The sequence below is a fragment of the Pongo abelii genome, chromosome 6 (genome assembly GCF_028885655.2).
Source record: "Pongo abelii isolate AG06213 chromosome 6, NHGRI_mPonAbe1-v2.0_pri, whole genome shotgun sequence".
Taxonomy (NCBI): Eukaryota; Metazoa; Chordata; class Mammalia; order Primates; family Hominidae; genus Pongo; species Pongo abelii.
Genome location: NC_071991.2, coordinates 53,992,935 through 54,061,377, shown reverse-complemented (window position 1 = coordinate 54,061,377; position 68,443 = coordinate 53,992,935). Strand labels below are relative to the sequence as shown.

General features: G+C 48.5%; 1 protein-coding gene across 1 annotated transcript; it reads left to right on the top strand.

Annotated features, from left to right (window-relative positions):
- Window positions 1–14,705: 14,705 nt before the first annotated feature.
- On the top strand, window positions 14,706–30,337 carry GHRHR (growth hormone releasing hormone receptor). The gene is made up of 13 exons (XM_024250058.2): window positions 14,706–14,878; window positions 19,576–19,678; window positions 19,805–19,912; window positions 20,616–20,713; window positions 21,868–21,965; window positions 22,711–22,843; window positions 24,727–24,880; window positions 25,171–25,231; window positions 25,745–25,814; window positions 26,565–26,656; window positions 27,217–27,346; window positions 28,101–28,142; window positions 29,928–30,337. The coding sequence occupies exons 1-13, from the start codon at window positions 14,822–14,824 to the stop codon at window positions 30,051–30,053; spliced, it is 1,272 nt and encodes a 423-aa protein (XP_024105826.1). The 5' UTR covers window positions 14,706–14,821; the 3' UTR covers window positions 30,054–30,337.
- The last annotated feature ends 38,106 nt before the right edge of the window (window positions 30,338–68,443 follow it).

Here is a 68,443-nt window from a genome sequence, read left to right as displayed (position 1 = left end):
AGACAAAAATATCAGGAGAAGTTTGAAACTTCTTCAAGATTTGTTAAGTGGTGGTTTCAAAAATGCTGATAGAAATATAGATGGTAAAGGCCATGCTAATAAGGTCTCAGCAGAAATGAAGAACTTATTGGGAACTGGAGCAAAGGTCATCCCTGTTAAAGAACTTGTCAATGCCTAGGGCATTGTGTCCATGCCCTAGGATTTGTGGATGACCAAACTTAAGAGTAATGTTCTAGGGTATCTAGTGGAAGAATGTCTAAGTGGCAAAGCATTCAAGAAGTGCCGGGGTTGCTTTTAGTGGCTTATGATCAGATGTGGGAGCAAAGAAATGACCTAAAAGTTGAATTTAGGATTAAAAGAGAATCAGATCAGAAAAATGTGGAAAATTCTCCGCCTGGCCATGTGGTAGGGAAGGAAAGAGCATATTCAGGAGAGAAATCCAAGGGTGCTGCAGAGCAACCTCTTGCTAGAGAGATTAGCATAGATAAAAGGGAATCTATAACTTAAAAAAATGGTAGCCAGGTGCTAATAGTCAAGACAATGCAAAAAACTTCCTGAATGCATTTCAGAAATCTTCAAGGTGCACCTCTCAGCATAGGCTCAGAGACCTAAAAGGACAGAATAATTTTGGGGGAGAGGTTTGTGGCACTGTTGCCCTATGCTGCCTGAGGATACTGCTTCCTGCATCCCAGCCACTCTGACTCCAGCTGAGGGTCAAATGGCTTCAGGTACTGTTTGAGGTGCTTCTCTGAAGGGTGCAGCTATAAGCCTTCATGGCTTCCATGTGGTGTTATGTCTGCAGGTGCACAGAATGCCAGAGTGGTTGAGGCTTGGCATCTTTCACTTAAATTTAATGGAATGTATCTGAAAGCCAGGATGCCTGCTAAAGGAGTGGAACCCCAACAGAATTACTCTACTAAGGCAATGCTACTTGGAAATATAAAGTTGGAGCCCCTGCAGAGAGTCCCCACTGGGGCACTGCCTAGTGGCTATGTGGAAGCAGGACTGCTGTCCTCCACACCTGAGAATTATTGATCTACCAGCAGCATGACACCTCAGCCTGGAAAAGCCACAGGCATTCAAGTCCAACCCATGGTGGAAGCCACCGGGCTGTTTGCAGAAAAGCCATGAAGGTGTGGCTGCCCAAGGCTTTGAGATCTCACTCCTTGAACCAGTGGGGCTAGGATGTAGGACTGGAGTCAAAGGAGAATTTTTTTTAGCTTTAAAATTTCATGTATGCCCTGCTGAGTTTGGACTTGCATGGGGATTGTTACCCCTTGCTTTTGTCTAATTTCTCCCTTTTGGAATGGAAATGTTTGCCCAATGTTTGCTCTGTCATTGTATCTTGGAAGTAAATAACTTGCTTTTGATTTTATAGGATCATATCTGTAAGAAACCCCCTTTGAGTCTCAGATGAGATTTTGGACTTTGGACTGTAAAGTTGGTGTGAAACAAGTTAAGACTTTTGAAGACTATTGGGAAGGAATGATTATATTCTCTACGTGAGAAAGACATGAGATTTGGGGGCCCAGTTATGGAATACTATAATTTGTTTGAATCCTCCAAACCTCAAGTTAAAATCTGATTCCCAGTGTTAAAGGTGGGGCCTAATGGTCCAGTGGTTTGGGTCATGGGAGCAGATCCTTCATGAATAGATTAATGCCCTCCCTGGTGGGGGTGGGTGAATTGGTTCTCACTTTATTAGTTTCCACAAAAGTTGGTTGTTTAAAAGAGCCTGGCACCTTCTCCCCTTGCTTCTTCTCTTACTTTGTGATCTCTGCACATGCCAGCTCCCATTCACCTTCTGTCATGAGTGGAAGCAGTTTGAGGCCCTCACAAGATGCTGGTGCCACGCTTCTTATACAGCCTTCAGAACAGTGAACGAAATAAACCTCTTTTCTTTATAGATCACCCAACCTCAGGTATTCTTTATAGCAATATCAAACAGAGTAGTTCTATTTCACTCTGGTTTTGATTTGTATATCCCTAATGACTAATAATGTTAAGCATCTTTTCAGTGGTGTAATCTTTGGAGAAATGTCTTTCAGGTCATTTGCCTATTTTTGAATTGGGTTGTTTAGTTTCGTATTGTTGAGTTGCATGTTCTTGCCTTAGTCTATTCTCACTCTGCTTTAAAGACATACTCAAGACTGGGTAATTTATACAAAAAAAAAGAGATTTAATTGACTCACAGTTCCTCATGGTGGGGGAGACCTCAGGAAACTTACAATCATGTTGGAAGGGGAAGCAGGCACATCTTACATGGCAGCAAGCAAGAGAGAGCATGTGTCAGCACAGGAAAAACTACCATTTATAAAACCATCAGATCTTGAGAGAATTCACTCATTATCATGGGAACAGCATAATAATCACCCTCATAATTCACCTTCATAATCCAATCACTTCCCACAAGCTCTCTCTCTACCTGGGGATTACAGTTCAAGATGAGATTTGGGTCGGGACACAAAGCCTAACCACATCATTTCACCTTGGCCTCTCCCTTCTCAAATCCCATGTTCTCACATTTCAAAATCAATCATGCCTTCCCAACAATCCCCCAAAGTCTTAACTCATTTCAGCATTAACTCAATAGTCCAAGTCCAAAGTCTCATGTGAGACAAGGCCCAGGAGCCTGTAAAATCAAACTCAGTTTATTTACTTCCAAGATACAATGGAGGTGCAGACATTGGATAAATGCTTCAATTCCAAATGGGAGAAATTGGCCATAACAAAGGGGTTACAGGCCTCATGCAAGTCCAATATCCAACAGGGCAGTCATTAAATCTTAAAGCTCCAAAATAATCTCCTTTGACTCCATGTCTCACATCCAGGGAATGGTGATGCAAAAAGTGGGCTCCTATGGCCTTGGGTAGCTCTGCCTCTGTGGCTTTGCAGTGTACGGTCCCCCATCCCAGCTGCTTTCATGGCTGGCATTGAGTGTCTGCAGCTTTTCCAGGCACACAGTGCAAGCTGTTGGTGGATCTATCATTCTGGGGTCTGAAGGATGGTGACCTTCCTCTCATAGCCCCACTAGGCAGTGCCCCAGTGGGGACTCTGTGTGGGAGCTCCAATCCCACGTTTCCCCTTTGTACTGTCCTAGCAGAGGTTCTCCATGAGGGCTTCACCCCCGCAACAGACCTCTGCCTGGACATCCAGGCATTTCCATACTTCCTCTGAAATCTAGGTGGAGTTTTCCAAAACCTCAATTCTTGACTCCTGCAGGCCCAACACCATGTGGAAGCTGCCAAGGCTTGGGGCTTACATCCTCTGAAGCAACCGTGGGACTATATGTTGGCACCTTTTAGCCATGGCTGGGACACAGGGCACCAAATCTTGAGGCTGCACAGAGCAGGAGTGGGGACCATGGGTCTGACCCATGAAACCATTTTTCCCTTGTAGGCCCCCGGGTCTGTGAAGGGAGGAGCTGCCATGAAAGTCTCTGACATGCCCTGGAGACATTTTCCCCATTGTCTTGGTTACTAACATTGCTCCTCATTAATTATGCAAATTTTTGTAGCCAGCTTGAATTTCTCCCCAGAAAAATAGGTTATTTTTTTTCTATTGTATTGTCAGGCTGCAAATTTTCTAAACTTTAATGCTCTGCTTCCCTTTTAAACATAAGTTCCAATTTCATACAATCTCTCTCAAGTTCAAAGTTCCACAGGTCTCTAGGGCAGGGGCAAAATGTCCCACTATCTTTGCTAAAGCATAGCAAGAGTGACCTTTGCTCCAGTTCCCAAGAATTTCCTCATCTCTATCTGATTCCACCTCAGCCTGGACTTCATTGTCCACATCATTATCAGCATTTTGGTCAAAACTATTCAACTAGTCTCTAGAAAGTTTCAAACTTTCCCACATATTCCTGTCTTCTTCCAAGTCCTCCAAACTGTTCCAACCTCTGCCTGTTACCCAGTTCCAAAGTCGCTTCCATATTTTCAAGTATCTTTATAGCAGTATCTTTATAGCAGTATCCCACTCCTGGTACCAAAATCTGTTTTAGTCAGGGTTCTCTAGAGGGCCAAAACTAATAGAATATATGTATATATGAAAGGGAGTTTATTAAGGAGAATTGACTCACATGATCACAATGTGAAGTCCCACAGTAGACTGTCTGCAAGTTGAGGGGCAAGGAAGCCAGCAGTGGCTCAGTCCAAGACCGAAAACTTCAAAAGTAGGGAAGTCAACAGTGCAGCCTTCATTCTGTGGCCAAGGCTTGAGAGCTTGTGGCAAACCATTAGTGTAAGTCCATTAGTGTAAGTCCAAAGTCATCTCTCTCCAATGCTGGATGTCTCCTGTCCTCAGACATAAGACTCCAAGTTCTGAAGTTCGAGGGGAGGAAGCATCCATCATGGGTGAAAGATGAAGACTGGAAAACTCATCAAGTCAACTTTTTCCATTTTCTTCTGCTTGCTTTTTCTAGCCATGCTGGCAGCTGATTGGATGGTGCCCATCCACAGTGTATTTGGATCTTGCTGAGGGTGAGTCTTCCTCTCCCAGTCCACTGACTCAAATGTTAACCTCTTCTGGAAACACCCAGAAACATCCAGATACACCCAGAAACAATAGTTTGCATCCTTCAATCCAATCAAGTTGACACTTAATATTAACCATCACAGTGCTCTTTATATATCTTGGATATTAATGCTTTATCAGATATATTATTTGCAAACATTTTCTCCGATTCTGTGGATTGTCTTTTCACTCTCTTGATAATGTTCTTAGATTCCCATGAGTTTTTAATTTTGGCAATGCCCAATTTATCTATTTTTTCTTTTGTTGCCTATACTTTTGGTATCATACTTAATTAACCGTTGCTAAACCCAAGGTAATGAAGATTTTCCCTTTTGTTTTCATTTAACAGTTTTGGCTCTTAAATTTAGATCTTTATCCATTTATTTTGAGTTACATTTTGTATAAGGTGTAAGGTAAAGGTCTAACTTCATTCTTTTGCATATGAGCATCCAGTTTTCTCAACATTGTTTGTTGAAAAGACTGACTTTTCCCCACTGAATGACCTTCACAGCCTTGTCAAAAATAAATTGGCCATATATGTGAGGGTTTATGTCTGGCTCTGTATTCCATTCCATTGGTCTATATATCCATCTTTGTGCCAGCACTACATTGTTTTGATTACCATAGCTTTGTAGATTTGAATTTGAGAAATGTGAGACTTCCAGCTTACTTCCAGTTTTGGCTTTGTTACAAGATTGTTTTTACTTTTTGGGGTCTGTTGAAACTCCATATAAATTTTTGTATGGGGTTGTCTATATCTGAAAACAATGGCAATAAAATTTTTTATAGATATTGCATTGAATCCATATATTACTTTGGGTGATATTGTCCTCTTAACAATATTATGTCATCCAATCCATGAACAGAGGATACATTTCCCTTGCTTTAGATCTCTAATTTCTTTCAGCAGTTGTGTAGTTTGCTATGTAAAAGTATTTCACTTCTTTGATTAAATTTACTCCAAACTATTTTATTCTTTTTGATGCTACTGTAAACAGAATAGTTTTCTTAATTTGCTTTTCAGAGCACTCGTTAATGTACAGTAATACAACTAAAGTTTGCATTTAATTTTGTATTCTTAAATTTTTCTGAATTTGTTTTTTAATGAATAAAAATAAATATTATAGTCTAAATTTTATTCTCAGCAACCACAAAAATGATTTTGAATTCTGCAAAAACAAAAAAAGCTTTAAGATGGTCCAAGTTTTTATTTCACACAGACATAGTTGGCATTTACATAGCAAATGCTTGGGGAGTACAGCACTAGCCAAGGAAGTTTACACGATTTACATAGTAGTTGGTGTTCTGCACCACTCCTACCCTTTTTGTTATCACTGGTGTTTAACATGTATGGTTTCCAACTCCCTGCTTGGCTCATCTCCTTTCCGGAGAGACTATTTTATTCGTTACTTAGTCTGGGTGCCTGAGTCGTCATAGTACTTGTCTGGTATTAGAGTTTCAATATCATTACCAAAATAAAGCCATCTAGACAAAATTTTAAAGTTAAATTCTAGTATAAGAAATTTCAAATACTTTTTCTAAGACACTTATGTCAAAAAGAAGCAATAAGACGTGACATAACAGCAAACATATGCGCTTTATGTGCCCGTGACTTGTTGATTAACACCTTTATATGAATCAATTTATTTCATCCCCACATAGAACCTTTTAGATTACCTTGTTATCCCCATTTTAGAGAAGGAAAAGCTGAAGCACAGAGTGATTAAGCTAGTAATAGGCAGATGCAGGATTTGAACTAATGCAGATAAGTGTATGGCCCTGAATTTTTTTTATTAATTCTAACAGTTTTTTTGTGGATTCTTTAGGGTATTCTACATATAAGATCATGTCATTTGCAAACAAATAATTTTATTTTTTCCTTTCTAATTTGGATGTTTTTTATTTCTTTTTTTTTGCCTAATTACACTGGCTAGTACTTCTAATACTATGTTGAATAAAAGTGGTGAAAGCAAGAAGTCTGTTTTGTTCCTGATCTCTGTGAGGGCAGGTGGGATTTTCAGTCTTTCACTGAGTGTAACTGAGTGCAAACTGTGGGGTTTTTTTTTCATATATGGCCTTCATTATGTTAGGGAAGCAGCCTTCTATTCCTATTATACTGAGTGTTTTAAATCTTGAAATGGTGTTGGATTTTGTCACATACTTAATCTGCATCATTTGAGATTATCTTTTTCAAAAAATTTATTCTATTAATGTGGTGTATTACATTGATTAATTTTCAAATGTTGAGCTACCCTTGAATTGTTGGGATAAATTCCACTTGGCCATGCTGTATAATCCTCTTAATATGTGATTACATTTGTTTTGTTAGTATTTTGTTGAGTATTTTAGCATCTATATTAATAAAGATCAATTATCTTCTAAACAGTGTAAAATGAGAAAGAAAACCTTTTATTTTCAGTTTTATTCACCTTTTCTAGTCTCTGCTTCCCTTCCCTTCTCTTCCCTCATCTCCTCTCCCCTCACCTCCTCTCCTCTTTTGTTTTTTCCTTTTCTTTTATTTTCTTTTTGAGATGGGGTCTTACTCTGTCACCCAGGCTAGAGTGCAGTAGCACAATCATAGCTCACTGCAGCCTTGGACTCTTGGGCTCAAGCAATCTTCATGCCTTAGCCTCTTCAGTTGCTGGGACTACAGATGCATGCCACCACACCTGGCTAATTAATACTTTTCTTTCTTTTTTTTTTTTGGTAGAGAAGGGGGTCTCACTTACATTTCCCGGGGTGGTCTTGAGCTCCTGGCCTCAAGCAACCTTCCCTTTTCAGCCTCCCAAAGTACTGGGATTACAGGCATGAGCTACTGTGCCTGGCCACTTTTCATCCTTTAGTGTAGTTCCAAATTTTCATTTGTTCTCATTTTCCTTTTGACTTGAAAAAGTTCCTTAGGCATTTCCTGTAGTGCAGCTCTGCTGAAAATAAATGATCTCATCTTTGATTTCTCTTGAAAGTCTTTGCCCCCATATTTGAAAGATATTTTCATTAATAAATAGACATAGTTTCAAAGTTTTTTTCTGTCAGTGCTTTAAAAATATCTCTCCACTATCTTCTGATTTGCATAGTTTCTGATGAGAATCTGTGGTCATTCTTATTTTTGTTCTGCTGTACACAATTTGTCTTTTCCCCTTTGGTGGCTGATAAGATTTTCTCTTCATTACTGTTTTCAGTAATTTATAATAATTATCATGTGCCTTGGAGTGTTTTTAGTTTATTGCTTATATTGTTCATTGAACTCCTTGAATCCTTGATATATATTTTTTATCAACTTTGGTAAAGCTCAGCCATTTTGTTATTCAAATATTTTTCTGAACCTCCCTTCCTTCTATGACTTTAGTTCCATATATATTAGACCCCTTGATATTGTTCCATAATTAATTTATACTCTGGTATTTTTAAAAAGTTTTTTTCCAGTTTTTACCCAGTCTTTTCTTCGTCTTTGCATTTCATTCTGCATAGTTTAAATGAGTTGTCTTCAAGTTCATTGCTCTTCATTCTGCAGAGTCTAATCTGCTATTAGTTGCAACCAGTGTATTATTTTTTTCATTTCAGATACTGTATGTTTTATTTTAATAAATTGAATTTTGGTCTTTTAAAAATATCTTCCTTCTCTATTTACTATGACTGTGTTTTACTCTTTGTAAAACATATGAGGCTTATTTGTAATAATTGTTTTAACATCTGTGGCTGCTAATTTCACCATCTTTGTCAGACCTGGGTCTGTTTCTATTGATTTATTTTTCCCTTGGTTATTAATTATAGTTTTTTACTTCCTTGCCTGCTTGATAAATTTTTTATTGGATGTCAGACATTGTGAATTTTACATTGTTGATTTCTATATTTTATTTTGTTTATTTAAGTGGTGTTGGATTTTTTTTCAGTGAAGTTATATTTTGATCTTTTTAAGGTTTGCACTTAAGCTTTGTTAGAATGGGTCCAGAGCAACCTTACTCTAAGGTTAATTTCATCACACTACTAAGTCATTACTATTATACATTCATGCCCTGTGTGTTACACGTCTTATTTTTTCCACTTGGGCTAATGAGAACACAGACTATTTTTAATCCTATGTGAGTTTTGAGCATTTTCTGCCTACTCCATTCCAGTTATTCTTTCTCCAGCCTTAGTTTCTTCTCACAAATTCTCAGATAGGTATCCAGCCAAAGACTGCAAGGTGGAAACATTGGGGAGGACCTGTTTTCACAACTGTGGAACTCTGTCTCTGTGTCATGGTTCTCTCTCCAGTGCTCCGCTTCAAAAATTTCACCAAGCTTGACTTTCTCAGTTGCTAATCTTTATTTCCTTTACTTATAAAAATCACCAGACTATGTTTGGGTTTCTCTTCTTGAGCTGTGTCCTGGAAATTGCCTCTAGGGAAAAACAAAGAACAAAAAACTGGCTTGTAGGGATCAGCTTGTCTACTAATGTCTAAAAGTAAAAGGTTTTGTATATTTTGGTTGAAATTGTTGTTGTTAAGGTAGGAGGGTAACAGTTCCTGTTACTCCATCTTGGCTGGAAGCAGTTCCTCAATATATATTTTTAAGACATCTCCATGTTGATGTGAGGGGTCTCCAGAAAGCTCATGGAAAATAAATATTATGAAAAAACTATGCATAGGCTTCAAAATTTTTTTAGCACTGAAAAAACTAGTACGAACTTATTATAATGTGTCTGAACAGGATCTAGTTGGAGGCACCAAGAAGGATAAGACATAAGTTTGAAAAGATTTCTTATCAGAGCAGGCCAGGCACGGTGGCTCATGCCTGTAATCCCAGCACTTTCAGAGGCCAAAGTGGGCAGATCACCTAAGGGCAGGAGTTCAAGACCAGCCTGGCCAACATGGTGAAACCCAGTCTCTACTAAAAATACAAAAATTAGCCAGGTGTGGTGGGAGGCACCGGTAATCCCAGCCACTCAGGAGGCTGAGGCAGGAGAATCACTTGAACCTGGGAGGCAGAGGTTGCAGTGAGCTGAGATCACATTACTGCACTCCAGGCTGGGTGACAGAGTGAGACTCCATCTCAAAAAAAAAAAAAAAAAAAAAAAAAAAAAAAAAAAAGCTGTTTTCAGAGCAAAATAAATTATGCTTTAATTGCAGCAAGAACTGATATCAAATTATGATGAAGCTTAGGTGGAAGAATGGTGAAATAATTGATACTTTATGAAAAGTTTAGGGAGATGATGCCCCAAATAAATTAGCAGTTTACAAGTGGATAATTCCTTTTAAGAAAGGATGAGATGATGTTAAAGATAAAGCCTGTAAGGCCAAGGTGGGCGGATCACAAGGTCAGGAGATCGAGACCATCCTGGCTAACACTGTGAAACCCCGTCTCTACTAAAAATACAAAAAATTAGCCAGGTGTGGTGGTGGGCTCCTGTAGTCCCAGCTACTCAGGAGGCTGAGGCAGGAGAATGGCATGAACCCGGGAGGCGGAGCTTACGTGAGTCGAGATCGCGCCACTGCACTCCAGTCTGGGTGACAGAACAAGACTCTGTCTCAAAAAAAAAAAAAAAAAAAAAAAAAAAAAAAAAAAAAAAAGCCTGTAGCAGCAGACCATCCACATCAATTTGTGAGGAAAAGAATTAATTTGGTCATTCCCTAATTGAAGAGGACTGATGATTAATGGCAGAAACAATAGCCAACACCATAGACATCTCAATCAGTTCACTCTACACAATTTCAGCAGAAAAATTAAAGTTGGGCAAACTTCCCAATTGATGGTTGCCAAAAGCATTGCACCCAGATCAACTGGAGACAAGAGCAGAGATTTCAGCAGAAATTTTAAACAAGCAGGTCAAGATCCTGAAACATTTCTTCAAAGATTTGTAAGAGAAGATGAAGGATGGCTTTGCCAGTACAATGTTGAAGACAAAGCATGATCAAAGCAATGGCTACAAAGAGGTAGAAGTGGTCCTGTCAAAGCAAAAGCAGACTGGTCAAGAGCAAAATTCATGATGAAAACAGTTTTGGGGATGCTCCAGATATTTTGCAGGTTGACTTTCTGGGGAGCCAAAGAACGATAACATCTGCTTATTATGAAAATGTTTTGAGACAGCCAAAGCTTTAGCAGAAAAATGCCCAGGAAACCTTCACTAGAGAATCCTTCTCCACCACCACAATGCTCCTGTTCATTCTTCTCATCAAACAACGCCAGTTTTGCGAGAGTTTTGATAGGAAATCATTACACATCCACCTCACAGCCATGATTTGGCTTTTCATGATGTCTTTTTGTTTTCTAATCTTAAAAAATCTTTTAAGGGCACCCATTTTTCTTTAGGTAATAATGTAAAAAAGACTGCATTGACATGGCTAAATTCCCAGGACTCTCAGTGTTTTAGGGATGAACTACATGGTTGGTATCATTGCTTACAAAAGTGTCTTGAAAGCTTATGTTGAGAAATAAAGTTTATATTTTTTATTTTTTAATTCCATATTTCCATGAACTTTGTGAAGTCCTCTTATACAAATAGATTTAGTTCATACCTTTTAACTGCTCAGTAGTATTCCATTGTATGAATAGATCACATTTTGTTTAGCTATTCCTTTCTCATTGGACAATTGTGTTGTTTTCTGGTTTTTACTACATGTTATAAACAACACTGAACTCAGAATGCAAATACCCAGAACTGGAATTTCTGGCTTATAGGGTATGTTCATTCTTAAATTCATTAGATAATATCAAATTGTTTTTCAAAGTGGTTATACAAAATTCACTCTCATCTGCAGTTTATGAATGCTCCCATTTCTTTACATTATCTTCCAGACGCTGTGTTATCAGACATTAAAGTTTTAGGCAATGTGATAAGTGAAAATGGGTAGCTTATTATTATTTTCATTTTCATATTCTTTAGTATTAGTAATGTTAAACATTTCTTCATTTGTTTATTGGCCGGTATATTTCACTCCTTTTCTGAATTGTCTATTTCTATCATTTGCTCACTTTTCTACTGAGTTATTTTTATCTTTCTCACTGATTTTTTTCTTTTCTTTCTTCCTTTTTTTTTTTTGTGACATAGTCTCACTCTGTTGCCCAGACTGGAGTGCAGTGGCATGATCTTGGCTTACTGCAGCCTCCACCTCCCAGGTTCAAGGGATTCTCCTGCCTCAGCCTCCCGAGTAGCTGGAACTACAGGTGTGCACCACCAGGCCCGGCTAATTTTTGTATTTTCAGTAGAGACAAGGTTTCACCATATTGGCCAGGCTGGTCTCAAACTCCTGACCTCGTGATCCTCCCACCTTGGCCTCCCAAAGTGCTGGGATGACTGGCATGAGCCACCATGACCAGCTGATTTTTAGATATTTTTAAAATACATTTTTGATACTACAGATTTGTTTGTCAGGATTGGTTGCAAATATTTCTTTCAGTTTGTAGCAGAAAAATGCTTTTAGTTTTCATCTATGGCATCCTCTCTTGAACATACATTTTAAAATGTTGATGTGGTCACGCTTGATTTTTTTCTTTACGATTTTTATTTTATATGACACTCTCCTTTATTCTAAGGCCATAAAAATGAATTTCTATTTTTTGAAGCATTTTTATGATTTTGTTGTTTTATAGTTAGGATTTTTAACCTAGAATTTATATTTTGTAAACGTGAGCTAGAGATTCAATCTTATTTTTTCATACAAAGAATCAGCTGTTCCAATCTTATTTGCTGCTAGTCCATCTTTGTTATATGCTGTCATAAATGATTGTCCACTGTGATCTAGGCTCTGTATGAGGTTCTTTATAGTACATGGCTTTCCTTGTCCACTTATCCCACCAATCCTATAAAGAAGGTGTTAGTATCACCCCCACTTTTCAGATGGGAAAATGGAGGCTCATATGGTTTGGATGTTTTGTTCTCTCCAAATCTTATGTTGAAATAGACCTGCATTGTTGGAGGTGGGGCCTGGTGGGAGGTGTTTGGGTCATGGGTCTGGATCCCTCATGAATGGCTTGGTGCCCTCCCCATGGTAATGAGTGAGTTCTTGCTCTGCTAGTTCATGCAAGAGTTAGTAGTTTAAAAAGCCAGACATCTCCCTTGCTCTCTTGCTCCCTCTCTCACCATGTGATACACCAGGGGCTCCCCCTTCACCTTCCACCATGAATGGAAGCTTCTTGAGGCCCTCATCAGAAGCAGATGCCAGTGCCATGCTCCCTGTGCAGTCTGCAGAACTGTGAGCTGCAATAAACCTCTTTTTAAAAATATAATACCAAGCCTTGGGTATTCCCTTACAGCAATACAAATGGACTAACATAGAGGTTCAGAAAGGCTAAATGACTTGCCAAATGTATGTCAGCTAGCAAGTGATGGAGGCAGAATTTGAATCCAGAGTGTATACAGAATTAGCTAGAGAAGACAGCTCCATGAAGAAACAGGCCTGCGGGGATCCTTGGGGAACATGTACAATTAGAGCAGGGGTTCTCAGCCTTGGTCTTATTGATCTTTGGGACTGGATAATTCTTTATATGGTCGAGGGTGGGGGCATCCTGTGCATTGTAGATGCTCAATAGCATCCCTGGTCTCTACTCATTAGATACCAGGAGCAACTCACCACCCCACTCCTCACCCCAGCTCCTAGTTTTTATTTTGATAATAAAAAATGTCTCCAGACATTGCCAAATGTCCCCTAGGGAAGCAAAATTGCTCCAGGTTAGGAACCACTCGTTTAGATAGTAATAACTATTATTAATTATCACTATCAACCTCAATAATTAGCCATCATTAATGCAAATGATATTGATGCTAATTATCAACAGTGATTAATCGTAAGACTTTTTTTTCCTGGTGCTGTTGCTTCTTTGTAGCTGAGGAACAGAAGGTTCTAGCTTTCCCTTCAAGTTATACCTTTTCAGCACTCTGCTTTTCCAACCTGTGAGCTCTCAGCCTGCCAAGAGAGGAGCTCTGCTCTCCCCTAAAAGTGTAAAAGTGTGCAGAGCTCTGTGTGGCACGCTGCTTGCACCCTTTTCACAGTTAAGCTCATGAAAACACTTGCACAGTGTAGGAGGGTTTTGGAGCTTGGGGTGGTTCATGTTTTCTTTTCAAAATATTTTTTTTCAGCATTTTGTTGACAATGAAGAAAAATGGAAAAATAAACCCCTGCTGATGTCAAAATAAGCCCTAAATCCAGATGTAGCGGGGGCGAGGAGCCTTCAACATTCATGATGTGATCTGTCTGTAAACATGTCTGGTGTTCTAGCACGCAGCCCAGCAGCTTCTGTGAGTGGAGACGTGCACACAAACATCAGGACCTGTCGGCTACTGGGATATTCAGGTCTTTCAGAGGTGACATCTTTGACATTTCAAAATGCTGTGCAAGATCCAGGGGCATTTAGAATACTGTCTTTAGCCTGGCCAATGGAGACCCTGCATTTTAAAGTCTAAAACTATAATAAAAGCGACCAGGCAATGAATGTTCAATATAGTTTGGCTGTGTAAGTCTTCTCATTTCTGCTACCGATGAGAGTTGTCCTCTCCCTATTCAAGATGGCTCGACCCATGAATCCTTCACAAGGCTTCCAACCAACCTCATTTTCCCCTTTTGCCGTGAGAGTTTTGGAGAGATTTTGATAAGCCCCCATGTAAAGTCCAGAGCCTTGATGCTTGCAGCTTCAGCTCACCATCCAGGCCAGAGTCCTTGCCCAGTAAAGGACCCAGGTCTTGATGAAATGACACATTCCTGGCCAGCCCATGCCAGTGCTTACAGGTCACACTTCCTTTCCTAAGACCATTCCAACCCTCCATCTCCACTAATACCATACCCTTCCCCTTCCCCACCAGTTCCACACAGCTCTGACCTCACTCTCCAGCCCTGTGGATGAGGCTAGGAGCACGCATCAAATAACCTGGGAGCTTCCCAAGGGCAGGCCCAGGTCCTCTTCCTATTCTCTAAGATCCCATCAATCTGAGGGGTCACTCCAATGACGGCCACCAGAGACCTGGGCTTAGAGAAGAAAGTGGTAGAGAATATTGACCAAGTAACCTGCGGCTGTCACCTCTCTGGGCCCTTGCTATCAGGACAGACACACAAGCAGACTTATAGCTAGAGTAGAAGGTGGTGAGGGTGGGGGCTCAGCCCCTGCCTGCTGGAAACGGAGTCCCACCTCAGGGTCAGCGCTGAGCTGAGCAGGTGTCCTGTAATCCTGGTGAATATTCAGCGGTCTGTGTCCCTTGGCTAGCTCCTGCCTATGCAAACAGCCACCTGAGAAGGGGAAGCAGAGGGTGCGGTGGAAGCGGCTGTGTCAGGGGAGAGCAGGGGAAGGAAGATAGCCAAGGCTTACTGAGGCTGGCGGAGGGAGCCGCTGCTGGGCTCATCATGGACCGCCGGATGTGGGGGGCCCACGTCTTCTGGGTGTTGAGCCCGTTACCGACCGTGAGTAGCCAGCTGAGACCCTCCTGCCTCTCCCACTGGGCTCCAGATTTGGGAGCCACAGGGCCAGCTGGAGCCTGGCGGAGACCCTACTGCCCTTCTCCCGCTCTAGAGTCCCTCCCTATGAGCAGGTGGCAGGCTGTGGCTTGGAAAGCCCCTGACACCGGGGCTCCGTCCCTCATCTCCCTCTGCCCGGCAGTCTGTAGTGACTCTGGGTAGCGCTATTAACACGTCCTTCCAGGGGCTGAGCTGAGCTCACCTTCTTGTTGTTTCCCCCAGGGCCGGGCTGTGCCCTCCGGGGGCCACAGAGACTCTGTCTGCCCCAAGACAGTGCCTCAGAATTGGGGAGGCAAAGTCATGCCCCCCTCTTAGTCCCCGTAGTCTGCTCTTTCTCTCAGCTGTGCACCTGTGATGCTTCCACACGCTCCCGTGGTAAGATTTCTGGACCCCTCCTTAGCCCCGTGACTCCCTGAGCCACTCTCCAATTTGGTGGTTTCCTTCTAAGAGGGTGTGGTCAGGGAAGGAGTGGAACCTAAGGAGTTGGTGGAGACCAGCTGCTTCTGCTCCAGCAATTAGGGGATCCATCATCCTCTCACAATGCCGAGGGCTGAAGAGGCTTTTGGCAGCCAAATAGTACTCCATGGGCTAGAGCGTTGGAGTACGGGGCATGAGGAGAGAGGTCCCTTTCTGAATGTGCTGCGGTTTCCCAGTAACTTTCCAGGAGGTTACTGCAAGTGACAGCAGGGACCAGGCTGGGAGTCACAAGGTTCTGGGATGGTGGGGGCCTGAAGCATTCTTCCTCCCCTGCCTTATTGGAGGGTGCTGCCCCTCCCAAGCACTGTGCTGCACCTGCTCCTAAGTGCACAGGCTTTGGGCTTAAATCCTGGACCCATGAAACTAGCCGTGTGACCTGCAAGTTCCTCAGCCTTCCTGAGCCTTGCTTTTATCTCTTTTGTTAAAAGAGAAAATATCCGCTGGCCCAGGTCGTTGTGCATTGAGTGGAATCTGATTTGTCAAGGGCTGGGCATAGGGGTGCAACACAGAAAACTTCGACTGCCCCCTGGCTGCCATCTGTGTGCGCTCTACAGCAAAAGCTTTATTTTTAGCAGGGGTACCCAAGACCTGGTGGTGGCCATTCAGCAGATGGTGCTAGTACCAAAGCTAGAACTCAATCACTGTTTGCCAGTGTGGGCTCCAACCCCTGCAGACACCAGGAAGAGCAGCAGGCACAGATGCAAGGCCTGGGGGTCCAGGGCGATGGAGCCTCCCCTCATGGGTGGGTGGGGTCCAGGATGTGTGTGGGGGTGACTGGGAGCCCCAGGATGTGTTTCACCAGTCCTAATTCAGCAGGAGCATTTGGATAAATCTTAGAATGATCTATCCTTCCACTCCCACCACTTCCCTCCCTAGAATCTCTCCTTACATCTGACCCTGTGACCACACACCCTGAGTCATTAGTGGGGCTTCTCTGAATTTCCCTCCTTCTCTTAGAGGTGTGGGCACTGTCTGTCCATCCTTTTGGCATGAGGCTGCTCACCTGGCATCCTTTGCCCTCAGTGGCTTCCCCAGATTGGCCCTGAAAAGTTTCCCAGGCAGAGTTGGGGCTTGCCAGACTGTGCAGTAGGCAGAAGGATAGGCAGAGGCCACAGCCCTTCCAACAGCCCAGGGTCAATGTCAGGCTGATGGTGTGAGAAAGTCCCATACAGGCCCGTCTGCCCTCCTGCTCTTCCTTCCCCGCTTTGTGCACTCAGTCTGTTGGGAGATGTGGGGGAGATGCAACGGGGCTCTGCCCTGAGACGGGCCTGAGGTTACTGAGTCCTCGGGAGGAAGCCAAGAGCTGAGTCTGGGGCACCCACCAAAATGAGACCTGGAGCCTGGGTAGTGGGTGACATCTGCACCCTGGGGCCTTGCAGAGCCAAGCAGGAGATGGCAGAGCTGTGTCCAAGCCATGGAGCCATGGGGTCAGCAGGGTGGGACAGGAGTGACTTCTCCTGCCAGGGTAGCACTGGTGGGGGTGACCCTCCTTACTGGGCTGGCTCTCCAGATTTTCTCCTAGCCCACAAATCTGTGGCAGAGCTCTCGGGTCTCTCCATGTGGTCACCCACCATCTATTGTCCCCACTCTGGTGGTCAAAGTCTCTACTCTCTGACCCCAGCCCTGGTCTTACATCTGCTACACTATTTGCTGTGCCTGCATTTCTCCCAAAGAACACTAGCTGTTAATTAAACATTTGCTGACACGGATCCTGCTAGACATTGAGGGTGGTGGGGGTGGTGGGCCATGGGGAGAGAAACATTAGTCCTGAGCTGATACTTCCCAAATACACCTTTTCCCACTTCCCTTGTCCTTGCACATGCTGTTCTTTCTGTTCCAGACGCTCTTCTCCCCACTGTGTGTGTCTGGCTCTAAAAAATGCTCCTTTGTCCCCAGGTCCTGCTCAAATGCCACCTCCCCAATCCCTGTGAGAGGGACACTCCCTCCCATGGTACCTGTCTTGCTTCTTTTTGTTTTTTTGTTTTTCTGAGACGGAGTCTCACTTTATCGCCCAGGCTGGAGTGCAGTGGCACAATCTCAGCTCACTGTAACATCTGCCTCCTGGGTTCAAGTGATTCTCCTGCCTCAGCCTCCTGAGTAGCTGAGATTACAGAAGCGTGTCACCACACCCGGCTAATTTTTGTATTTGTGTAGAAATGGTGTTTTGCCACGTTGGTCAGGCTGGTGTCTAACTCCTGACGTCAGGTGATCCGCCACCTTGGCCTCCCAAAGTGCTGGGATTACAGGCATGAGCCACTGCGCCCAGCCCGTGTCCTGCTTCTGATCACAGTTTGCCCAGGGTCTATTAGGATCCAGCCCTTCTCCCTTCCCCAGCCCCTCCTCTCCTGTGAAAGCCTAGGGGAACAGACATCTACACTGGTTGACTTGGATGTGTGTTTTATACAAAAGTGTATATGCTGTATACCCAGTTCACAGTGCAGCAAGTATGTTTTGTAAACTTGGCTTCCCTTATATGTATCTGTTTGGGCTCTGGCCTGCTGGGCGATCAGTTTTAGTTTGCCTCCAGTTTGGGGTGGTGGGAGGGAGAAGTGCTAGAAATTCCTGCTGTTCACTCCCAATTCCCTGGAGAACTTGTTAAAATGCAAAGTGCTGGATCCACCCTAGATCTCTGCATATTCCTGCTTCCATCCCAGTGGATCTCTAGCTGGTTCTTGAGGCACACTTTCAGAAGTACTACTAGAAGATTCCCAAAAAAAACCCCAACTTGTTTCCAGCTTCCAGAGATCATTTCTCATGGGCACTGTGTAGCACAAGATCTGGGAGGCTCCTAAAACTATAATCTTTCAGGTTTGCTCAGCCATCAAGGCTATGATCCTTTCATCTACACATCCATGAAGCCACGCATCCATCCTTACACAGCTCTCTCACTCATCCACCATGCACCCATCCATGCAGCCAGTCATCTGTCCATCCATCCATCTGTCCAAACCCATCCATCCACCTCCGCAGCCATATATTTGTCTGTCTGTATACTCATCCATTCCACCAGCCTTCCTTCCTTCCTTTCTGCCTTCCTGCCTTCCTGCCTTTCTTCCCTCCTTCCTTTTTTATGCAGCCTTCACCTCTTTCATGTGCTCACTCATCCATGTGCTCATTCATTCATCCATCTTCTCTCTCACTTACTAAGCTACCCATTTGCTCATGTGTTCCTGCCTGTGTGCACACCTAAAAGCAGAGACTGAGACAAAGTTCAGAAATTTAAAATGGTTTCCAGTGGGGTAAATCCAAAGTATTGGCAGAGCTGCATTCCTCCTGGAGACCGTAGAGAATAATCCATTTCCTTGCCTTTTCCTTGAGTTCATGCCCTTTCTCCATCTTCAGACCAGCAGTGTAGCATCTTTAAATCTCAGTTCCCACGGCACACATCCTCATGCCACCTCCTCTGATTCTGACTCTTTTCCTACTGCCCACCCTATAAGGAGCCTTGCGATTACATCGGGCCTACTCAGATAATTAAGGATGAGCTTCGCATCTCAAGATCCTGAACTCAATCACATCTGCAAAGTCCTTCTGCCATATAAGGTAACATATTGACAGGTTTCACGGATGAAGATGTGGACATCTTTGGGGGCCATTATTCTGTCTACCAAGGTAGTTTTATGCAGAATTGCTTCCAGGGAGCAGGAGTGGAGAGCAAGGAGAGTGACACAGGGAAGGAGGAAAGGCCCTGATGAGGATGGAGTTAGCCATCCCTGTGAGATCTTCAGAAGCACATCGTCTAATGTGTCTCAGAACTTACTTCCATGAGACAGAATGGAGAAACATCCATCCAAACCTAGGCAGACCTAAGTTTGTATACCAACTTCCCCTCTTCCGGGGTGACCTCGAGCAAGTCAGTCAACCCTAACCTCTGCTTCCTGATCTGTGAACTGGAAAGAACAAGAGCATTAACTGCACAAGAGAGGATTAGACCTTCTGTTCTTTCTTTCTTTCCTTCCTTCCTTCTTTCCTTCCTTCCTTCCTTCCTTCCTTCCTTCCATCTGAACATCCACCAAACACACCTGAAACTGCTGTGAGCAGGTCTTTGCCTAGGATTAGGGCACAGAAATGAATCAGGCCTTTTCTCTGTTCTCAGGTCATGTGGACCACAGAGCCCAGAAAGGCACCCAACTGGCTTGGCTCATCCTGTTCACTGTTTCCAGCAGGTATTGGGCCACATGCACCCAGAATGTGACTTCATCACCCAGCTGAGAGAGGATGAGAGTGCCTGTCTACAAGCAGCAGAGGAGATGCCCAACACCACCCTGGGTATGGGGCCTGGGAGGCAGGTGGCGGCTTCTCTGATTCCTTTATATCCTCCAGCCTCACCCCTTGGATTATTGGGGCAGCCCTGCACCTGGACTGAGTCTCCGCTGCTCCCGGCTCTCTATCCAGGCTGCCCTAGGACCTGGGATGGGCTGCTGTGCTGGCCGACGGCAGGCTCTGGCGAGTGGGTCACCCTCCCCTGCCCGGATTTCTTCTCTCACTTCAGCTCAGAGTCAGGTGAGGGGTCCTGGGTGTGGCAGTGGGAAAGGGAGGTGCTTTCATCTGGAAGTGGCAGAATCTGGCAGACAAATCACTGGATTTGGGGGCAGGCCGACCTGGGTTTGTATACCAACTTCCCCTCTTCTGGGGTGAACTCGGGCCAGTCAGTCAATCCTGACCTCTGCTTCCTGAGCTGTGAACTGGGGAGAAGAGCATTAACTGCGCAGGAAAGTATTAGAGTGCAGAACCTGTAAGTGCTGGACCTGGATGCCCTCCAGGTGTTAGCAGGAGGCTGGCTGCAAGGGTGGAGGAGGGCAGGCCTGCCTGACTGCCAAGACACCACCAACTGCCCAGGATGGAGAGGGTGAGGCACTCTGCTGCTCTGCTTCACCTTCCTGGCCTGGGTGCCTGGACAGTGAGGGCCTCTTTTTCCCCTACTGCCCTTAGGATGCTGGCAGCCCAGCTCACGACTCCTCACCCTGCAGGGGAATAATCCTCTCTGTGAAGAGATGGCGCCTTTGAAGCCAGAGATGGAAGGCCCCATAGTGTGTCCCTGGGCAGGCTAGACCTCGGCCCCAGGCCTCTGGAGCCGCCCTCTCTGTTGCTCAGAGGAACTGTGCGTGCAAACCCTGTTAGGGTCACTCCATGGTCCACGGCACCCCCAGCTCCCTCCTGGGGAGAGGGAAGGAGTTGTGGCTAGAGAGTCTTGCTTGCCTCCCAGGGGCTGTGAAACGGGATTGTACTATCACTGGCTGGTCTGAGCCCTTTCCACCTTACCCTGTGGCCTGCCCTGTGCCTCTGGAGCTGCTGGCTGAGGAGGTAAGAGTCTCCTGACATCTTGCAGGAAGGACTGCCATGGACATTTGTATGGGTGGGTGCACAACTGGAGGGGCCGCCATTCCCTAGCCTGCAGGTTGGAATACTACTTACAGCAGTTTTCCAGCAGAGAGCAGTGAAGTGTCTGGAGGAGAGGGGGTCTTTTGCTAAGTTACTCAAGGGTGACCCACGGGCCAAGTTACTTGGAGGCAAAAGCAGGGCAGAGGGCAGGTGGGAGATCTGCCAGTTGCTGTCTTGGTTCTGTGTCCAGGCCTCCAGGGCAGGGAGCTTAAAGTGGTTCCAGAGGAAACAAGGCTCCTGGCAGCCCTGGGAAGCTCCTTTCCTTCTCTGGCCCTCAGTCGGTGGAGCAGTGTGCATGGTTGTGGTGCGGGCAAGTGAGGGAAACTCAAGCCCAGAGTGATTGCAGAGAGCTCCTAACACCAGCCAGCACACCCCACACTTGTGCATCCAGCAGGGCCTTTGCAAGGCACTCCCACACCCATCATCCCATTTCTCTGTCCCCTTGATCTCTGAAAGGTAAAGCATGACTGTAACCATTTTTCAGATGGAAAGACTGAGTCAGGGACAGGAAGTGATTGCCTGGACCCCACAGGAGAGCTGGGATTGGGGCCAGTGCCCAGGCCCCTGATCCCTTCCCTTGCCTGCACCCTCTATCTTCAGGGCCAGGCTAGACTCTGACTGATCCAAACACTTGGCCATGGAAACCTTTTGCCTGCCTGCCTGTGGCTGTCCCCAGGTGTCCCTGGCTATCTCCTTTATTTGGGGACATTGTGTTCCCAAGCCGGTGAGCAAGCTGGATGTCAATAAACAAGCTGATTTCCTCTTGGGCTTTTGTCATTCCCCAGGGACATGTAGTTTCTGCGGCTGCCTCTCCTCACCCCCAGAGCATCATGAGTGTTAACCATCTCCACTCCTCGCCACTGCCCCTCCCTCACCCGCAGGTCAGGTGGAAGGCAGGCTGTAAACTAAAGCTCCAGTGCATAGGGGGAGCTTTCCATGGTACCTGCGGACGCCTCTGCCTCCAGATGGGGAGTGTTGGGGTGGAATGGCAAAGGCTTCACCTGCTTGATTGTCAAGCCTCTCTTTCCTCCAAAGGCCCAGATGCTGAGACTTTCTTCTGTCTCTGCCCTTCCCAGGAATCTTACTTCTCCACGGTGAAGATTATCTACACCATGGGCCATAGCATATCTATTGTAGCCCTCTTCGTGGCCATCACCATCCTGGTTGCTCTCAGGTTTGTCATCCTCATCACCAGCTCAAGAACCTTCCTTGGCTCCCTATTTCCCAGAGGGCCAAGTCTGCTTCCTTGCTGCATAGCCATGAACTTCCCAGATCTAGGCACCATACCCATATCTAACTTTCCCTTCCCTTTTCCCCACCATGTAGACCCATCTCTTCAAACACCAGAACTCACTCCTACCTCTGCCCCTTTGCTCATGTGGCGCTCATTCTATTTGCTTGGAATTCCTCATTGTTCTCAGTGTGTTTATATCTGAGAAAGCCCAGCTCCTATCTGCATCTGACAGTCCTCTGCCTCCTGCCCGGAGCCCCTCTTGACTGTTACAACTCTCTGACCATTGTCCCTTTTAAGACCCCACCCCCTCCTCCAGCCTTCAAAGTCTGATCACTGCATCTGGCCTGTGGTGTTCTTGGTCTCATGGGGATGAGTGTCTCTGATCAGCCAGGGGGCTCCCATGGGCAGTACCTGCCGTTTCTGCCTCTGTTCCCTGAGACTGTGAGCACCTTCAAGGCAGGGACCAGATATTCCTCTGTTTCCACACTTACCCTGAGCACAGGAATGGTTGCTCAGCTATCCTGCAAGGGTTAAACTGAAGCCTCAAGTTCAGCTCAATTGAATTCAGTTTGATTGCATCCAATTTGATTCGATTCACCTCCTGCCTTGTTCAGCCCAGTTGCAGCACACCAGAATCCCCTCTCCCCGCTTGCTTCTTGTTCCTCATTTCTCCCATTACCCCCAGGAGGCTCCACTGTCCCCGGAACTACGTCCACACCCAGCTGTTCGCCACTTTTATCCTAAAGGCGGGAGCTGTGTTCCTGAAGGATGCCGCCCTTTTCCACAGTGATGACACTGACCACTGCAGCTTCTCCACTGTAATGGCCATGGGTGAAGGGGCTGGGCAGGTGGGGGAGAGAGGAGGTGGGATTACAGACCCAGATGTGCCTGCCCCAGGCTTCCCTGCCCTGTGGGCTGACCCTGGGGCTCCCGCATGGCCAATTACAGAACAGGAAAATGCTCCTCTCCCATGTCACGCCCTAAGTCCTCACGCCTTTTCTGGACTGTGGTGTCGATCCGTGTCATTTCCCATATTGCATGCTCTACTCCGCATTCTGTAGTCCAACCTAGACCACGTTTCACTATGCACAGCCTTTTCCTTTCCTTTCATCCCTCCCCGAGCACTCATTGGTCTGTGCTGGGGGTGTGTATGCAAGGGGCTGGGAGGAGCTGGGTCCCTCCTTCAGGAAGAGCCCATGGGACAGAATGCACACAGATTAGGGGACTCCCAAGCGGAGGAAGCTGAGAGCTAGAAGAGAACGAGAGGGGGCTTCAGGGAGGAGGGGACCCTGGATCTGTGTTGGCAGCAATGACAGGGAGATGGGGAAGGAGAACATTTCAAGAGGACGGACCAGGGTGAACAAACTCTCAAAGACAGGAGGACCTGGGCCGTGTCCAAGAAACTGGGAGGGCACCATGGGAGAGGTGGGGTGGAGACAATAAGAGGCAACTGAAATTAAAGGAAAGTGGAGCAGAATGTGGAGACCCAGCACCTGCTAGATCCTCTACAAGAGTGCTGGAAATGAACAGCGAAATCAGCGAGCAAACTAACACATGACCTCAATTAACTGATGAAAGAATTAATTATACTTCATACTGAGCACTTATTTTGTGCCAGGCATTGCACTAAGTGCTTTACATACGTAGTTGTCCCTTGAACAACGTGGGTTTAGTGGTGTTGACCCCCCTTTCAGTTGAAAATTCAAGTATAACTTTTGTCTCCCCCAAACTTAACTACTGATTGCCTACTGTTGACCTGAAGCCTTACCAATAACATAAATGACCGATTAACACATATTTGTCTGTTACATGTGTTATATACTGTATTCTTACAATAAAGTAAGCTAGAGAAAAAATTTTAAGAAAATCATAGAGAAAATAAATTGACTGTTTTTAAATGGAAGTGGATCATCATGAAGGTCCTCATCCTCATCGTCTTTATGTTGAGTAGGCGGAGGGGGAGGAGGAAGAGAAGTTGATGGTGCTGTCTTAGGGGTGACAGAGATGGAAGAAAATCTATGTGTAAATGGACTTCAGCAATTCACACCTTTGTTGTTCAAGAGTCAGCTGGCATTATCTCTTGAATTTTTAAAACAGCTTGAAGAAGAAAGCATCACTTTAATCCCATTTTGTAGAGGAGAGGCAGTTGGCAAGGTCACCCAGTGGCACACGGGTGGGGCTGGGATCAAACCTGGGCCAACTGAACTCAGAGGTGGTCCTGCTCCCCCGCCAGCAGGTGATCAAGTCATGCAGTGAGTGAGTGAATGCACGGGTGCCTGTGTGTGTTTTCTGCAAGGCAGAACTGTGGCTGAATAAGTCACAGCTCTAGGGATTGACTTCAGCTCAGGAAGGATGGGGGTAAATGAAAATAGAAGCAAGTCTTAGGCAGTTTCCATTTAATCCTTAGGAGAAGGACTTGAGCTAGGTGTTGGAGGTTTTTCCTTTTACAGATGAAAAGCTAAGGTGTGAGGAGATTTGCACAGGAAATAGTAAATTAGAAGCCAGGCTGTCTAGATCCCAAATCTGTGCTCTTAACCCTCACTGTATGTCACCACATCCCCTCTTGGGTGGCCCAAGGAGCTGGAGGTCCCAGCCTAAGGTGGAGGGTCCTGGAGATTCTGTATCTGAGTGGGGTAGAGGAGACTGGGGTGGGGCTCTAGTGGGTGTCCCAGCTCTGAAGCAACCAGGTCCCGGCCCACAGGTTCTATGCAAGGTCTCCGTGGCCACCTCCCATTTCGCCACCATGACCAACTTCAGCTGGCTGTTGGCAGAAGCCGTCTACCTGACCTGCCTCCTGGCCTCCACCTCCCCCAGCTCAAGGAGAGCCTTCTGGTGGCTGGTTCTCGCTGGCTGGGGTGAGCACTGAAGGCGGGTTGGGAACCATGGGGAGGTAAAGGGCTGGGAAGGCCCAGGGAGTTTACATAAAGGCCCCTCCACCTCACTCTGAGGCCCAGAGAAGGAGAGCGACAGGCCACAATCCGGCAGCAAGTGTTGGAGGGTGGGACCAGGGCCCTGGCTCTGGGGTACTGCCTGGCCCTGCCTTTGCAGTGCCCTATGTGGGTGATGGTGGTGGTGGGAGGTGGTGCCAGATCTCAGAGTCAAGGATGCAGACCCCCTCGCTTGTGTCTCCCCTGTACTCCTGTAGGGCTGCCCATGCTCTTCACTGGCATGTGGGTGGGCTGCAAGCTGGCCTTCGAGGACATCGCGTGAGTCGGAGCAGCCACCTTGTCATACCTGCTGGTCCTACATGGGGTGTGGAGTGGACATTCAGGCCATGGGCTGTTCTCCAGGCTGGGAAGAGGAGGAGGAGGGACTGCCTGGCTAGGATGGGGGATGGGAGAACAGTCTGTGAGTAGCACATAAGGGGCACGAGCCAGGCAGGAGAGTGGAGCTCAGATTCCCAGGGCTGTGGGGCAGGGGTAAGGTGGGGTGAGGGAGCTGCCAGGGGGCCTCCTGGAGAAAGGGACGTGTTGGGGCCAGCAAAGAGGCATTGAACAGAGTTCAGAAACGTTTGTCCATCTAGGTGGATAGAAAGGGTGAGCCCAGCCTGGATTGAGGTGCCCCTTTGGGTGAGACCCTAACTGGCTGAGACAGGAGAAAAGGCTGGAGGGGAGGTGGGTGAGACCAGAAGGCATGAATGCCTGAGAGAGGAGGGAGGTGCCTACCTCACCACAGCGAAGGGAACTTTCCAACAACGGCCTTCTTGCCTCTCTCCCCAGGTGCTGGGACCTGGACGACAGCTCCCCCTACTGGTGGATTATCAAAGGGCCCATTGTCCTCTCGGTCGGGGTCAGTCCCTGGGCCAGTGTCCTTTGCTTTATTCAGTCAACTTCCCTGGAACTACTGATGGGCTGTACACAGCAGGAAATGCAACTCCAGGCTGGGTGTCTTGAAAACTGGGCTCCAGCCTTGCTCTGCCACGGATTCTCTGTGAGGCCCTCCCTGGGCCTCAGTATCACATTGGTAAAACTAGAGGGGTGGTGGTCTCCATCAGCATGCAGGCTGTTCCAGCTCAATTTTGATGAGCCTAATGTGCTGGTTGCAGATCATTTACCACTGCAGTGAGAGACCGGGGGTGCCGGGTGGGGGCAGTAAATGGAGTCTGCAGCTAAACCCCTCTCCTCCCTCTGCTCTCACACACAACACAAAGGCAGCGAAGACTGCTTTGCATGGCTTTGGTAAATGTACAAATGTTTTGCAACTTAGCAACTGTGCAAAGTGAGGGACATCTGCTTTGTGCTAGAGAAGAGCCTGGGAGATGGCTGGAGGCAGGTGGCAAGGCCTGATCGCCCCCCCTTGATCCCAGGACTGAAGAGGGACAGGAATCCTGGGTCCTTCTCTGTCCAATGCTCAAATGTGGGACTCCCCCAGCTCCAGGCTACAAGTTCTGGAGCAATGATCTGTGCATTCATTCACCTGCACATTCTCATGTCTCAAGGATTTTAATTTTCTAGTCCCCAAATGGGCTGGGGCTCACCCCAGCCACCCAAGGCTACCCCCTGACCCTTGTCTTCCACCTTCCTATGCCTCTATTTCCAGGTGAACTTTGGGCTTTTTCTCAATATTATCCGCATCCTGGTGAGGAAACTGGAGCCAACTCAGGGCAGCCTCCATACCCAGTCTCAGTATTGGTACTGTGTGTTTGTGTCTGGGGACACGGGGAAAGGGTAACTGGAGGGGGATTCAATGTGGTGGTTCTGTCTCATCCAACAGGCATTCATGACCTCAGCCTCATACTCTTCCCTATGTTCCCAGAGACAGAATAGACCTGGCCCCTTCCTTCTAGGGGATCACAATATTGGAAGGATGAGGACCCCAAACAGTCCGTTCCCATGCCAAATAGAACAATGAGTGCTGGGATCAATTTCTGTGGGAGCCTGGGGAGAGGGACCCTTTCTAGGTGAAGGGTGGTGTGGTCAAGGAAGACTTACTGAAGGAAGTGGTTTTGACCCACACTTTGAAAGATGCATAGACTTTGGGATAAACTGGGACAAGAAGAGTTGGCAGGGGAATCAGCAGGATCCAGTGCCCAGAATTAAAAAGCCCAGGGTGATTGTGGGGAGGTGGTGTTTCCCAAGGTGGCTGGTCCACAGAGTGGATATAGGGAGGTGGTAGGAAGTGAGAGGAGATGAAGTGCACATGACAGTTTCTAATCCCAGCCTTGGGAGCCTAGGATTTGTCTTTCCTGCAGGCGTCTCTCCAAGTCGACACTTTTCCTGATCCCACTCTTTGGAATTCACTACATCATCTTCAACTTCCTGCCAGACAATGCTGGCCTGGGCATCCGCCTCCCCCTGGAGCTGGGACTGGGTTCCTTCCAGGTGAGGGCTCCCGCAGGCACTCTTTCTTTCCATTGGGGGTGCTGGAGGGAGGTGCTGTTGCCCATGGGCCTTGGCTGAGTTCATGACAGGGTGAGGGCTATTCTTTTTCATCTATCTATTCAAATATCTGTCTGTCCATCTTCCAGCCACCCATCTATCTATGTATTCAACTACCCATGCATTCTTCCATCCGTCCATCAATCCATCCATCCATCCATACATCCATCCAAGCATCCATCCATCCATACATCCATCCATCTACCCACCCACCAACCCATCCATCCATCCATCCATCCATCTATCCACTCACCTAACCACCTACCCACCACCCATCCACCCACCCATTCATCCACCCACCCACCCATCCATACATCCATCCACCCACCCACTCACCTGTCCATCCATCCATCCATCCATCCATCCATCCTTCCATCCATCCTTCCATCCATCCAATCTATTCAACCCTTACTGATCCCCTATTATGTGCCAAGTGTTGTGCTCATTCACAAAGGATGCAGAAATAAAGTCAGAGAAATGGGGCCAACAGTACAGCCCTGGCAGGCTTGCTATGACAATTCTATGACAATATGCCTGGCACATAGTAAGTAATGAATGCATCTAAATTCCCCTTTCAATCAAACCTGGCCCAAGCCATAGCCTGGGGATGAGTAGGGAAAAGGTAGCAGAAAGACTGTGGACACCTTCAGGCCAGGCCAAAGCGTTCTGATGGGGTCTTTCTTCTTTGGCCCCACAGGGCTTCATCGTTGCCATCCTCTACTGCTTCCTCAACCAAGAGGTGTGTGACTTTTAAGGCTATCCCTCATGGAGTCCCCCTCCCACCAGACCTAAGGCCCCGCCTCCTCTCTCCCACTCAGGCCCTGTAAACCCCAGCTCAGGCCACACCTTGATTCCTGTGAGATTTTGTGGTAGTCTGTCCTGAGCTTCTGGATCAAGCTGAACCGGAATGTTTCCTGTAAACATCTCTTATCTATCCTTCCTCTGAGCTAAGCCAAGTTCTACTAGCTACTCTTCAGGAGGTGGAGGAGGCCTTTCAGGGATCAGGAGAGAGATTAGGGTAGGGAGTCAGAAGGAATCCCTCAATTCTGTGTTCCTAAAATTGAACAAAAAGGAGAATTGGGGAGGGGGTACGCCAGCTGAGGGAGAGACAATCAGAGAGAACAGATAGAGGAACCAAGAAAGTCAGAGATAGACATACAGGGAACTAGGAAAATAATCAGAGACAAAGAGGAAGATCCGGAGCCCGAGAAACAGAGAGAGCACCTAAAGGAAACAGACACACAAAGAGAGTGGACAGAAGGGGAGATAGACATGAAAAGACAGAACAGATGCTGCTGCTGCACATGTGGAAACGTGGGGACATGGCAGAGACGGACGCAAAGTGAATTCCACCCAGGAGACACAGAATTTCCCCCTTAGGACAGTCCTGCTCTGGGGAGAGAGGCGGGGGAGAATTGATCTCAATGCCCCAGACTCCCAAGTTCCACCTTTGTGCACCTGCAGGGCCATGCATTCCCTCTGCTGGCCATGGATTTGCCATGGGCTCTGCATTCTGTGAGAGTTGGCTGCAGATGCCCTGTCCCCTTCGCTGTGGAGTGTTGCTCCCATCTCATTTGCCACCTCTGTCCCTTACTGCTCCTTCCCGTCTCCCTCTCTTTATTCCTCACCTGACCTCTCTAAGTCCCATGCAGCCTTATCTGGTGTCTGGGTGTAGCAGACCATGGGCCCTGGGGGTCCTGGGAGGGGCAAGAAGCATCCCAGGCTGAGGCTGGTGGGGTGTGGAAAAAGTGTTTCCACAGAGAGTTGTGAAGGGAGCTGTCTCGGGAAGCAGTGTTGGAGACCAGGTGGTTACATACCTCTGGTGACAGGGAGCTTACTACCTCCCAATAGCTCTTTCTGTTGTCAGGCAGCTGTGGAAAGATCATCTTTATATTGAATAGATATCAGATTCCTTTTATCTTTCACCACAACCCCAGTTCGGCTCTACTGCATGAGGCACATTCTCTCAGCACCCTATGCCCCTGAAAGCCCCTCGGAGATGCGAAGATACAGACAGCACCCCCACCCCCCCAATCCCACCCTTCCATCTCACCCCAGGCTACTTTTCTTTTAGTTACTTTCGGTTTCCTCAACTGCAACCCCTCAGACAGAGTTCTGAATCCTCTCTCCCTTCAGGTCATGTCCTCTGGACATATTTCCAGTGGCCAGAGTTGAGCTCACAAAATTGAGCCCCAAAGCAAGGAGTGGTCTAAGTGATTAAGAGAGAACAGGGTGGTTATTTGGCCAGGAACTCAAGAAAGCACCTATAAATGTCTTTAGCTGGGCTCAGACAAAGGCAGGGCTAAAAGGCAGAGAAAGGAGCTAAAAGAATGGTGAGAAATACTCACAGGAAGGAAAAAGTAGTATCCTCCAGAAGTAGTACTTAGCAGTGGCCAAGCATAGCTTTTCCTGCCTCATGTCTCTGTTTCTCTTACCCGGCCTCTCCCTGCACCTTAGTCTCATTGGGGTTGAGTAGCAAAGCCACAGGGGGACCTTCCTAATGTCCTTTTCCTTGTCCCTGGAGGTGAGGACTGAGATCTCACGGAAGTGGCATGGCCATGACCCTGAGCTTCTCCCAGCCTGGAGGACCCGTGCTAAGTGGACCACGCCTTCCCGCTCGGCGGCAAAGGTGCTGACATCTATGTGCTAGGCTGCCTCATCACGCCACTGGAGTCCACCCTTGAACTTGGGCAGCTACCATGGGTCTGCCATGCTCTGGAGGAGCAACGGGGCCACATCCCCACCCCAGCTGTTACCCAGCCCGGGGCAGGTGCAGCCCTTCCTCCCTGTCTCTGCATCTGACTCTCTTTTGAAGTCCCTGTATGTCTGCCTCTGAATTCTGTGGTCCCTCTGTGTCTGCTCTCATCCGTTCCTCTTCCTGGGGCCTGGGGCTCTAGCCCAAGGCTCAGAGGAGCCAATAAACCTGTAAATGAATAGACGCATGTTTGAGTGAGTAAATGGGCCTCTAAAGGGGAGCGCACCTGCGTTCTTTATTTGGGCGTCTGGTGCTGAGTTGCGTTCATCATTCCTCAGTTCATGCTACATTATGATTATTTATCTGTGCAAGGGGCCTCTTGTTTTATTTATTCTTAAAATGTACTCTCTTTTGTCTTCATCACTCCCATTCGCCTCCTCTCACAGGCAAACAAGTGAGCATGCTTAATGTGAATACTTGTGTTTCTGTGTGTCTTGCAAAATACATGGTGTTTTGTGTGTCTGTACTTTAATTTACATAAATGCTGTTGGTCATATGCCTCATCCTGCTTCTAACGTTTCCCCCTCAGCACTGTGCTTTTAAGAGATGCTCCCAAGGGTGGGCGCCGTGGCTCATGCCTGTAATCCCAGCACTTTGGGAGGCTGAGGAGGGCAGATCACCTGAGGTCAGGAGTTCGAGACCAGCCTGGCCAACATAGCTAAACCCTGTCTCTACTAAAAATGCAAAAAATTAGCTGGGTGTGGTGGTGGGTGCCTGTAGTCCCAGCTACTTGGTAGGCTGAGGCAGGAGAATTGCTTGAACCCAGGAGACGGAGGCTGCAGTGAGCTGAGATCACGCCCCTGCATTCTAGCCTGGGTGACAAGAGCGAAACTCTGTCTTAAAAAAAAAAAAGGAAAAAAAAAAAGAGAGAGATGCTCCCGTGTTTCCCTGCATAACTCTGGTCCGTCATTTTGGCTGTATGTGGTGCTGTGTAGAGTCATTGCCCACGTGTTACTGTCCTGTCCTGTCTCCCCTGCACTCTAGTGAACATGCACATCCTGGTCCCCTCCAGGATCTGTGAGAGTGAGCCTCTGTCCGGGACTCACACCCAGGAGGAGCAGTGCTGGGCATCTGTTATGCCTCCTGTTGATGTGACTCGGAGGTGCCAGATTGCATGCTTCAGTTCTGCACTCCCACCAGCAGCTCTTGAGGTCCCTAAGTCCCACAGCCCCACCAACACTTGGCATTACCCAGCTTTGTAATGTTCACCAGCCATATGGGTGTAAAGTGCCATGGCACTGTTGTCCTAATTTGCATCTCCCTGATATCTAATGGGTGTAAACATCTCTTGCTGTACCCGCTTGCCTTTTGGGTTTCTTTTTCTGGAAATTGCTTGAGTCTCTTTCCCTATTTTCCTCTGGAGTGGAGATGCCTCAACTCCAGGTCTTTCTCTTATGTCCTCCCCATTGTGTGCCCTCCTAGGTCCCAGCATACTGCCTGCTGTCCCCCACCCAACTGAGGACTCCCTTAATGTAACACATCTACATAGTCTGTCCCTCTTCCAACTTCCTTCTTGGCAGCGGGAGGAGAAGGAGACCCAGGTTCTATCCGTGGGGACCTATTTATTGACTGACAGTGGTGGAGGGAGATTCCAGTACAGAGAATCTCCGGGCTGATCGCCAGGTGCCATTTGCCTTGTCCTGGTCCTTGCTTGGGCGCCTCCCTTCTCTGTGATCCCCTGCATGGTGGCCCTCTCCTCTGCACGGAGGATCTAGCTTGTCCTCCATGGCCTGCCTGGACCAGGTATCTTTTCTCATGCACTGGGAACAGAAGGAGTAGGCATCCTTTACCTGTGCTGGCTCACAAATGTGCATCTGGTGGAGGCAGCGGATGGACATCCTCCTTCCTTACAGTCGTGAGAGTTCCGGGGAATGGAGACAGAGCTACATGAAGCCCAAGGCCACACTGTTGCCCGTGACGCCCGGCTGCCTGGCACCTTCCTGGTCAGACAAATGTCAAAGTGCGGGCCCAATCTGAAAACCCATCACAGCCAGTCTCAAATCATAAAAGTAATTCATATTCATTGCAGGCATTTAGGAGATACGAAGGATTTTTTAAAAAATCAATCATCATCTTATTACCAAGACCTTCACCATTGATACTTTGTATGTTTCCAGAAAGATTTTTTTTCTGTGTTTTGGAAGTATCTTGAGATTATATTATATTTGTAAAATTGCCTATGATTTTTATGCATTAAAACAATATACATTATATATAGATGGCCAATAAGCACATGGAAAGATGTTCAATATCATTAGTCATTAGGAAAATGTAAATCAAAACCACAATGCAATATTGTTTCATGTCCATGAGGGTGGCTAAAAAGAAAACAAAATAGCCAATAACAAATATTGGCAAGAATGTGTAGAAATTGGAACCCTCATGCATTGCTGGTGGGACCAGAGAATTGTCAGGTGCTTTGGTAAAAAGTTGCACAGTTGCTCACAAAGTCAAACACTGAATTATTCAGAAAATCCACTCCTAGGTATATAGGCAAGGGAATTGAAGACGTATGTCTACACAAAACTTGTACATGAATATTCATAACATCATTATTCATAGTAGCCAAGAAGTAGAAACAACCTAAACATCCATCAACTTACGAATGAATTAACAAAATGTGGAATATCCATACGATGGGATATTGGCTCCATTTTTTCTGTTTGAGGTAATGAAAAGTTCTAAAATTAGATCGTGATGATGGTTGCAAACTCTGAGAATACACGAAAACCACTGAATTGTACACTTTAAAATGGTGAATGTTATGGTACGTGAATTCTATCTCAATAAAGCAGTTATTAAAAATGAGTAAATGAGTGTTTGCTGGAGAACACTTACAGACAATTTTTCCACTACATAATTTGAAAAGTCTATATAATATTATTTATTTAGCCAATAGTTATTTAACAGATATTTTATTCGTGAAAGTTTCTCTCGATTTTAAAAATAAATATTTGTTACAAAAATATTAGCCGGGCGTGGTGGCGGGCACCTGTAGTCCCAGCTACTCGGGAGGCTGAGGCAGGAGAATGGTGTGAACCTGGGAGGCAGAGCTTGCAGTGAGCTGAGATCACACCACTGCACTCCAGCCTGGGCAACAGAGCGAGATTCCGTCTCAAAAAAAAAAAAATTTGTGATGATAAACTTCCTTGCATACATTTTTTTTTCACGTATACCTCAAAAAGACAAAAACTTAAACTCCTAGACCTTCAGAATAAATTATCCTAATGTGGAAGAATGTTTGAACCAATGCAATGCACATGATAAGTCTTTTAGTACCTGTTGGCAAATTGCCTCCCAGAAAATTGGTCTAGAGATTCTTGCACAAACAATATAAGTGTTACGGTTTTTCTGCATTGTTATTATATTTTGAGACAGGGTCTCACCTGTAGACCAGGCTGGAGTGTAGTAAAGCGATCACAGCTCACTGCTGCCTCAACCTTCTGAGCTCAAGTGATCCTCCCGCTTCAGCCTTCCCAAGTAGCTGAAACTACAGGCATGCACCACCATACCGGCAAATTTTAAAATGTTTTTGTAGAGACAGGGTCTCAGTACATATTGCCCAGTCTGGTCTCAAACCCCTGGGGCTCAAGCAATCCTCCTGCCTTGGTCTCCCAAGTGCTGGAATTACAGGCGTGAGCCACTGTGCCTGGCTGGCATCATTATATGTTTCTCTGAGTTTTAACTGGTGTTAGCAGTGTTAGTAATGGTGTTAGCATAGTGGTGATAGTAGTTAGTGTTAGTTAGCTTGGTTAGTGCTCTTTAATATTAGTTGTGACTAATTTTAGCAGTTAGCAGTTTGTAGAGTTAGTGGTTAGCATTAGTTAATGTTAGTGGTTAGTGTTGGTGATTAGTCACCAGTTAGTTTAGCAGTTAGCTGTTAGTGTTAATGTTATTTAACGGTTAGTGTTACTGGTTAGTAAGTAGGTAGTGGTTAGTGGTAGTGGCTAGTTAGTAGTTAGTGGTAGTGTTAGCGGTTCATTAGTGGTTAGTATTAGTGGCTTGTTAGGAGTTAGTGTTAGCAGTTAGCTGTTAGTGCTAGTTAGGTAAAGTTTAGTGGTTAGTGTTACTGGTTAGTTAGCAGGCAGTGGTTAGTGGTAGTTAGTGGTTAGTGTTAGTGTTAGTGGTTCATTAGTGATTACTGTTAGTGGTTAGTTAGCAGTGAGTGGTTAGCATTAGTCAATGTTAGTTAGTGGTTAGTGTTAGTGATTAGTTACCAGTTATTTTAGCAGCTAGCTGTTAGTGTTAGTTAATGTTATTTAGTGGTTAGTGTTACTGGTTAGTTAGCAGTGAGTAGTTAGTGGCTAGTTAGTGTTGGTGGTTCATTAGTGATTAGTGTTAGTGGCTGGTTAGCAGTGAGTGGTTAGCGTTAGTTAATGTTAGTTGGTGGTTAGTTAGCCATTAGTGTCAGCAGTGAGTGTATGATATTGGCAGTGGGCAGAAGCAGCTCACTCTGTGAACTGTCCATCCCTCGCCTACAGGCTGCAAGTTCACAATGGCTGCAAGTTCACCACTTGCTCCCTTTTAGTTTCAACTGGAGCCTCAAATGCCTATCACTTCTCTTGTCTCTTCCATGCAGAGATTCGCAGACTGGGCCTACGATGCAGGTTCCTGGGCAGATCCTTTGACTGGCAAGCTCTTCCACTCTCAGGACTCCAGCTTCCACAACTGAGCGGGGCGGGGTGGGGGAGTTGCTCAGGAGGTGATGTCTGAGGAAGTCTCACCAGGGACACTGGATGGCAGGCAACGAGCTGGCCTGAGAAGCGCAATGATCATCCTGGCCACCAGGTGGCAGTCTAACTGCAGCCAAGAGCCCTGGCTGGGCCGACGGTGCTGCCTGCGGGAGCTGATGCTGGAGATGGACGCAAGACCCCTGCGGCCTGACTGGAGCTCAGCGAGCCGAAGAGGCTGGTGGAGAAGGGGCTGCTGGTCTGGGCAGCCTAGGTTGGGAGGGAGGGTCATGGCGGGAGTGTGGAGGAACAAGACATCCCCACGCCCCCCGTCCCCCGTCCCAGACCCCAGTGTTGATGAATAAGAAGCGGATTAAGAAGAGTGAGAGCTGAAGAGACAGGAGAATGAGGGACCACGAGAGCCCGTGCAAGATCCGGAGCACAGGGGCTTCCCTGGGTCCCAGGCTTTCTGCAGGACTCACCCCCATCTACCCCGGTGTCCACCTTCCAGCCAGCCTCCCCGCGGGTCCTGAGAGGAGAGCTTCCTAAAGAGAAGGAAGAAACTCGGACTTCCCTCCTGTTATGTTCGGGCTCCTCTGTGAGAAAGAGGAGGAGAGAGGAAAATGAAGGGCCCATTCTCTGTCCCCGGAGAGCACCCAGGAATGTTGGGAAGATCTGCAAGGATGAGCCTGAACCTAGATGTGAGAACTGGTGTGCCGGGCTCAGACTCTCTGGGATGTGGGAACTCCGAGGACCGGGTGTGGGTGTGGGCAGGAGCAGTTAGGGAAGGCTTCCTGGATGAGGGGACTCAGGCAGGGAGTGTAGACCCTACAGCCCCACCAGGCCAGGCTGCGCAGTGATCCCTTTCTACCGTTTGCTGGGCAGGAAGCGGAATGGGGCTGATCTCAGTTTAGAGAGCAATACTTGGAGGAAAGTTCGGGTAGGAGGGTGGTATCAGGGCCAGGCTTCGTTCTCCCCAGGGACTTTCATGGCATTCCTTCTAGGGCTCTGGGTCTGCTGGGCACACATTTATCCATGTGATGAACGTTCACTGAGTATCTGGGGAACAGGCACCTTGCTAGAGTCTGAAAATACAGCTACAAGCAACTCCCAAATGTTCCCCTACGCAAGGGGCTTAGGGTCTGGTTGGCAATGGCCAATTTTACATGTCAATATGACTTGGCCACAGGATGCCCGGGTATCCGATTAGTCATTGTTTGTGGGTGTGTCTGTGGCGGTGTTTCTGGAAGGGCTTAGCATTTGAATTGGCAGACTGAGTAAAGCCATGGCCCTCCCCAGTGAGCAGGCACCAGCCAACCCTTGAAGGTCTGAATAGAAAAAAAAAAAAAGGCAGAGGAAGGTTGAACTTGAGCTTTCTCTGCCTGGCTGTCGAGCTGGAACATCATTCTTCTGCCCTCCAGGATCCTGGTTCTTAGGCCTTCGAATATACCACCCGCCCTCCGGGGTCTCTGGCTTGCAGAAGGCAGATTGACTTCTCAGCCTCCATAATTGCATGAGCCAATACCATACAATAAAGCTCTTTCTACACTCTGTGTGTGTGTGTGTGTGTGTGTGTGGTGTGTACATAAAATGTTGGTTTTATTCTCTGGAGAATCCTGACTGATACAGAAGGCATTATTTAGGGCTCTCTGGTGCAGACAACAGGACCCACTCTGGCTGAGTTAAGCAAAAACATGACAAGTTTAAGGACATCAGGTAGCTCCCCTGTCTCTAGGAGGGCCCGGGCTCAGGCCCAGAGGCAGTGCCCATCCCACACCAGGGGGCCACTGTGGCAAATTCCTCATTTCACCACTTTTGGTCATAGACACAGCTGCTCACACCACCAACACCAGGGACAGAATGCCAGAACCACCACATGGCTCTCCTGAAAAGCCAAACTCCTTCCCTGCCACGCTGGCCAAAAATTTGATTCCACCTGGCACCAGCTTCCTCTTATTGCTCTCTTCTGGATCTAAGTCCCACAGTTACCCCTGATGGCACAGTCTAGTGACCCTGACTCCTAGCTGCAAGGAAGGCTGGTACAGCAAGCTCAGACCTCTAGCTTGGAGAGGGCCCTCCTACTGTGGCAAGGTTCTCAGGCACATGAAGGGCGTTCAGAATGTGCTGGCTGGCCACAAGCATGACAAATGTGTGGCACCAAGAGACAAGCACACCATTCAAGCAATCACATAATAATGGTGACAGATGCAGAAAGAACGGCAAAGTGTTGGGAGAACAAATATCTAGATGACCAAACCTAGACTGGAATTGTAAAAAATAAAAAGGCTTCCTGGAGGAAGTGACAGCTAAGCTGAGCTTGGAACCATGAGAATGAGCTGGCCAGGAAAAGAAGTGGATTAAAAAAAAAAACCAGGTAGAGGAAACAGCACCTGTGAAGGCCCCGAGGTGGGAAGGGGCTCGGCGTGGGAGGAGATGCAAGTTAGCTGCTGTGGTTGGATCTTAGCAAGAAAAGGGGAGCGTAGGGCAGGTGGCACCCAGATCACGCAGGGTCAGGAAAGCTATGTTAAGGTTTCATCCCAAGAGTTACTGAAGTGTGTGATGTAACAAGGCTTAGGTGTTTTAAATGATCGGTCTGGCTGGTATATGAAGACTGAATTTTAGGCAGAGACCTCCGCTGGAAGCAGGGAGGCTGGAAATGGAGACGCGTACTAGGGTGATAGTGGTGGAAAAGATAAGGACCAAGTCCAAAGCTGTCTAACTCAAGGATGAAACTGTGTGAGAGCAAGAAGACAGATGGAGGTGTCCCACAAGCCTACTGGAATGAGGAGAGACAGAGAGGAGCAAGCTTTTGGGGGAAGAGCAGGAGCTCAGTTTGGGCACGTTGGGTTTGGGGTGCACTGAGACAGCCAGCAGGATGCCAAGGAGAGGGCTGGAGTGAGGAGCGAGGCCCGGCTCAGAAGTGGAGTTCATGAGTGGCCGGCATATTGATGGCGTTTGATGCCAAGGGCATGGGTGGGGCCACCCCGCAGTGAGAGTGAGGAGCAGGATGAGAAGGGGACTGAGAGCTGAGCCTGGAGGGATCCACACATTCATAATCCCACAGGGGAGCAGGAGCCCCCGAGGGAGGTGGAGCGGGGGAAGGAGTGCTCAGAGAAGTGGGAGGAGAACCAGATGAATGTGGGATCCTGGGGCCCCAACAAAGATCGTCCCAGCAAGGGGCTGGCGAGCCCACCGAGTGCTGCTGAGCAGCCTTTATGAGAGGATTTGGAGGCACAGCTCACAGCGAGAGCAGATTTGGTAGAGGATGGACTCGGAGGCTGGGCTCATGGGTGCCGAGAGGGAGCAGCTGGGGCAGCCCAGGAGAACAACCCCTTACCGAGGCTCCTCTGGGAGGGCGGGGGGAGCCAGAAGTGAGCGGGAGGAGTCATTTGGTTTTGTTGTAAGAGGACAGCCTGGAAAAATGCTATGAAGTGGATATGGGGGTCACTGAAAAATGGGGGGCACGTCATGGAGCGGGGTGGTCGAGAACGAGTGAGAAGGCAGGTCCCGAACCCAGTGTGGGGGACCTTGGCTGGGAAAGAGGACTCTGCCCCAGAGGCTGGCAGGTGGGTGTGTGGCCTGGGTGTGGGCAGGAGAGGAAGGCCAGCTGCTGGCTCCTGCATTCATCATGAAGGTGAGGTTCCTGGCCTGCTGGGGGTGGGCACCAACAGGGGGTGGGAGTGGAGAGCGGGTGGGTCTTGAGAGTGAGGAAGACAGAAGCAGCTGTGGCAGAGGTGGGAGGACAAGCCGGTAGGGAAGAATATGCAGTTGCCAGGCCATGCTGGCGGGCCAGCTCCCCCAAGAGCGGAAACTTGGAGTGAGACCACTTTTTCTGGGTGGAATATCTGGTACAGACAAAAGTGACTTGGGCTTATTCAGGGTGGGGTTTTGCCCCAAAGGCCGAGGCACGAGGGACTTCTAGGTGTTTGTCAGAGAGCATTTGTGCAATGCCACAGGGTCCCTGCTGGAGGGTCTGCTGGAAGGGAGTGGAGTATTAGGTGGTAGGGCTGGGTGGGGGTGCAGATGAAGAGTTCTAGGAGGACAGAAGGGTGTGGTCAGAACAGGATGCTTTGCAGCACAGCTGGTGTGACTTCCAGCAGTAGCATGGGCTCCGTGTTGGTGTGGGAGGGGGTGTCTGCTGGGGGTCAAGAAGGTCCCTGAGAGAAGGAAGGGCAGGGACGCAAGGTCAGTGGGTGACAGATCATCAGCCTGGGCGCTGCTGCCACTCAAGACAAAGGCTGGGGTTGAAGGGCAAGGATGACCTTCGAGCCAGAGCCTCCAGCCATGAAGGTGGGGAAGGAGCTGCAGGAGCCTGGGGGTTGCAAAGAGGAGTCTGGGGCAGAGGTGGGTTGCAGGCAGTGAGGAGAGGCAGACCAGAGGGAGAGTCCAGACAGGGCAGGGTGGAGAGGACTCAGGGTGTGGAGCAGGAACTGAAACCCCCAGGCACTGGCCCCCTGCCCTCCGGAGCCTGGGCAACCAGTCCAGCCATCCTGCTATGGCTTCGCCCTCCCAGCTTTGGGGCTGCCAGAGGCCCTGGCCCTGGAACTGTTAGGAACAGGGCTGCCTTTGGGGCAGATCCAGGCTTTGGAAACCAACAGGAAACTGCAGATATTATTATTTTTTTTTCTGACACTCTGTTCTGCCTCATCTGTGTGACTCTCTCGTGTGGATTTTTCTCTTCTGGCTTGCTCTTGCACACTCTCTGTCTCTCTGCATCTTTCTCTTTTTGAGGCCCCAGATTTCAGCTGTGGGGAAGCAATAGAGCAGCCCATCAGGCAGCTGCCCCATCTCCATGATACCAACATCTGAGTCCCGGGGCTGGCTGGAGGTGGCCAGAGCTTTCTGCGGGCATGCAGATGGCCAGCTAGCCCCATCTGTCAGAATTCTCCTCCGGAGTGCTCTCTGCCCATCCCCCACACCATCCCTCCCTCCCTCCCTCTCTAACTCTCCTGTCTTCCCCTCATGGCCGTCCCCTCCCAGGTAGGGTGCTGTGCATGTGAGGGAAAGCTGTGTGACCTTCAGCCTGCCACTCCCTTCCCTGGGGACCTTGCTTAGGCTCCAGCTTCCCCGCAGGCGTCCCTGGGAGTAGGTCAGGGCATGCGAGTCTCCCTCCCTCAGAGGTGTTGCATAATCAGCCCAAGGCCTTGTGCACATTCCCATGGTTACGGGGCTGGGGAAGGCTGGCAGTGGTGGCATCGCCATGGCACCGGCGTGGCCCTTGGCTCTGCTGGGCGTGGCGCAGGCACGGAGGGGCTGTGGGCTCTGGCTGCTGGAGAGATTGTTGCAGGGGACGACCTTCCTCTTGACTCTTTGCAGATCACCTCAGCTCAGCGGCCACGGTGACCTGGGAGCAAACCCTTGGCACACTGGCTGGCTCAACACAGACCAGACTTGGGGTTGTGGTCTCAGCCCCAGCCTGACCCCAGACCCAGCCTGCAGCCCATGTCCTTTGCAGCCCCTTACTCAGTCCTAACTTGGGCCCAGTTGGAGCTCTCACGGAGCACAGCTAGGCCCTCCCCCCAGGCCCTGTGGGCATTTTCATCTGCACTCTGGCCATGGCCTCAGTCCTCTGATCCCCTGCACACCCCCACTCCCCCAACCCTTTATTTCAATGTTAAGGAATCAATAATACATATTAAACAAGCTGTCTGTAAACAGAAACAGACATAAAACAAGGTTATGTATCAATCGGTTGACAAAAACGTTGTAACCACAGGCGCACAGAGCCTGTCTGGATTTTTTCCCTGTCGCTGTGGCCGCCTAGTGATGTGGTCTGGGAAGAGTCAGGAGGAGGGCTGTCCCCACAGTGATCTCTCTGGCAGCCAGAGCCCAGAGCCCCTCAGTGCCTGCACCATGCCCAGCAGAGCCATGGGCCATGCTGGTGCCATGGCGATGCCACCACTGCCAGTGCTGTACCCGCCACAACCAGTGCTGTGCCCAGGGGCCCTCACAGGGTGGAGAGGAAGAGTGGCAGATCCAAGCCTCGCTTTTGGGGCCAGAGAACAGAGGTGTGTGTGTGACTCAGGCCATCAGAGCTGTGCAGGTTCAAAAGTCACAGGTCAGTTGGGAGTTGGGGGTCAGAGCAGGCAGGAAGTCCTCCTGGGGGAGGCAATGGTGGGTGTGTGAGGCTGGAAAAGCTGGATAGAATTTGAGGAAGGGAAATGCCAGGGAGGTGGAACAGCTGCCATGAAGGTGGAGAGTCTAGAGTTCAGAGTGCAGGACCCACTGGATGGAATTTGATCTCTCAAAAATAGACCGTGTGCCTGTGTAGAAGCTTCTCCAGGCTCACCTCTGCACAGAGCTCAGGGAAGCATCTGATGGCTGGGAGCAAACCCTTGGCACACTGGCTGGCTCAACACAGACCAGACTTGGAGTTGTGGGTTCACAGGGCTCAGGGAGACCCACTAGAGGCAACCTCAGCAGGAAGAGCTTCATGCAAGGCACACGAGAGACCCCCAAGCATAGCCCCTCCTGAACCCAGAACCCTTTGTCCAGCTGCCGCTTTGGCTGCCCCTTGAGCTCCACGGCAGACCCCTCATCACAGCCCTCTTGGCCCTCACAGAGTACAGCCCACACAGTAGGGACAAAACAGATCCCGTCACTCCCTGCTTTCTGATTTGACCAGGAAAAAATAAATCCAAATTCCTTTCTGCAGCCTGCAAGGACCTGGGTGTCCTGGGCCAGTCCAGCTCTCCAACCTCAGCTTCTTTTGCCTTCCTTCCCTGTGCTCCACTCTGGCCACACTGGCCTTCCTGCTGTCTTCTGATCCCCTGAGCTTGTGTTCATTTCAGCTCAGCTGCTGCTTGGAACACTCTTCCCCTAATGCCTCCCATGGCTGCCTTCTTCCATATAGCCCCCATTCAGTACCAATGTCACCTCCCCAGAGAGGCCTGTCCTGGCTGCCTAGTGACATCACTCACTTTCACCATTGCATTTCCTTGTTTTATTTTCTTCACGGCACTTAGCAGTAATTACAGACAATGCTCATTATTTGTGGTAGTTACGTTCCATAAAGTCACCGTGAACTCTGAGTTAGCAAACATGGAACCATTGCTCCTAGGGGATAGGCTCCTGTGAGCCTGTGGTCACGTTTTTGTCAACTGATCAATACAATCGATACATAACCTTGTTTCATGTCTGTTTCTGTTTACAGATAGCTTATTTAATATGTATGATTGCTTCATTAACATTGAACTAATGGCCAACAGCACTGTGACTCATGTCTGAGTGAAGCTTCTCTGGCACACGTTTTCCTCGTAAGGCACTTCACAGCCCTCTTGCACATAGGAATGCTGGACAGCACTCCAGCCCACACTTGGGGGTCACTTGAAATAGTGAAATCATCAACAAAAAGCACGAAAATGTGAAACACACGACACTAAATGCCACTTGGTGACAGTATGTAAATAAGAGAAGAGACCCTTGTTTACAGTCTGAGAGCTGCAACAAGAAGTCAGAGCATCCCCTGCTTGGGCTGTGCTGGCAGGTGTGCATTGGGCCACTCAAACTTTTCTCCATTCTGCAAGTGTTCAAGAATGATGGTGGAAGCGCTGCCAGTGTTGACACTGGGGTAAGAGAGCAGGCAAATTTACAGATACGGAATGTGCGAGTAATGAGGGTCAAGTGTGTGTCATTTACGTATTTGTGTGTTATTGTTGGTCTTCCCATTGTCTTATTCACTGCTGCATCCACAGCACCTGAAACAGGTCATGGTCAAGATTCAGTAGATGTCTTTATTATTTTAAAATTATTATTATTATTTTTTGAGATGGAATCTCACTCTGTTGCCCAGGCTGGAGTGCAGTGGCGCGATCTCGGCCCACTGCAACCTCCACCTCCCAGGTTCAAGTGATTCTCCTGCCTCAGTATCCCGAGTAGCTGGGACTACTACAGCCGTGCACAACCACACCCAGCTAATGTTTTGTATTTTTAATAGAGATGGGATTTCACCACGTTGGCCAGGCTGGTCTTGAACTCCTGGCCTCAAGTGATCTGCCTGCCTCAGCCTCCCAAAGTGCTGGGATTATAGGTATGAGCCACCATGCCTGGCCCTATTTTTTAATTTTTTTGAGATGGGGTCTCTCAGTATCAAGCTGCACACAGGCTGGGACTTGGAGTGACTTCTCAGCACCCAATGCGGGCTGGAGTGTGGTGGTGTGATCACAGTTCACTGCAGCCTCGACCTCCCTACCTTGAGCAGTTCTTCTGCTTCAGCCTCCAGAGTAGCTGGGATTTGAGGTCTGTGCCACCACACCTGGCTAATTTTATTTTTTTTGTAGAGACGGGGTCTTGTCATGCTGCCCGGGTTGGTCTCAAACCCCTAGACTTAAGTGATACTCCCGCCTCAGCCTTTTAAAGTGCTGGGATTACAGGAATGAGCCACCGTGTCCAGTCTCACAGTAGATGTCTAATAAGTATTTATCGATGGACTGCCCTGGCCCCGCCCCCCAACACACACACACACACACACACACACACACACACAATCCTTAGGCATTCTCAGAGCAAAAAAGACACGGAGTGTCCCTTCCTCTGGTGCTTCTTTCCTGGGCACCACAGGCAAGGGAGAGGAGAAAGATTCTGGAAGAAAAGCAGGGATAAGTGACAGCCCTCGTCCTAAAGCATTCTCATCGCCATTCTCCCTCTCCTTATGGTCAGACCTGTCGCTCAACACAGGGAAGCCTGGTGTGCCAAGTGATTATGTCCACTTCCCCGTGGTAAGTGTCACCAGGGGCACAGGCAGTACGTGTCCAGTTTGGCCGAGGTTGCCACTCCTGGTCCTGCGGGAATGTTGTGCATGCATGCACGCATGTGTGTGCGCACAGCAGCATGTATGCTGAGAGTGCAGGCACGTGCCTGGGCATGTGCCCGGGCATGTGCCTGAGCTCTGCCCTGACAAGGCCTGCCGGCTCCCTAGCAGCTGGAGCACCCGCTGTGCTGACAGGGCCTGCAATCACGGGAAATTACCAAACCCAGAACTAAAATTAATGCTGCTGCTGCTGCTGCTGCTGCTGCTGCTGCCGCCGCCGCCACAGAACCTGTTTATGAGCCAAACGCCTGGAAGAGGCCTCGGGAGGAGGCACTGCGAGGAACTCGGAGGACAGGGATGAAGACTGGGCAGGGAGGCCACAAAGGAGGAACCCCAGCTTCCATTTGGCAAGTGCCTATGGAGTGAAATGTCAGGTGCTGTGCTGGTGAATTTCCACACACTTTATTTAGCCATCACAATAGATAGGTATGGCCCCCCTTTGACCAACACAGAGCTGGGTGTCACAGAGGTTAAGGCTCTTAGCTAGCAGAGCTGGGTTTTGAAGGTGGGACTGTCTGACACACGGACTGGGACAGATTTCTGGACCTTGTGGGGGTGAAGTGGAAATGTGCCCCACAAAACGTTTGGTTTGATTCTGGTTTTTAGTATGATATTTGATGTAAGGAACATCAAAAAGAAGCCCCTGAGTTTGTAATAGCCCTCCTCCTGCCTATAGCGTGACCTGTAGTTGGACCCTATGGGAACTCACACATGCCTCCAGGAACGACAATGAGCGGAACATACACACCAATTCTACCGAATCCAAGGGAACCCGGGAACCCGTTCCCACGCACATTCCCCCCACCCCCTGTGGTTCCGGAACTGGTGGGTTCCTGATCTCGCTGACTTCAAGCATGAAGCCATGAACCTTCACTGTGAGTATTACAGTTCTTAAAGACGGTGTGTCCCGAGTTTGTTCCTTCTGATGTTCGAATGTGTCTGGAGTTTCTTACTACTGCTGGGTTCGTGGTCTGACTTCAGGAGTGAAGGTGCAGACCTTTGCGGTGAGCGTCACAGCTCTTAAAGGCCATGGGTCTGGAGTTACTCATTTCTCCTGGGAGGTTCATAGCCTCGCTGGCTTCAGGACTGAAGCTGCAGACCATCCTGGTGAGTGTTACAGTTCATAAAGACGGCAGGGACCCAAAAAGGGAACAGCATTTATTGCAAACAAAGAAAACACAGACACCACACAGTAACGAAACAGAACTGACCAAGTTGCCACAGCTGACTCGGGTGGCCCTCCTTTATTCTCTTATCTGGCCCCACCCACATCCTGCTGATTGGTCCATTTTACAGAGAGCTGATTGGTCCATTTTGACAGCATGCTGATTGGTGCATTTACAAACCTTTAGCTAGACACAGAGTGCTGATTGGTGTGTTTACAATCCTTTAGCTATACACAACAGTTCTCCAAGTCCCCACCGCATTAGCTAGACACAGAGTGCTGATTGGTGCATTTACAAACCTCTAGCTAGACAGAGAGTGCTGATTGGTGCGTTTACAATCCTTTAGCTAGACACAAAAGTTTTCCAAGTCACCAGCCGTCCCAGAAGCCCAGCCATCTTCACCTCTCACTGGCAATCGCCGCAGGAGTTTGCAGCACCTAGCCTGGGCACTCCGGCAGCCCAGAGGAAGCTCATAGACAACCAAGAAGAAAAGAGGGGAAGCGAGAAAGAGGCTGAGACCACATCGTGGCCAATGACCCCGTGAAGAGGGAACGGGGTCCATGCACGGGACCCAGCCTCCTATGAAGCCCAGCAGGCGCCGGCCTGCGGAGCCCACTGCCGCCCCGCTGAGCCCATGCCCACCTGGAACCAGCCCCGGCCCACGAGCACCAAGCGCAGCCCCAGCTCCCACCTGTGCCTCTCCCTCCACACCTTCCCGCCAGCAGAGGGAGTGGGCTCCTGCCTCGGCCAGCCCCAAAAAGGGGCCTCCACACTGCAGCGGCGGGCTGAAGGGCTCCTCCATCGTGGCCGGAGCGGACGCTGAGGCCGAGGAGGCACCGAGAGCAAGCGAGCGCTGCTAGCACGTTGTCACCTCTCACCAGCATCACTAGCGCAAGGCTCCATAGTGTTTATATGGGGGCCTGGGGGGCGCAGTATCAAGCTGCACGCAGGCTGGGACTTGGAGTGATTTCCCAGCACCCTGTGGCCCTGAAAGGCCCCTGGCCCCAGAAGGACCCACCTGAGATCTGGAGAACGAATCTCCTCCCCTTCCCTGCTCACCCTGGCCAGCAAGCAAATGATGAATGAACCGTGGGGGATGTCTGTCGAGGGGCCCTGGCTGAGGGCAGCGGCAGCGGCAGGTGGGCACATACCCATGCTGCTCCCACCCCCGCCAATCTCAGGGAGAACCTGGCTCACCGGTTGGAGGCTGTGGAGAGAGAAAGCTGGGCCCCGAGGCCATATGGCATTTGTTGGCACACAACCTGGCTGGCCTCCAGCCAGTCAGCGCCTTCATCTGACTTGGCATAAAAATGACAACAGCGCCAGGCACAGTTCTAGGATGCACACATCCATACACAGTCCTTACAGGGCTCTTTGAGGAAGGATTGTCATCTCCATTTTACAAGTGAGAAAACTAGGGCATAGAGAGGTAAATGATTTGCCCACAGCCACCCAGCTGGGAGGCCATGGCGCCAGGACATGGACCGTTGGCTTGGGCAGCCTGGTAGCAGAAGCTCTGTGCTGACCACCATGCTACATGGCCTTTCTCAGGTCCTCCAGGCCCTTGGCCCTTCCCAGGCCAGGTTCACATTGTGCAGGTGGCCTGGTGGATGGCCCTCTAGCCTCTGCCTGAAGACGGCCAGCGTGGGTGCCCACTCCACTGCCCCTGACCTGGCTCTGTGGGGCAGGAGGCCATCCTGGACAGGGTCTGAAGCAGCTCTTCAGGGCGTCGTCTGCCCACTCAGCCTCTGCTGCCTCCTGCCCCTTCTGCCTCTTGGTGGCCTTCTGGGGACTTGAAGAGGATAGTCACAATGGCTGTGGACCTGCTCACGCATCGGTCCACACAGCCCTGGTCCAGACTGAGAGGGGCCAGTCATGAGACCAACTGTGTTCCAGGCCCAGGCTTGGACTTTTCGTTAGCTTTAAAAATCTTTCTTGTGTTTGGGTTGTGACTAGCATTTAATATTTTTTGATGGAATAGAAGAGAATAGAAGCTAGAGCATGAGTCAATATGGCTTCTTGAAGCTTTTAACTCCATGTTACATACATGCACGTGTTTATGCTGAGTCAGAGTGAAAAATGAACTTCTCACTATGGGAAAGTGAAGAACAAGTTTGAACGACACTCAGTCCTGTAGATTGCCTTCTCCTTTCTTGCATCCTATTTTGGTTCCTGCATTGACCCCCAGCCAGCCCAGGTCTCCCCTCAGGCTGAGCCCAGAAGCCTCCCGCTCCCGGCCCTGCTGAGCCATGTCGAGATCTGGGCACATAGGGAGAGAGGAAGCCTTGTGGACTGGGCGATGAGAAAAGGAACCGCTACATAACGTACGCTCACCACGTGCCAGGCTCTGTGCTGAATGCTCCACCTCCATAGTCTGTTAAGTCTCATGAAGTAGGTGGGGTGTTCGCTCCGTTCCACAGATGAGGAAACGGGCACGGGCTCACCTGCTTGCTCAGTCATGACACTCATGGAAACATCATAACTGAGTTTAAATCTGGGTCTTGGTGTTTCCTGGGTCACTCTCTTCACACTTGCCTGCAGCACTGCTTGGGAGCGGTGGGCACCCAGGCAAGCAGTGATTAGGTGCTTGCCTGATCCTCCCACCTCACCTCCCTGGTCACCTCCTCCTCCTCCCTACACCCGGAGCAGTGGCTCCTGTCAAGTTCCTCCCTCTAGGGCCCAAGGGGTTCAGTGAATCTAATTGGAAGCAGCTTTTTAGTCCTGTGACCCAGAGGCTTGCTGAGGGCGTGGGGAGAGGACCAGACTGTGGAGAGCCAGGCCTGAGGCCAGCAGAGTCTGTTGCGCAACCTGCAGGCTGCACAGCCCCAGCCCTGGGGGTTGCATTTCTCCCTTTACCTTTTCCCCATTCAATCCACAATAGAGGCCTGGGGGCAGACTCCACATTCCTGGCACTGTGGAGGCTAAGTCACCAAGAGGGCCCCACACTCCCTCATAGAGCTGCTCAGAGCTCTCTCCACTGTGGCCCAGGGCTCAGCCTTCAAAGTGGAGGGCCTCTTCCTCTCTCCCTTCATGGAGGCATGGGTTCTGGAGTGGGTACTACGTTTGTTGTTAGTTTCACTTGGGTTCAAGCCAGGTTTGGGGGCACAGGAAGATATGGTGGCTATTCAAATAGTCAACCCGCCTCCTCAAATAAAATCCCACTATGACTGAAAATGAATCCTATTATTTGCCAAGTCCTCCCCATTTCACTCAAAGTAAAACACCAAAGGCCTTACAATGACCTACACAGGACTACAAAGACCTCCGAGTCTTGCCTCTCTGGACGAATCTTCTTTCTTTTCTTTCTTTCATTGCTCACGCAACTCCAGCCTTGCTGACCTCCTTGCAGTTCCTGCCCCAGGGCATTTGCACTTGTCACTCCCTCTGCCTGGAGCAGGTTCCCTCAGACACCCGCATGACTCACTCACCTCTTCACTCTTAGTCCCATCTTCAGCCTCTGCAGTGGCTTTTGCTATTTCTTCACTTTATTTTTTCTCCATGGCGCTTACTACTAAAATGCCACATAACTTGTTTATTTACTTTGTTGTATCATTTCTCTTTCTCCATTAGAATGTAAGCTGCATAAGGGTGGATTTTTTTATTCCATTTGTTCAGCAGTGCCTAGCACAGAGCAGGCATGAGAAAAATGTTTGTGGAAATGAATTGAAATTGAATTAAAATAGTCATAAGGATGTCCAGAATTCTAATTTCTCCCATGACTTCCCTGAAGTTTCCATATTGAATTATTTGAAACCAAAGTCACCTAAAAAAATCTTTCTGTTTTCCTTTGGATGAATTCCAGCTCTGATTCAGGGCATAGCCCCACCATGGCCTGCTACAAACAAGCACCTGGAGGGTTTCTGAGGCCAGGCTCTATGCTGGATGCTGTAAATAGAGATTCGAGAAAGAGAGACACCACCCTGCTCTCTGGAGCTCACAGCCTTGGGGGAGGCCCACAAGGAGCAGGTGGCAATGACGAGAGTTGTGATAGGGAAGCCCGGGGGCTGTGGGCGCCCATGGGAAGGGAGAAAGCTCCAGAAGGAGAGAACAGTCAGTGTAGGTCTCTTAACTCCTCGGAGCTCTTTCCTCACGTTAAGGCTGAGCCTGTGAGCTGACTTGGAGGGCAAATGAGAGGACGAGCTGCAGGGAGCTCTGCAGGTGACACGCAGATGCTGGCTTTCATTTCTTGCTCCTCACTAGGGAAGCAGGAAGGCAGGGTGGAGATTAGTAAGCCCATTTTACAGATTTTGCCATGTTTATTATAAATTATATGTTATTATATTAACAAATAATTTATTATTTATTAATATCTTTTCCTGTGTGTAACTTTCTCCCCCTTCCTCAAATTTTAGTTACATCAAGAACTCCTGAAGGGCTGGGACCCTTCCACATTTCTTGTTTCCTTCTTGCCCCCTTCTCAGCAGAGCCCAGATCCAGCCTTGGTAAATCAGGATGTTGGGACTCAGTGAGGGAGAGTCACTCGTCTATGGTCACACAGAGAATCAGAGCTTGGGCAGGGGCTGGGGCCAGGCCTCCTGCTTCCTTGCCTGAGGCCCTTCTACTGCCAGACATGTGCTCTTCGGAGCCCATCTCTAGCCTGTGTCTAGGGTTCCCCCGGAAGAAGCCGTGGCCCCTGACCCTGCTAAGCCTTCCTCCACTCCTCCAGCACCCCTGGGGCCATCGAGCTCAGAGCTGCAGGCCTGTGGTTATGGCTGGAGGCGTGGGAGTAAGGGCAAAGCTGGTTCTCACTGAGGTTTTTGCGTGCCTCTGCCAGGGCTCCCCAGTGCCCTGGCTCCTCCCTTTCTCCTCTGAGGATGGCCAGTTCACTGGAGCAGCTCTGGGAAGGATCACAGCCCGCCCTTTTGCAACAGATTCTCCCAAGCCTCAAGAAAACTGATCTTCAGGGCTAGACGGGCTGTCATAAAAATTCAGCGTCATACCTCTTCTTAACATCATATAGATGAGGAAACAGGATGAGAGAAGGCAAGTGGCCTGCCCAGGTCCAGGGGCCCAAGGCAGGACTAGGTCTGGAATTAGAGTTCCATGTCACCATTGAGCCTGAAGGTATCTGCTCTTTTAAGGCCTCTAGTGTGTTTCCTCTGGGCTGGACTCCTAGCGTCTGGGTAACCTTGTGTATTCGTCCATTCTCACACTGCTATAAGGACATACCTGAGACTGGGTAATTTATAAAGGAAAGAGGTTTAATTGACCAAGTTTGGCAGGGCTGGGAAGGTCTCAGGAAATTTACAACCATGTCAGAAGGGGAAGCAAACATATCCTTCTTCCATGGCGGCAGCAAGAAGTGCCCAGCAAAAAGGAAAAAGCCCCTTATAAAACCATCAGATCTTGTGAGAACTGACTCAGTATCACAGGAATAGCATGGGGGAAACAGCTCCCATGATTCAATTACCTCCCATCGGGTCCCTCCCACGACAAGTGGGGATTATGGGAACTACAATTCAAGATGAGATTTGGGTGGGGACACAGCCAAACCTTATCGCCTCACATAGCTCCAATGACAGGGTGCCCACTACCAGTCTGTGCTTCCTCTTGGTTCCTCTCCATTTCTATTCTCTTGAGCCCTGGACCCAGGTCTTAGGGGTCAGGTTTCCTGTGGCCTTGCCTGCTTTCCCACAGGGTGCTGCTAAGGACCTCCTGAGCTTCTCTCTACCCATGTTTATACAGGGGGCTCCTGACACCTCTTCTCTGCTCTACACAGCACACGGGGGCCCAAGACAAGGTTTGCTCATTCTTGTCATTCATTTATTCAAAAATATCTAGGTGTGGTGACATGCATGTGTAGTCCCAGATACTCTGGAGGCTGAGGTGGTTGGATCACTTGAGCATAGGAATTCGAGGCTGCAGTGAGCCATGATTCTGCCACTGCACTCCAGTCTGGGTGACAGAGCAAGACTCTGTCTCTAAAGAACAAAAGGAAACAGGCCGGGTGCGGTGGCTCATGCCTGTAATCCCAGCACTTTGGGAGGCCGAGGCGGGCAGATCACGAGTTCAGGAGTTCGAGACCAGCCTGACCAACATGGTGAAACCCCGTCTCTACTAAAAATACAAAAATTAGCCAGATGTGGTGGCATGTGCCTGTAATCCCAGCTACTCAAGAGGCTGAGGCAGGAGAATTGCTTGAACCCGGCAGGCAGAGGTTGCAGTGAGCTGAGATCACGCCATTGCACTCCAGTCTGGGTGACAGAGTGAGACTCTGTCTCAAAAAAAAAAAAAGGGGGGAAACAAAAAACCCCAAAAATGTTTATTAAACCTATGATGTACTGTGTACCAGGTACTGTTCCAGGCATCATGGATAGAGTAATGAAAACAAAAATATCAGACCAAGAAAAGACATGAGCAATCCCTGACTTAGATGCCTCCTACCATTACAGACCCTCTTGCAACTGTGAGACCCATAACCAGAAGGACAGACTGTCAAGGCAATTAAGAGATGGATAGATACACAGGGAAAAAAAGGGAAGTTCAAAACAGAAATAGGGTGAGGCACAGGGAAACTTTGCAAAGCACTGGTTCCGAGGTTAGCTACAGTCCTTCTCTACCAGGAAATGACAAGGCTATCTTTTGACCCTTTTCAGGACTTGGAGGCAGAGGAGCCCTTGGGAACATCTGGAACATCTGTGAGCCATTCTCTCCCACTGAGGAGGACTGGGCCAGGGCTAGTGTGGGCAGGGGGGTGGGGACTGGGAGGACAAATAGATCCAGTGGGACACACCCCCAGGCCTCTTCCTGCTCCCAAACCCCAAACATTGCTTGCAGAACCTGGGCGGCTTGGCGCTTTCCCAGCCTCACCGCAAGACTCCCTAGTCCTGCCTCTGGCTCAGCGTGGGCCAAGCCTACCCTGTCCACACCCTCTGCAGGGTTCCTTCCAGGCTGGGGGTAGCAGGAGAGAAAGCCAGAGCTGTGTGAGATTAGAGGAGGAAGAGCAGGCCAGGGAGGAGACTTTCTGTGGGCGAGGGCATGGCTGGGAGGAACTGAACTGGGGGAGGCAATGGAGGAGCCAGGTCGAGGGGGGATAACAGAGGGGAGCAACTTCTACTCCAGACTGACAGTGACATGAATCGAAACTTGCCCCCCACCCTTGCTCTTGGGGTTGAAACTTGAGGATGGAAGGTGTTATGGACTTAATTTTGTCCCCCCACCCCCTGATTTATATGCTGAAGTCCTAACCCCCAGTCTTTCAGAGTGTGATTGTTCAGACACAGAACCTTTGAAGAGCTAATCATGTTAAAATGAGTTCATTGGGGTGGGCTCTAATCCAACATGACGGGTGTCTTTATAAGAAGAAGAGATTCAGACACAGACAGACAAAGGAGGAAGACCATGTGAAGACACAGCCAGAAAATATCTGTCTACGAGCCAAGGAGAGAGAGGCCTCAGAAAAAACAACCCCACAGATACCTTGATCGTGAACTTCCAGTTTCCAGAAACATAAAGAAGTGCCTTTCTGTGGTTTAAGCCCCTCGGGCTGTGGAATTGGTTATCCTGGTCTGTGGAATTGGTTATCCCGGTCTGTGGAATTGGTTATGGCAGTCCGAGCTGACCACACAAGAGTGACGCTGTTCAAACAGGGCACCATCCACTGTCTTAGGGATGGGTACTTTCAGTTCACTGGGACACCCCACTCTCTGGGCACTCTGCCAGGAAAGAGACATACACACCTTCAGGCTCACAGTCTTGGCTTATGATTTCCCATGGATTAGGGTCAAAACTGGGGCAACTGGAGAAGTTGATACCTTCATTTGAACTAGACAGGGTGATCTTTGACAGAAATCAGTCTACTTGGTGAGTTGTATTTGCTTTCAAGAACATAGGCAAAAAACAGGTACAACATTGCCGGTACAGAGACCAACCAGAGGTGGAAGTGCCACTGCCTTCCTCTTGGACTCTGAAGGGATAGAAGTGTCTTCTTCCTGCCTAGAGCCATCAGATTCAGGGACTCGTAAACATATAGCAAATGCCTGAGGCAGGGCAGTTCACAAAGCTCCAGGATGTACTGGGCTGCTGAAACGTCTTATCCTTGAGGGGAAGGGTTGGTTGTCCATGGAATAATTGTGCAAATAGCTAATTCTTTCCTATTCCAGACATCGGCAAAAGACTGCATGTTTAAAGCATGTCACATGTGTCACCCTAATTAATCCTCACAAAACCCCAGGCACTATCAGCATCTCATTTTACAAATGGGAAAATTGAGGCACAAAGAGATGATGTGACTTGACCAAGGTTACTCCGCTGATAAGGAGGAGGGGTAGTAACATCAGTTGGAGAAGGCGTGTGAAGAGGAAACCTCTGGGGAAAGGTTAGGGAGAAGGAGAGCAGTCACGTGAGCTGCCTTCTGAAGTCTTACCCCTCAGTTTGGAGTGACTTTGGGACACTTATTTGAACACTTCAGTAAAAAATAAAAACTCCTTTTTGAGGTCCAGAGAGAATTTAGCCTGAGGAAGATAAGCCCTACAAGACGTGGTTATTGAGACAACCAAAAAAGTCAGTCAAAGTGGACAATCATAAACAATGACAAACACCTTAAATATTTGGAGACAACTTAAAAATCATATATATTCATTAAGCACTCTTTATGTGTGGCCAAGGCCTCCTTTTTGAACTGGAGTCTGCTGGCTGATGAGAGTTCTTTTATATCTTTGTTTTTAAAAAACCACATGCATGATGTCTCATCTTTGATTTCCTGTTCTGGTTTCTTTATAGAGTAGGGAAAGCATAAAATCCCTCACTGGGTGTCATAAGGGCTGAGTCCCCATTCCCTAGCTCCCTTTCTTTCTGTGCATAGTGTAGGATGGCCCTTTGCTGCCCATCTGGAGTTAGTTATGGCCACATGACTTAGCTTGATCAGTGGACTGTAATAGAAATGATGAGTGTTACTTCTGGGCAGACGCTTTAAGAGTTGGCTGAGGCCGGGTGCAGTGGCTCACACCTGTAATACCAGCACTTTGGGAGGTGGAGGCTGGCGAATCATCTGAGGTCAGGAGTTGGATACCAGCCTGGCCAACATGGTGAAACCCCATCTCTACTAGAAATACAAAAAGTAGCTGGGCGCCGTGGCGGGCACCTGTAATCCCAGCTACTCAGGAGGTTGAGGTAGGAGAATTGCTTGAACCTGGGAGGCAGAGGCTGCAGTGAGCTGACATTGTGCCACTGCACTCCAGCCTGGGCAACAGAGTAAGACCCTGTCTCAGGAAAAAAAAGAAAAAGGAAAAAAAAGAAAAAAAAAAAGAAAAAGAAAAGAGTTGGCTGGGCATGGTGGCTCAGGCCTGTATTCTCAACACTTTGGGAGGCCAAGGTAGGAGGATCGCTGGAGCCCAAGAGTCTGAGGTTTGAGTGAGCTATGATTGCACTACTGTACTATAGCCTGGCTGACAGACTGAGATCCTGTCTCTATTTTTTTCAGAAGAGTCAATACATACTTCACCATGTACCTACAACCTCAGGTACTGGAAAAGGTTCAAATATATTGGGGGAACCATCCACTTGGGCCTGAGGCAGAGCCCCATTTAACCCATGATAGGCATGTAGCATAAGTAAGAAAAAAAACCTGTGTGAGATTTAAACTACTGAGATTTCGAGGATATTTGTTACTGCAGCCTACCCTTTCTTATTCTAACTGACACACTCATGAAGTTCTATGAATATAGGCTTATTCTTGGCTAGATGTATTTAGATACGTTTCTCCAGTATTTTAATATGGGTCTCACTCAGACTTCATTCCACAACAATTCTTTTTAGATACTTGCTTTTACTGTGTGATATTCAGGAACCCAGCCCTTCTTCCTGATGTTACTTCTATAGTGAAAATATGGAACTGCAAGGAGGCATCCATTGTGCATATACAAGGCAGCTCTTACGGGTATGGTCATCTGGAGCATCCTGAGGGCAGGTACAAGGCCCTTCTCTTCTCCTAGTTGAGAGAGACAGTTTCCCCTGTTGTGAGAGACAATTTGCCATGGTCCATGAGAAAATTTGCCATGGACCCATCCCTGAACGTTCCTGCTGGGTGTGCTGAGAATGCAAGGCTCTAGTCACTCTTTACCCGGGCTGTTTCACAGGGCTGTATTTGCCATGAGCAGCCATGAGAGATGCAGTAACTCCTCCCACCAGGAAAAGACCAGGTTTCTTTCCACTTGCTAGAGAAGTGGCAAATGTTCCAAGCTCAGTGTTACTCTCCTGTAACGCAATCCACTGGGTGACTCACCATCACGGGCCCTTTGCATTGTCTTTGTGGGACTTGGGTGACGTCGGAGAACCGAAGCAATCCTATGCAGCTCTGGCTAGTGCTTTTGCTGTGAGTGATGAAGTCCTTTGTCTCTGACCCAGGAGTCTTGTATCTTTGGCTGGCATCCATGGAACAATAGCAGGCTAACTTGTTAGCTTGTAAATTGGGTAAAAATCTCAGACACTGCACTGTTCCTGACATCCCAACTCCAATTCAGCACAGGACTGGGCACGTAGTGGAATGATGGGCAGTAAGGCTTGTGCTTTTCACTTATTGATCTTGGGGTGAGGGAGTCCCAGGACAGCCTTTCTCCATACCTAATTCTCTGGTGGCCTTTTCACTTCCTGAGCCTCTGTTTTACCCTCTGCAATGGGGATAACAATCTAGGACCTGTGGTACACACTCAGGGCTGTTAGATTTGAGAGTCTTGGGGAAGATGACTGCTGCTGTCTCGTAAGCACCAGCTGACTTCTGTCTTTTCTTGAGATAATGCTAGCACACTTAGACCCCTCCTAGAGAGACTTAGGGCAGAGGAAGGAAGAACTCACTGTCAGTGAGAAAGAGGAATGTGACTAGGAGAGATCCAGTTGGCTGTGGAGTCTTCCCTTCTGGAGCTCCGCACAAACAGGACAGGAGCTTGCATGTTTTCAGGAGGCAGGGTCAGATTGGATACCTCCCAGGGCTCTGTTTGGAATGGGAAGCATGACACCCACCTCCAGGAAGCTGATGGGAAGGACTTGCCCTAGTTTCTAGCCAAGAATTTGAGTTTGCTATGTCAGGACAGCACCAGTGGCCTAGCAAAGGTAGATGGCAGCCAGAAACAACGTGAGATGAATGTGCCATCTCTCCCTAGGCAGTGCTGGAATTTGTCCCCAAACACATACCTAGCAAAGACAGGGTGCATTCATGCATTTCACATTTAATAAATCTTGAAAAGATAACTCAGTGCAAAATTGAGGGAAAAAGGGAAGGGACAGTTGTTTGTCTGCACCCTCTCCAACTGTGGCATCTTTGCTGTGCCCTCAATAACTGTCACATGGGAACCTGTGTGCCCCTGAATTCCTCCGCTACACTTCAGGGAAAGAGGCTGGCTTAGGGAAGAGTGATTTGTGTATGCTCACAGGTCAGACTGGAAGGTGAGAGAGAGACGAGGTGATAGGATGGCTGCAGCAGCCCTGGTGAAAGGTGAGGAGGGCCTGAACTAGGAAGGAGTTCAAGGACCTTGGTAAGGTCTACTTCTCAGCTGGGGATGCAGCTCCTGACTGTCTGTGGGGCCCTAGGGTGGCATCCATGAAGACCCTTGTGTTTGCTCAGCCCCTGCACCTGGCTGAGGGCTTCCTCTTCTGCAGAAGATTCTGGGAAAGGTTGCCCCTGCCAGCCTTTAGTCCTCAGGGATGGGGGTTGGGCCAGGATCAGGAACCTAGCCTGGGCCTCGCCATCCCAGACCCTCCTCATGCCACACCAAGGAAGGGCCTGTCACCAGGAGAAGTATGACCCTCCCGTGTCCGAGTCCTCATTTCACTTACAGCTCGGCGCTAATCCAATTGCTGGCTCTAACCTAATTCTCCATTGTTGCTAGAGTCCTTTGCCTGCCGATATTAAAAATCTTTTCATTTAATTGTGCAGAAGATAGATCCTCCTCAGCCATCAGGTGGTAAATATAGAATAGCTGATGTGTAGCTCTAATTTCTTCCCTGGCAGGCCTCCTGCAGCTCTGAGTAATTGGGGACCAAGAAGCTCTGGGAGGAAGGAGACAGGAAGGAGAGAAGAGGGAGGCAGGGCGAGGAGCTGGGACCTTGCTATTGTCAGGAGGTTACAGATCAAAGGGATCTGGTCAGTATGTCCATTTCTGCAGGGTCAGTTGTTTTTCTTCTGAATCTCTCATGCTACCTGGTGACTGGGGTCCTGAGATGTTGCAGGAGAATCACATGTTCCTCCACCATGGGAGATTAAGATGCACCATCCGGACGTATCTTTGGTGAAGGTCATGGGATCCCCAAGTCACCAAGAACCACAGCTATTTGATACACCAAGACCCTTTGTGATGATTGAGTGTAACCCTCTGGTTTGGGGACCACATGGTTTCCCAGCCAGGCACTGAAAGAGTTGATGACAGACGACAAGCATCTTGATTTCTATCCAAGGAAGGAAAACCATGTGGAACACTGTGGTCACTGTGTGTTCCCATAGGAGAGGGACAGTGGCATTGAAGTGAGGCTCCAGGAGCCATTAGCAGGCTCACGGTCCTCTCTTATTCACCCAGCAAAGGGCAGGGCTCCAGTTAAAGTTACTGGCCTCACACTTGGCCACCAAGGAAGAAGGAAGCATCCTAGGAAGAGCCACTGGTCACCTGACACTGCCTCTCTGGTGGCTCAGTCCCAACTGGGGCTTCCCAGGAGTTCACAGCTTCCAGGACTCCCTGGTGCCCTGGAGAACATGGCAGGCTACTCCGTCTCTTGGAGGGAGGGCTGCAGCTTCCTCTCAACTGCATGCTCAACTGCCGTGAGCTCCCAGCTCCTTATGCCTGTCCATTGGCAGACCTGAGCTTCTGAGACTGCTCCTGCTTCCCTGTAAGAAGTTTTGCTGCACCTCAGCATTTGGACCCCTTCTCTCCACCCCACCCTGTCACAGGCTGTGGGGGCATTCCTCCTCCCAGACTGGGGACCTCAGGTAGCCTTTCCTTCCCTTTTCCCTCCTGCCTCAGAGGGAGACACAGATATTTCATGGGAGTGCCTGTTTCCTGAGCACTTGGGGGATTCTCGGGGCTCCATCCCCGCCTGGCCCCACCACCCCAGGGCCTCTGGGTAGGTCTGTGCTCTCTGACTCCACCGCCTGTACTCTCCAAGACCAGCTCCTCCTCTCCCCCACTAATACTAGTTTTTGCAACCCCTCTTCTCTACCCTTCTCTACCTGCTGATCCAAGATCCTTGGGGGAAGAGGAGGGAACCCTCACGGCTTGGGAGCTGCTGAATCCTCTGACCAGGGGATCCTGAAGAAGGTAACTAAGGTGGTTTCCAAGATCCTGGCCTGGAATATTCCCACTGCCCTTCTCTGTGAGTTATTCTCCTCTATGTCTCCTGCATCTTCAGAACAAACAACAGCAGAGCACGTGACTGCTGAAAATGCCCAGATGGCTCCAGTCACAGGATCCCTGCATGTCCGGGCCAGAATGGCCAGCACAGCTGTCCCCTTCCCTGTTCTCAGGTGAGGAAATGAACAGCATGTGGGAAGGCCACCCAAGCTCATGCAGTGGCTCCATGCTAGGACCCCGGCTTCCTGGCTCCAGTCTAGACGCTAGACATTTCTGTTCCTGTTGTGAGAATGATAGAGAACTCACAAGGACGGGGGTCAGGATGACAGAGTGTCAAAACCAACTCTCCCCTCTGCCAGCGGTGTGACCTCCAGCAAGTTACTCAACCTCTCTGGGCCTCCATTTCCTCATCTGTAAAATTAGGGTGACAATGGTATCTGCCTCGTGAGGTGACACGAGAATCCGCTTAGATAACCCTCCCAATGCTCCAGCACACTATCTCGCACATGGTAAGTGAAAATTAGCTATCACACAAAATTCAGCTCCATTGGATTGAAAATTTCTCCTCAAACCAGTGTGAGGAGCATTAGCTTTTCAAGCAATGAGCAGGCATTTAATTTACTCCCTTGGAAAATTGAAGGGTTCTGTGTCGGGGAACTATTTGGGTGACTTTTCCAGAAAAAGAAGGTTGCGCAGATGTCTTTTTTGCCTCCATAGAAGTTTCCCAGCATAGAACAGGGGCAATGGAGTCCTTCTGCTCATCTAGACGCTGCCCCTGGAAGCAGAGGGAGCCACCCAGGCCAGGCTGCTGCTGGTTTTACTTTGGAAGGCCTGCAGAAGCTCAGGGCTGCCCCAACTGCAGCCTGTCCTGCATCTCCGGCTGTGCAGGACTGTGGGAATCCCTGCCCTGCCTCCCTGGAGGCTTCAGAGCAATGACTACGCCCCACGGTTCAGACCCTGGCAGGGCTTCAAGCAAAACTGCTGATGTTTACTAGGGCTGGGGCTAAAGAGTGCCTACTCACCTGGGCTGCAAAATTTAAGGAGTGCCCCAAACCCCATAATCAAAATACATAATAATGTCCTGTATTTACAAAACAAAATTAATTTAAAAAAATCCATGATGAACAAAACATCAAACTTAAGTAAAGGCAGCATTTGACCTTGTGCCGGCAGGAGCCTGAGAACAAGTGCCTTTCTCATTTCGCCCTACCCCAGCCCTGAGTCCTGGGGCTCCTCCCAGATCAGTGGAGTTGGCCTCTCTGGGAATGGGATCAAGATGGGAATATTTGGGAAAAGCTCTGCAGATAATTCTGCTATCAGAGGTTTGAGTATTCCCACTCTGAAAGAAATAATAAATGAAAACCGAGGGTTGCCGAGGGGAAGGGATGGGAGATGCCATGTGGTCCCTTCACAAGGGACTGCAACTGTTTAAGAGTCATATGCAAACAGACAAGAGAGGTCCCATCAGCCAAGGGGACTGCCATTCTGCTTTTCCACCTCCATCCCTTTGGGACATTCTCTGTGAATTCTCTTAGAATTCAGAAACTCCTAGAATGATTAGCTGATACGACAAATTAACTTGCTCTGTCTTTGAAGACCCTTTGGTCTATTGTCTCCTACTCCAGAAAACTAAGGTCCCTCCCTCTGCTCATCCACATCCTACACAGACTTCTAGGCCCAGCCCATGTCTTCTTTCTTCCAGGAAGCCCTTCCCAATGCCTCCTGTTCCGGGATCTCTCCCTCCATTCCTTCTGTAGCATATATTTAGACCCTACTATATGACAGGCCAGATTACGGATATACAGGGATTGAATTTTTAAAAAGCTGTATGTGGGGAATTCAGATAATACCATCACATGATTAAATTCTACTAGAAGGTTTAGAATGAAAAGCAGCAATCTTTGTTCCCTGTTTCTCCCAGCCCAGTGCCTCCTTAGGTTCTAATCACCCTTAATTCTCCTGGGTGTTTCCTCTAGTATTTAACTCAATTTTTAAATATACGCTTACACAGTTTTTTTTTTTTGATACATCAATTTTGGGCATTAGCTTTTGCCACGGTAAATAGCAGGTAAAGCTCCCATCTCCCTCCTGCTTCTCTCCCCCCATCCTCTCATCATCATTATGTTCCAATTTTTCATTGAGGACAAGCACTATCGAGGCCATTGCACATTATGACTATGCATTCTTTTTTATACAGTCCTCCTTTGTTCTGGAGTTAATAACCCCCTTTTTAACTCGCCTGATGTCTAGTATCTATTGTTAATTTTTTCTAAGTGCTCCACAACTCTGCCACTCACTAATCAGAAATCATCTCCGTTCAATCGAATGTATCCGTTTTGTTTTCCCCTCTGTTTCCTGGCTCTTCTCTGAACTCCTTGCTTGCTGGATCTGCTACTCGACTGTCCTCTTAGGACCTCTCTCTTCAGCCTGCCCTTCTCCGTTAAGTTTCTCATTTCTGGAATCTCTTTTCTTTCTCTTCCTTGGTTTGTTCCCTGTTTTGGTTGCATACATCCTCCCGTAGTGTTCTGAGAAAGGGGACATAGGAAGCAACATGTTCAGTGCTTTTACATCTGAAACACCTGAAAATGTGTTACTCTCTGCTCATTTGATTGATGGCTTCCCAGGACATAGAGTTGGAAATACTTTTACCTCACAGTCTCAAAAGTCCTGACCATTGTCTTCTAATTCCCAGGATTGCTAAAAAGCAACCTAATGTCATTTTGATTCTTTGTCCTTTGTGACATGCTTTTTCACTGTGTTAGGCCATTCTCGCATTGCCATAAAGAAATTCCTGAGACTGGGTCATTTACAAAGAAAAGAGACTGAGTTGGCTCATGGTTCTGTAGGCTGTGCAGGAAGCATGATGCTGGCATCTGCTTGGCTTCTGGGAGGTCTCAGGAGACTTACAATCACTGTGGAAGGCAAGGGGGAGCAGACATTTTACATGGCAAGAGCAGGAGTGAGAGAGAGAGAGTGGAGAGGTACTACACACTTTCAAATAACCAGATCTCAGGAGAACTCACTCACCATCACAAAAGACTGTACCAAGGGGACAGTGCTATACCATTCATGAGAACTCCGTTCCCATGATCCAATCACCTCCCACCAGCCTCCTCCTCCAACATTGGGAATTACATTTCAATATGAGATTTGGGTGTGGACACAGATCCAAACCACACCGGTCACCTTGGAGGCTTCTCAGATGTTTTCACTGCCCTCCCTCTGCTTGTCTGTGCATCCTTTTTCATCCATTGTGCTGGGCACTGAGTATCCCTTTTATTCCAGAAACCCTGTTCTTCTAGGCCAGTAAACTTTTATGTGTAATTTCTCTGATAATTTCTTCTTAATTTGCTCTCACCTTATGTTCTGGAATTTTCTTCAGCCAGATGTTGGGCTTCCTACAATGGAGCTCTAATTTTTGTTGTTCTATTTCCCCCCTGTGTTCCACATATTTTACTTTTTAAAATTTTTTAAAATAAATTTCTTCCACTTTATCTCTCATTCTTCTATTGATTTGGTAATCTATTAATACTTTAAAAAAATTTTCCAAGAGCTCATTTTTCTTCTCTGTTCCTTCTTCAAAGCTTTCTTGTGTCTGGATTATTTTTTATATATATATATTTCATTAAGAACATTAATCATAGTTTCTATTGTTATTGAAGTTTTCTTCTGTTCCCTGCATCGTCTCTATTTTCTCTAGGTTATTTTTTTCAGTTTCTTTGTTTGGATGTTGGTCTTTAATGCTGGAGGATTTTCTCACATGTCTGGTGATCCTTGCCTGACAGTTCATATTTAAGAGAGACTCTCAGAGGCTGACTGAAGCCCTCTGTGCCTGGACAGGGTGGGGCTACTGGTGAGATTCACACGGTAAGCCTGCCTTTCTGTTAGGGGATGCCCAAATGTCAGATCTTACCTTTTTCTGTGGCTTTGTTCAGGCCACAAAAAAAAATTGTTCAGGCCACAAAAAAAATTCTTCTTCTTGAGAAGAATCAACATCCTACCTGAGTGGCGGCTACTGGGTCTCTGGGATGCAGAAGCAGTGGTGGGAATCACCTGGGAGATATTTCAGAAGTGAAATTCCACAGGACTTATTTTTTTCCTAAAGTTAGGGATTTCTTTTTGTTTGGTTGTTGTTTACTTAGTTTTCTATATACCTATCATGAATTCTCCCTCAAAATCTTCAACAAAACCTAAAATGGCTTTCAATTCTGCCATCCTCTTCAGGGAATCTATAAGTTCAAATTGTTATTCTTTTTTTGGAGACATGCCCCTTAGAGCCTCCCGTTCTTGCCCGAAAGGGCGGCTCTCCAGATCTCCCCAGCTATCATTCTAGAACTGTCCTTCCTCATCTTGTTGAAGGCTTTCTTCTCCTCTCTTTCTAATCAACTCCACTGTGTCTTGGAGGCAATGGCTTCCAACTTCTTCGCCAACTTCCTTGTTTGGGTGTAGCACACTCTCCAGTAACTTCGTGAAAAGCATATACAGAAGGTACATTTTGTGACTCCTTTTATGTCTGATTGTGTATTTATTTCACTTTTATTTACTCTTTGTTTTACCTACAAGATGGATAGTTTGGTTAGGTATGATATTCTAGGTTGCAAAAAAATTTCTCTCAAAGAGTTTGAAGGCATTGCTCAGTTGTTTTCCCATTTCCAGTATTTGCTATTGAAAGGTCTCTTGCCATGCTCAGTCTTTGTCCTTTGTCCTTTGTATGTGACCGATTCTCCCCCTTGCTTTTAGTTTTTTCTGCCCCTGATATTCTGAATTTCATGATCATGTGCCTTGGTATGGATTCTCTATGAGTTGTCCTGTGATTCATGGGTGCTTTCAAAGTAGAGACTCATATCCTTGAGTTCTAGAAAATCTTATATCATCTCTTTGAAAAATCTCCTCCTTTTGCTTTCACTTGCTGGAACTCCTGTTAGTAAGGGGTTAGTGCTTAATGATTTGAACTTCCCATTTCATAGAAAAGGTATTTATATCTCTCTTATTTTCTAACTTGTCATCTTGTTCTATTTTCCAAAAGATGTTTTCAACTTAATCTTTCAGCCTTTCAATTGAACTTTTTTATTTTTATTTTTATTTTTTTTTTGAGACATAGTCTCTATCTTTCACCCGGGCCAGAGTGCAGTGGGGCAATCTTGGCTCACTGCCACTTCCATCTTCTGGTTTCAAGTGATTCTCCTGCTTCAGCCTCTCAAGTAGCTGGGATTACAGGCGCGCACCACCACGCCTGGCTAATTTTTTGTATTTCTAGTAAAGATGGGGTTTCACTATGTTGGCCAGCCTGGTCTCAAACTCCTGACCTCAAGCAATCCACCTGCCTCAGCCTCCCAAAGTGGTGGGATAACAGGTGTGAGCCACCGGGCCCCGCCTCAATTGAATTTTTAATTTAAGCTATGATATTTTTCTTTTTACTTTCTAGAAACTTTTGCTTATTCTCTGGATGTTTCTTATAAAAATAGGTTGGGTGCAGTGGCTCATGCCTGTAATCCCTGCACTTTGGTAGGCTGAGGTAGGTGGATCACCTGAGGTCAGAAGTTTGAGCCCAACTTGGCCAACATGATGAAACCCCATCTCTACTAAAAATATAAAAAAAATTAGCCAGGCGTGGTGGCAGGCGCCTGTAATCCCAGCTACTCAGGAGACTGAGGCAGGAGAATCTCTTTAACCTGGGGGGTGGTGGTGGCAGTGAGCTGAGATCACGCCACTACACTCCAGCCTGGGCGACAAGAGCGAAACTCTGCCTCAAAAAAAAAAAAAAAGTAGTATTCTGTTCTTCCCCATTCTGCCCGCCAACCCTGTGTATCCAATATATTTTATTAATTTTCTAAGGGTATTAGCTATATTTTTAGTTTTTTCTCCTATTTGTCTCTGTTTCCTTGAAGTCTCTGTCTCCGTCTGTCTAGTCCTTTCCTAGCTCCTCCTCTCTGGCTGATGTCTTTCATGTAGAAGACATTTCTAAAATGTTTGGGGACCCTTGGCAGGAGTCCATATTTAAGACAGAGGCACCAACAATCTGACAGGAGAGTATGTGTGCATAGACAGGGCTTGTCCTGGCATGGGCTTTCCTGGAGGTGATCAGGTGGCAAGTCCAAATGCTTCTAGGTCTTTTTCCTCTTGGGCTGGCTAGCTTTTCCAGAGAGGAGCTATCTAATTTCTCTCTGGGGATGGTTAGTGTTCTGCAAGTGGGGTAGCAGCTAGGGGCTGGAGTCCCACAATTCTGTGCATAATCCCCTGTTTTCAGTATGGTGTCTCATCCTCCACCCTGCTTCACAGCCCCAGAGTCACCAAGACCTGAGACCTCTGGGTGCATTTCTTGTGAGAGTAAACTTTCCAACCTCAGCCAGGTGGGAAGGGAATTTAAGAGTGCAATGGGAAGTGTTTAAGTCCTTGTTTAAGTCCTTTTTTTAAGGAGACGTTCACCACTCCTTCTGTGTCCAGCCTCACTCCTGCTTTCAGAGGAAATGGGAGCTCTACGTCCTGAGCCTTTCCAGGTGCCCAGGCAGAATCCATCCCCCAACAAGCACTTAGCTTTCCACCTTCTCAGCTCTGCCAAGGCATTTACTCTTCCTCCACTTTCCTTTTCAAACATGTTGCTTCCCATTGTCTCCTCTGGTTGTCTGTTCCTGTCAGTGGGGGCTTTGCAGGGGTCTGTGTAGAGAACGTAAATGACTGGAAGATCCAGAAGTCTCCTGAAGGCCATCTAGACAGGGCCTCATAAGCCTCCTGGCCCCTCTCCATGCTGACGACCCCTGGTTCCACTCACCAGCCCAGCTCTCTCCTCAGGCCTGGGTGTGTGGTGTGGACCACAGGCCCCTCACATTCAACATCCCTGAAGCTGATCTCATCTCCACTCCCTCCAAAGCTGCTCTTTCTCTTGTGTCCTGCCATAGGGGATACCCCTGCCATTCACCTGATGCATCCCACCAAGACAGGCAGCCGTCACGCACTTCAAATTCCACTTCCTGTTGACTCTGGTCACCCCCTTTCACTGCCACCTTGACCAGTCTGGCCCATGCATCGGTTCTCCACTGGACTGCAGCTGCCTCTTAAGTGGTGTCATTCTCCCAAGTCTGGCTCAGAGAGATACCTCTCCATCTCATCATGCTGCTCATGCCCAAATACACACGGAAGCTCCCTGGCAGTTCCTCACTGTCCCAGCCCAGGAGGCTTGTCATCAGGACCATCTGCTGCATTCCCACTTCCCACCCTGAGTGCTCTGGAGTCCAAATAGTGCTCATTATACTTGACGTCTCACCTCGAGCCCTCAGAATTGTCCCTGTCTCTTCTCCCTCTTCCTTCCCTGTCTCTTCTGTCTTCTCCTTCTCCTCACCTCTTTTCCTCTGCCCGACCTCCCTTCTTCATCAGGTGTCAGCTTAAATGTCACTCCCCCAGGAAGTCTTCCACAACTCTGCAGCCCTCCCCACCTCACTAAAATTGCATGGGTGCTCCTTCTGCCCATCTTCTTCATGCTGCAACATCCTCTCCTGGCCTTGTCTTGTCTTCCCATCACGCTGCAAGCTCTGTGAAAGCAGGCTCCTGACTGCCCTGCCCAGGGTGTGTGAACCTGCCCGCCCTGCCTCCAGAGGCTGGCCTAGTGCCCGGCAGAAAGTAGGCATGGAGTTGTTAAGCCTGTTAATTAATGTTATAGTTAATTTATAATTATATATAGATTGTATGTTATATAGTCATATAAATATATTTTATATATAATTATACAGGTTATAAATTAATGTTACAAGGTATTTAGTGTTCAATTAAATACTTGTTAAATTATGGATGGGTGAAGTCCATTGTGGTCTGGGCAGGGGGCAGCGTTTTACCTGAGGAGGGAGAACTGCCTTGGTTTTCAGGAGCCTGTGATGAGTGAGAAGTCCCTGCCAATTACTGTGCTTTGGCCTCAGAGGGATCCAGATCTGGGTCACCATGGACCCCAAGGAGAAAGGTGTGTCCAGAGCAAGCAGGGATATTTCTTCTGCTGCTCTTGCTGTGACGGTGGCTGTGCCCCTCCTGTCGCACCTCTCTGCTTTCACAGTCTTCCCATTGCAGTTCTAATTGGGACCCCAGAGAGGCTGGGCACAGTTCCAGGGCTGGGTGAGTGGGGAAACTGTCACTAGCATGTGCCGACTCCTCCGCCTCCACCTGGGTCTCAGTGAGAAGCTTAGTGAGGTGCAGCCACCTCAGTGGGGAACAGTCCCTGGCAATGCCCCAGCCCTTTCCCCATTGCCACTGCCACTGCTGTCACTGCTTCCCCCATAGCCTCTTAATGAAACATCATCTCCCAGTATTTCCCCAAACCACCTTCTTCTCACTATTCCCACCACCCCTGCCAGCCATAGATTAGGTTCCAGCATGTCTGGTCTATGTTTTATTTGCCCCCACCTGGCACATTGCCTGTGCTGGGTGGGCAGGAGGCAGGAGCACAGGATGGCCAAGGGCAGAGACTTTGGAGCAGCTGCCTGGATTTGAAAACCAGAGTCCCATCACTGCTCCATGCCTCAGTGTTCTCACCTATAAAACATGTATGAATATAACACTAGCAAATTCGATTGTTGTACGGATTAAACCAGCTAGTGCATGCAAAGTGCTTAGAACTGTGTCCAGCACACATGAGCCTTACAAAAGTGTTGCCAATTATCACAAAGTGGGCACTCAGGAAAGATTTGCTGGGTGGAATTGTGTCAGGGTGCTGGAGGTGGGCTGTCCCTTTGGCTCTGGACAGCCACAGCTTCCTGGCAGGTCCCCTTGTGTCCTGCTAACTCCCTCCCAATCTGCCCTCTCCACTGTCCAATTGCCAAGGCTTTCAGGAGCCTGAGCTTTGCATGCTCTGGCCCCTTCCCACTTCTTTGTTTTTCTCAGCCATACACACACAAACATGTGCACACACACATGCATGTATATGCGCACATGTGCACACACACATATGTACACACAAGGTACATATATATGCACATGCACACACACCCTTCCCATGGGTCCCCCATGCTCCTGGCTGTTCCCATCCTCTAGGCTTCGCTAGGTCCTCTCTGCCTGCCAGCTGCTGCCCCTGCTTTTTGCCCCATGAGGTCCTCATGCTGGCCTTGGTTCTGTTGTCACTTTCTCTGGGATGCCTCTTCTACTCAGATAGCTCACATTCAGGGAGAGCTGAATCATACTCACCTACCTCATTACTCTTGCCTGAAGCTCCCTGAGGAGACCTTCCATCTCCCATGCAGTGATGGAGCCGTACCTTTTTACCTGGGGGTCTCCCTATCTGTCAGTGAGCATCTAAAGCCCCTCTTGGGTGTTAGGGGCAAGTGTAAATTCCACAGGGCACAGCAACTTCCTTCTGTCTCTTAGCTTCCCTCCCCAGGCTCAGGGGCCATGAGGCCCCAGGTAGAGGCAGCTCCTTGACCTGCCCCCATTGGCTGGGCCTTGGCCACCTGCTGGGGCTCAGGCCCCACCTGCCTCTGCTCCTGACCTCCACGCTCACTACCTGTCCTTCCTCCTCACCTGTCCTTCCTTCATTCCACAACCTGAATTGGAAGCCTGGGGTCCGAGGTGAAGGCGAGGTCCCACGGAGGCGCAATCTGGGGGGACATCATCATGCCGTGCTCTTCGCCACTGTTCATCCAATTCTCTCCTTGTTCAGGAGGCTGAGGCCCAGGGAGGAGACACTGTGCTGAAGGAGCTGAGGGCAGAGCTAGGCCTAGATGCCACTTCCCTCTGCTCACAGGTCCAAATATGGGCTCTATGGCTCACTATCTGCCCTTTCCCATCACCTCAGTCCTACTGTTCCTCCCCCAACACTCCTCCCCACTTCTGCTGCCCAAGCACTGCTTTTCACAAGCTGCCCCACCCTAGGGGAATTGGGATGGAGGGCAAGATGCTGGTGATGACTGTCCTTCAGCTCACATGGTGAGCATTCAGGCAGTGGCCCATGCTGGTGGTTTGTCCCCTGAAGGGACTGGTGTGGGCAGTGGCTGGGGTTGGGCAGAGAGTCAGACTCACTCCCTTCTTCATCTTGTGTGATCTCAGAGAAGTAGAAAGTGCTCCCTGATGTTCAGCCTGGCTCCTCAAGACTGAAATGCCACTGTCACAGGCCCACTCCTCATGCCACTTGAAGCCTTATCAGTCACTTATACTTTGGTGTGAATGAAGGAAGGGGGCTAGGGAGTGAAGTGGGAGGATTTAGGGAACCAGAAAGGGAGATGCCTTGTCTGAAGTCACACAGCCTGGGTCAGGCAGAGTGGGGCAGCTTCTGAACCTACATACCTGGGCTACAGCTGCTCCTCTGAGCCTTGCACTGCCCCCTCCCCCGAAGTCCTCTGCTGACCATCCCGAATAGCACCAGATCAGATAGACACTATTGAGAAGCCCTGGG

Excerpts from the sequence above, each read along its gene's own strand:
- GHRHR (XM_024250058.2), top strand. The coding sequence starts at position 14,822 with ATGGACCGCCGGATGTGGGGGGCCCACGTCTTCTGGGTGTTGAGCCCG. Across the intron at positions 26,657-27,216 it reads CATACCCAGTCTCAGTATTG|GCGTCTCTCCAAGTCGACAC; the intron begins GTACTGTGTGTT and ends TCTTTCCTGCAG. Across the intron at positions 27,347-28,100 it reads TGGGACTGGGTTCCTTCCAG|GGCTTCATCGTTGCCATCCT; the intron begins GTGAGGGCTCCC and ends TTGGCCCCACAG.